Here is a 72,089-nt window from a genome sequence, read left to right as displayed (position 1 = left end):
CGCCACCACCGTGCACTGCTCAGACAAACACCCAGGACATCAAAGATGACATCACAAATGTCATTGATTACATCACTGATGACATCACATATCTGGGCCTCTTGTTTTTGTTCACTGACATATATAGGCTAGGTGGTTTTGTTCACTGACAGTCAGAATACTAACATTGAGAAAGGTGCTATATATCTAGATGTTAACCTTGTCATATGTTCTTTAAGTACTTTCCTTAGGGTTTGGTCTCAGCTCATGGTGCACATACATGGGGAAATGAGCAGGCCTCAAACACACAATTCATTTGTATACATGAAGATAAACTTTACTGTCATTAACATTTTCTGATGATGCTGTTTCTTTCTTCCTTACTTTAGTTTCCCTGTATGTGACTCTGATTTGTATGCATTGTGGTTCTTCATATGTATTGTTTGTACCAGCACAAGTGTTGTAAGTCTTGAATTGTTAGCTAGTTATTACATGTTTGACATTACTCAAAACTCTGATAAGGTAGCATTCATTATTGTACTATCCAAAATTAAATAGTCTACTTCTAAGGTGCATGCAGCAGTCATTGCTTATGTTTATTTTTGACTAGGTTTCTGTATAAACAACAACACTCCAACACAATGATTTTAGATGAGTACATTCTTTAATACATTAAGTAGTTCATGATAGGTCTCCCGATCACCCCAGACATCTTGTTACCAACAATATAAACACAACTCCTTGTAGGGACTTTTCATCAAAATGTATTTCACATGTGATGTCATCAATGACATTTGTGATGTCATCTTTGATGTACTGGGTGTTAGTCTTAGCAGTGCATGGTGGTGGTGCGAGTTATGGTTGCTTAGTTTACCATAACTGGTGAATTTCAGGGGATTTCGGTTTTACTTGTAACCATAAGTGACCATAACGTCCCTTTAACAAAGTTTTTTCATTGAATTTCATAGGTTTTTATTAGTCCAACTTAACCATAACGTCCTTTTAACAAAGTTTTTTCAGTGAATTTCATAGTTTTTTATTAGTCCAACTTAACAAAGTTTTTTCATTGAATTTCATAGGTTTTTATTAGTCCAACTTAACCATAACATCCATTTAACAACGTTTTTTCAGTGAATTTCATAGTTTTTTATTAGTGCAACTTAACCATAACGTCCCTTTAACAACGTTTTTTTCAGTGAATTTCATGGGTTTTTACCAGTGCATGCTATTTTCCTACAACTTACTAATATCATACTTACCCAATATAGCAATATTTGTGTCCAATGTACAACGTGTCACCTTAAAACTCTGTCATTTCCCACCTTCTAGAATCATTTTTAACAGTTCTATACACTTTTTGCAACTATTTTAACTAGTTTTGCATCCATAGACGTCTACGAACATCTGACTTCATTGCGGACCTTTCAGACAGTGCCACATAACCATACATTGGCGCGCGGCATGATGACATGTCCGAAAACCCGTCCGCTCTTCACGATAGGATCCGTGCTTCACGGACAGTTCAGAACTGCATTTTCTACTGATCTAGGAACTTCCAACTTCAAAATGTCCCTTGCACAGCTCCAACACCTATTCCTACTCATTATCCATTAACAATCTAGTACACAGTATATACTTTTATCAAAACTGATATTTATCTAAAAATGGCATCAGCTAATGCCATCCCTCCTCCCCAAGAGCCACCACCACTGCTGTAATCAAGGAGCATGAGAAACACTGCCCCCTACCTTAGAAATAACACACGAGCAACATTTCTCCCTGTCCACCTTCCACTCCATATTAGTGTTTGGTGCGTCTTCCCTCATTTCCCTCCCCACCTTTCGTTCTTAGCTTTCCTGCCAAAAATAAAAAATAAATACATCCAAAAAAAACAAAAGAAATGTTCCTTTTCTGCATTTTGTGTTATGCTAATGGGAATATTGTGGCGTTCATCCTCCGTTCCAGGGACTGGAACAGTGGATACCAGCCCAGCAGCCCAAGTTATCAGCCCAAGCAAAGCAAGGGTGTATAATGAGGTCTGTGGACCATTATCCCCCCATTCCAGGACTGTAATAGGGGATGAAGGCCATTAGCACCCTAAGTTCCCTAATTGGGAATCCAGGGTGCTAAAAAAAAGGATTTTTCTTCCTATAGGAAGGAAAATCCTTTTCCAAGATAGCCACCATGGAAAGGGAAGGTGGGGTTCCATACAGGGCCCCTCTTCACTTTCCATGGCAGCCTGCAGAAGGCGAAAAGAGAACCCTATGACCATGTTACCACAAGCACATTTTCCTTTCCTTTCAAACCTATTCCAATTTCCAATAACTTTACCACAAAGCCAGTCCCAGGTGGACATGGCCACTTTAACCCCATGTTTTATCCCTCGTGGTCATGGCCAGTAGCCAGATTGTCCAGATCATGACCTTATTCCATGACCCCGGACAATCTGGCCACTGCCCATGGCCACAGGCTACACCTCAGTCACCAAAGGTATATCACTATTTTGTGTACCTACATTATGACACTCGTCAAAAAATGAAACACGGCCACATTTGCAAAACCATGCTTTCAGGTCCTTGCCAATGCTCCTTACACAAGTTTGCTGTGTCAAATGTATGTACATACAATCCTCATATAACATAGCCTCCATTTGACAAAATCCATTAAGACTTTACGAAAACATTTATATCTAGATCTATAATCTTTTTGCAAACCTTTGGGTAGATTTGTCAAATTGCACCACATTTATAAGCCTTTACAATATTTTGGGACCCCCCTTTAATTTTGCCCCCTCTTGACAAAATCCCACCAAACTTAACAAAAACATTTATATCTAGATCTATTATCAGTTTGCCAAATTAAGTGCAGATTCGTCAAATGGCATCCCATTTATAAGCCTTTACATTATTTTGGGACCCCCCTCTAACTTTGCCCCCTCTTGACAAAATCCCTCCAAACTTGGCTAAAACATTTATATCTAGATCTATTATCAGTTTGCCCAATTAAGTGTAGATTCGTCAAATGGCACCTCATTTATAAGCCTTTCCATTATTTTGGGACCCCCTCTAATTTTGCCCCCTCTTGACAAAATCCCACCAAACTTGGCTAAAACATTTATATCAAGATCTATTATCAGTTTGCCAAATTAAATGTAGATTCGTCAAATGGCACCTAATTTATAAGCCTTTCCATTATTTTGGGACCCCCCTCTAATTTTGCCCCCTCTTGACAGAATCCCACCAAACTTTGCAAACTCATTAGAAATCGGGTTAGAAATATAATTGCAAAATGTCATGCAGTTTCATTAAGTTGCACCAAAGTTATAAGCCATCCAAGAGCTGCTTTTCACCAACCCTGTAATGCTGAGTTGTCCGCAAACTTTTCAGGACTGACACCTGTTTTTTTGCTTCTTCCAGGCAAAGCCCATCCCATCCTCATCACCCTTCATCTACTCAAAGATTATTTGATAAGTTTGACAAGTGCAATATTGTGTTTTTTAATATGTTTTTACTGCGACGTCCGCGAACACTGCCGCTGTCCGCGAATCCAAGATGGCCGGCATTTCCAAAAATCTGACGCACTTCACACTTTTCACCATCCAATCAGTGGGCACGTCCAATGTCCGCGGACACTACGTTGCCCTCTAAGCCAATTGGAGTCCTGTCCGCGGACCGAAAAGGTAAGTGTGTCCGCGGAGCGGACATAGATAGCACTAATTTTTTTAGATCTACTGTTTGGTCGTTTTCCAAAAAACTACTGGACGGAGTTCCACCGAATTTACAAAAGCACGCTTTCGGCACCAAGTAGCCGCTCCTGCCACACATTTGGTGAAAATCCATCCAGCAGTTTGGGCTGTAGGCGTGAGAAAAGTTTTTTCTCCATTCAGTTATGGGAAAAAAAGAAATGTTGGGACCCCCCTATAACTTTCCCCCCCTTGACCAAACTTCACCAAACTCTGCAAAGGAATTCAGACTGGGCCATATACTTTTTTTGCAAAGTTTCAAAGTTTAGTGAGGATTTGTCCACGGGGAGCGAAGTTATAAGCCGCCTAAAAAGTGTTCTTCCTATGGGTTTAGCAACTTAACCATAACTACATGGCCGCAACTGGAGGCCACGTTATATATATATATATATATATATATATATATATATATATATATATATATATATATATATATATATATATATATATATATATATATATATCAGTAAAAAAACGTTGTTAAAGGGACGTTATGGTTCAAAGTAAAACCGAAAAAACCCCTGAAATTCGGCAGTTATGGTAAGATAAGCAACCATAACTCGCGCCACCGTGCACTGCTAACACTAACACCCAGGACATCAAAGATGACATCATAAATGTCATTAATGACATCACTGATGACATGACATGGCTGGCTCTCCCTTTTTTTCCTTTACTGACATATCTAAGCCACATAGTTTTCTTCAGTAACAGTCAGGAAGTAAAAATTGAAAAGGTACTATATTTGTAGACTTAGGGTCAAGTCACATCATATGAAACATATACATAGCGGAAGACACAGGCTTGAAAGAGAGCAATCCTTTCTGTGGATGAAGATAATCATTAGGGTTATCAGCACTTTCTCATAGTTTTATTTTTATTACTCTACCTTCCCTGTATATGCTCATATTTGTATACATTATACTCACTCTCCTTTCCTTTGGGTGCAGTCACATCATGTGATACACATACATATGGTAAGTAGCAGCTTTGAAACAGAGCAATAGTTTCTCTGCATAAAGACAATCAGTTAGGTTATGAACTCTTTCTGCTACTACTTCTGCTTTTTTGTTTACTTCACTGTCCCTGTATATACTCATATTTGTATGTGTTGTTGTCTCTTTGTGTTTTGGCTGTAATAATTATGTATTAAGTGGGTTTTATTATCTACTTATTACATGTTTCACAGTACGCAAAACTCTAATAAGAAAGCAGTTATCATTTCACTATTCAACATGGCAAGATTATGAATATGGCACCTTCATCAAGTATGCTGCACACACTGCCTATGTTTCTGCATGAGTAGCTTAGTATACTGGATAGAACTTCATAATAGAATGCTACTTATATCAATGCATTGCTTAATGCAATAATTAGCTCATGATATTTATCCCAATGATCCTTGACAGTTTTTGGTCAGGATTATAAGAATCCCTTGTACAGAGTTTTTATGAAAAGTAAATGCACATGTGATGTCATCAGTGATGTCATCAATGACATTTGTGATGTCATCTTTGATGTCCTGGGTGTTAGTGTTAGCAGTGCACGGTGGCACGAGTTATGGTTGCTTATCTTACCATAACTGTCGAATTTCAGGGGTTTTTCGGTTTTACTTTGAACCATAACGTCCCTTTAACAAAGTTTGTTCACTGAATTTCATAGGTTTTTAGTAGCGCAACTTAACCATAACGTCCCTTTAACAACGTTTTTTTACTGAATTTCATAGGTTTTTAGTAGCGCAACTTAACCATAACGCCCCTTTAACAAAGTTTTTTAACTGAATTTCATAGGTTTTTAGTAGCAAAACTTAACCATAATGTCCCTTTAAAACATTTTTTTTACTGAATTTCATAGGTCTTTAGTAGCGCAACTTAACCATAATGTCCCTTTAACAACGTTTTTTAACTGAATTTCATAGGTTTTTAGTAGCGCAACTTATCCGTAACGTCCCTTTAACAAAGTTTTTTTACTGAATTTCATAGGTTTTTATTAGTGCAACTTAACCATAACGTCCCTTTAACAAAGTTTTTTTACTGAATTTCATAGGTTTTTAGTAGCGCAACTTATCCATAACGCCACTTTAACAAAGTTTTTTAACTGAATTTCATAGGTTTTTATTAGTGCAACTTAACCATAAGGTCACTTTAACACATTTTTTTACGGAATTTCATAGTTTTTTATTAGTGTAACGTAACCATAACATCCTTTTCAATGGAGGAAGACCACTAGCATCCTAGGTTCTCAAAGTGGGAACCCGGGGTGGTAAAAAAAAGATTTTTCTTCCCAAACCAGGACGCAGCAGGCAGGCGTCCCGGTGTAGGAAGGAAAATCTTTTACCAAGATGGACACCAGGGAAAAAGAAGGCAGGGTGTATAAAGAGAACACAACAGGGCATCGGCGAGGGGTCAGGAACCCAGGAGAGAGACACAGGGCATGAGCAGGGGGTGAAAAGAAGGGAGACACGGGGCATGAGCGGGAAAGAAGGGAGACACGGGGCATGACCGGGTGGTGGGGGGGAGAAGGGAGACACGGGGCATGAGCGGGAAAGAAGGGAGACACGGGGCATGAGTGGGGGTTGGGGGTGAGCAGGGGAGACGCGGGCCATGAGCGGGGAGAAAAGGAGGGAGACAGACACGGAGCATGAGCGGGGGAGGGGTGAACAGGAGAACACGGGGCATGAGCAGGGGTAGGGCAAGGTGGGACACCCACCCCCGCTCATGCCCCGTGTCTGTCCTGTTCCAACAGTGCAGACACGGGGCATGAGCGGTGGGTTGGGGGGAAATAAGGGAGACACGGGGCATGAGCGGGGAGTGGGGGGGGAAGGAAGACATGGGGCATGAGCAGGGGGTGGGGGGAAGAAGAGAGACACTGGGCATGAGCGGGGGTGGGTGGAACAAGAGGTCAACAAGGGGCATCATAGGAGGGGGGACAAGAGGAAGACATGGGGCATGAGCAGGGGGTGGGAGGGAACAGGAGGAAGACACAGGGCATCAGCGAGGAGTGGGGGGACAGGAGGAAGACATGGGGCATGAGCGGGGGGTGGGGGGAACAAGAGGTCAACAAGGGGCATCATAGGAGGGGGGACAAGAGGAAGACACGGGGCATGAGCGGTGGTGGGGGGCAACAGGAGAGAGACATGGGGCATGAGCAAGGGGTGGGGGTACAGGAGACAGACACGGGGCATGAGTGGGGGGTGGGGAGAACAGGAGACAGACACGGGGCATGAGCGGGAGGGTGGGGGGCAACAGGAGACAGACACGGGGCATGAGCGGGGGGTTGGAGGTAGAGGAGACAGACACGGGGCATGGGTGGGGGGCAACAGGAGACAGACACGGGGCATGAGCGGGGGGTGGGGGTACAGGAGACAGACACGGGGCATAAGCAGGGGGTGTGGGGCAACAGGAGAGAGACACGGGGCATGAGCGGGTGGGGGGAACAGGAGACAGACAGGGGGCATGAGCGGGGAGGCAACAGGAGAGAGACACGGGGCATGAGCGGGTGGGGGAACAGGAGACAGACACGGGGCATGAGCGGGGGGTGGGGGGAACAACAGAGACAGACACAGGGCGTGAGTGGGGGGCGGGGGGCAACAGGAGACAGACACGGGGCATGAGAGGGGTGTGGGGGCAACAGGAGACCGACACGGGGCATGAGCAGGGGGTGGGGGGCAACAGGAGACAGACACGGGGCATGAGCGGGGGGTGGGGGGCAACAGGAGACAGACACGAGGCATGAGCGGGGGGTGGGGAGAACAACAGACACAGGGCGTGAGCGGGGGGTGGGGAGAACAGGAGGCAGACACAGGGCATGAGCGGGGGGGTGGGGGGCAACAAGAGTGAGACATGGGGCATGAGCGGGTGGGGGGAACAGGAGACAGACACGGGGCATGAGCGGGTGGGGGGAACAGGAGACAGACACGGGGCATGAGCGGGTGGTGGGGGTGAACAGGGGAGACATGGGCCATGAGCGGGGGGAAAAGGAGGGAGACCGACACCGAGCATGAGCGGGGGTGAACAGGAGAAACACGGGGCATGAGCGGGGGTAGGGCACGGTGGGGCCCCCACCCCCGCTCATGCCCTGTGTCTGCCCTGTTCCAACAGTGCAGACACGGGGCATGAGCGGGGGGTGGGGGGCAAAGAAGGGAGACACGGGGCACGAGCGGGGAGTGGGGGGGAAGGAAAGGAAGACACAGGGCCTCAGCGAGGAGTGAGGGGATAGGAGGAAGACACGGGGCATGAGCGGGGGTGGGGGGAACAAGAGGTCAACACGGGGCATCATAGGAGGGGGGATAAGAGGACGACACGGGGCATGAGCGGTGGTGAGGGGCAACAGGAGAGAGACACGGGGCATGAGCGGGGAGGTGGGGGGTACAGGAGACAGACACGGGGCATGAGCCGGGTGTGGGGGGCAACAGGAGAGAGACATGGGGCATGAGCGGGGGTGGGGGGCAACAGGAGACAGACACGGGGCATGAGCGGGGGTGGGGCCAACAGGAGAGAGACACGGGGCATGAGCGGGTGGGGGGAACAGGAGACAGACATGGGGCATGAGTGGGGGGGCAACAGGAGAGAGACACGGGGCATGAGCGGGTGGGGGGAACAGGCGACAGACACGGGGCTTGAGCGGGGAGTGGGGGGTACAGGAGACAGACACGGGGCATGAGCAAGGGGTGGGGGCAACAGGAGAGAGACACGGGGCATGAGCGGGTGGGGGGAACAGGAGACAGACACGCAGCATAGGTGGGGGCAACAGGAGAGAGACACGGGGCATGAGCAGGGGGTGGAGGGAACAGGAGACAGACACGGTGCATGAGCGGGGGTTGGGGGGGTACAGGAGAGACACGGGGCATGAGCGGGGGGTGGGGGGTACAGGAGCCAGACACAGGGCATGAGCAGGGGGAGGGGGGACAGGAGACAGACACGGGGCTTGAGCGGGGGGTGAGGGGCAACAGGAGAGAGACACGAGGCATGAGCGGGTGGGGCGAACAGGAGACAGACACGGGGCATGAGCAGGGGGTGGGGGGACAGGAGACAGACACGGGGCATGAGCGGGGGGTGGGGGGCAACAGGAGAGAGACGTGGGGGGTAGGGGGAACAGGAGACAGACACGGGGCTTGAGCGGGGAGTGGGGGGTACAGGAGACAGACACGGGGCATGAGCAGGGGGTGGGGGGCAACAGGAGAGAGACACAGGGCATGAGCGGGTGGGGGGAACAGGAGACAGACACGCGGCATAGGTGGGGGGCAACAGGAGAGAGACACGGGGCATGAGCGGGTGGGGGGAACAGGAGACAGACACGGGGCATGAGCGGGGGGTGGGGGGGTACAGGAGAGACACGGGGCATGAGCGGGGGGTGGGGGCCCCACCTTGCCCTACCCCCGCTCATGCCCCGTGTCTCTCCTGTTCACCCCCGCTCATGCTCGGTGTCGGTCTCCCTCCTTTTCCCCCCGCTCATGGCCCATGTCTCCCCTGTTCACCCCCACCACCCGCTCATGCCCCGTGTCTGTCTCCTGTTCCCCCCACCCGCTCATGCCCCGTGTCTGTCTCCTGTTCCCCCCACCCGCTCATGCCCCATGTCTCACTCTTGTTGCCCCCCACCCTGTTCCAACAGTGCAGACAGGGGGCATAAGCGGGGGGTGGGGGTGAACAGGGGAGACACGGGCCATGAGCGGGGGGAAAAGGAGGGAGACAGACACGGAGCATGAGCGGGGGTGAACAGGAGAGACACGGGGCATGAGCGGGGGTAGGGCAATGGTGGGGCCCCCACCCCCGCTCATGCCCCGTGTCTGCCCTGTTCCAACAGTGCAGACACGGGGCATGAGCGGGGGTGGGGGGCAAAGAAGGGAGACACGGGGCACGAGCGGGGAGTGGGGGGGAAGGAAAGGAAGACACAGGGCATCAGCGAGGAGTGGGGGGATAGGAGGAAGACACGGGGCATGAGCGGGGGGTGGGGGGAACAAGAGGTCAACACGGGGCATCATAGGAGGGGGGATAAGAGAAAGACACGGGGCATGAGCGGTGGTGAGGGGCAACAGGAGAGAGACACGGGGCATGAGCAGGGAGGTGGGGGGTACAGGAGACAGACACGGGGCATGAGCGGGGGGTGGGGGGCAACAGGAGAGAGACATGGGGCATGAGCGGGGGTGGGGGGCTACAGGAGACAGACACGGGGCATGAGCGGGGGGTGGGGCCAACAGGAGAGAGACACAGGGCATGAGCGGGTGGGGGGAACAGGAGACAGACATGGGGCATGAGCGGGGGGGCAACAGGAGAGAGACATGGGGCATGAGCGGGTGGGGGGAACAGGAGACAGACACGGGGCTTGAGCGGGGAGTGGGGGGGTACAGGAGACAGACACGGGGCATGAGCAAGGGGTGGGGGCAACAGGAGAGAGACACGGGGCATGAGCGGGTGGGGGAACAGGAGACAGACACGCGGCATAGGTGGGGGGCAACAGGAGAGAGACACGGGGCATGAGCGGGTGGGGGGAACAGGAGACAGACACGGGGCATGAGCGGGGGGTGGGGGGGTACAGGAGCCAGACACAGGGCATGAGCAGGGGGAGGGGGGGACAGGAGACAGACACGGGGCATGAGCGGGGGGTGGGGGGCAACAGGAGAGAGACACGAGGCATGAGCGGGTGGGGCGAACAGGAGACAGACACGGGGCATGAGCGGGGGGTGGGGAGACAGGAGACAGACACGGGGCATGAGCGGGGGGTGGGGGGCAACAGGAGAGAGACGTGGGGGTGGGGGGAACAGGAGACAGACACGGGGCATGATTGGGGGGAACAACAGAGACAGACACAGGGCATGAGCGGGGGGAACAGGAGACAGACACGGGGCTTGAGCGGGGAGTGGGGGGTACAGGAGACAGACACGGGGCATGAGCATGGGGTGGAGGGCAACGGGAGAGAGACACGGGGCATGAGCGGGTGGGGGGAACAGGAGACAGACACGCGGCATAGGTGGGGGGCAACAGGAGAGAGACACGGGGCATGAGCGGGTGGGGGGAACAGTAGACAGACACGGGGCATGAGCGGGGGGTGGGGGGGTACAGGAGAGACACGGGGCATGAGCGGGGGGTGGGGGGAACAACAGACACAGGGCGTGAGCGGGGGGTGGGGAGAACAGGAGGCAGACACAGGGCATGAGCGGGGGGGTGGGGGGCAACAAGAGTGAGACATGGGGCATGAGCGGGTGGGGGGAACAGGAGACAGACACGGGGCATGAGCGGGTGGGGGGAACAGGAGACAGACACGGGGCATGAGCGGGTGGTGGGGGTGAACAGGGGAGACATGGGCCATGAGCGGGGGGAAAAGGAGGGAGACCGACACCGAGCATGAGCGGGGGTGAACAGGAGAGACACGGGGCATGAGCGGGGGTAGGGCAAGGTGGGGCCCCCACCCCCGCTCATGCCCTGTGTCTGCCCTGTTCCAACAGTGCAGACACGGGGCATGAGCGGGGGGTGGGGGGCAAAGAAGGGAGACACGGGGCACGAGCGGGGAGTGGGGGGGAAGGAAAGGAAGACACAGGGCCTCAGCGAGGAGTGGGGGGATAGGAGGAAGACACGGGGCATGAGCGGGGGTGGGGGGAACAAGAGGTCAACACGGGGCATCATAGGAGGGGGGATAAGAGGAAGACACGGGGCATGAGCGGTGGTGAGGGGCAACAGGAGAGAGACACGGGGCATGAGCGGGGAGGTGGGGGGTACAGGAGACAGACACGGGGCATGAGCCGGGTGTGGGGGGCAACAGGAGAGAGACATGGGGCATGAGCGGGGGTGGGGGGCAACAGGAGACAGACACGGGGCATGAGCGGGGGTGGGGCCAACAGGAGAGAGACACGGGGCATGAGCGGGTGGGGGGAACAGGAGACAGACATGGGGCATGAGCGGGGGGGCAACAGGAGAGAGACACGGGGCATGAGCGGGTGGGGGGAACAGGAGACAGACACGGGGCTTGAGCGGGGAGTGGGGGGTACAGGAGACAGACACGGGGCATGAGCAAGGGGTGGGGGCAACAGGAGAGAGACACGGGGCATGAGCGGGTGGGGGGAACAGGAGACAGACACGCAGCATAGGTGGGGGCAACAGGAGAGAGACACGGGGCATGAGCAGGGGGTGGAGGGAACAGGAGACAGACACGGTGCATGAGCGGGGGTTGGGGGGGTACAGGAGAGACACGGGGCATGAGCGGGGGGTGGGGGGTACAGGAGCCAGACACAGGGCATGAGCAGGGAGAGGGGGGGACAGGAGACAGACACGGGGCTTGAGCGGGGGGTGAGGGGCAACAGGAGAGAGACACGAGGCATGAGCGGGTCGGGCGAACAGGAGACAGACACGGGGCATGAGCGGGGGGTGGGGGGACAGGAGACAGACACGGGGCATGAGCGGGGGGTGGGGGGCAACAGGAGAGAGACGTGGGGGGTAGGGGGAACAGGAGACAGACACGGGGCTTGAGCGGGGAGTGGGGGGGTACAGGAGACAGACACAGGGCATGAGCAGGGGGTGGGGGGCAACAGGAGAGAGACACAGGGCATGAGCGGGTGGGGGAACAGGAGACAGACACGCGGCATAGGTGGGGGGCAACAGGAGAGAGACACGGGGCATGAGCGGGTGGGGGGAACAGGAGACAGACACGGGGCATGAGCGGGGGGTGGGGGGGTACAGGAGAGACACGGGGCATGAGCGGGGGGTGGGGGGCAACAGGAGAAAGACACGGGGCATGAGCGGGGTGTGGGGGGCAACAGGAGACCGACACGGGGCATGAACAGGGGGTGGGGGGCAACAGGAGACAGACACGGGGCATGAGCGGGGGGGTAGGGGTCAACAGGAGACAGACACGAGACATGAGCGGGGGATGGGGGAACAACAGACACGGGGCATGAGCGGGGGGTGGGGAGAACAGGAGACAGACACGGGGCATGAGCGGGAGGGTGGGGGGCAACAGGAGACAGACACAGGGTATGAGCGGGGGGTGGGAGGAACAGGAGACAGACACGGGGCATGAGCGGGGGGTGGGGAGAACAGGAGGCAGACACAGGGCATGAGCTGGGGTGTGGGGGGCAAAAAGAGAGAGACATGGGGCATGAGCGGGTGGGGGAACAGGAGACAGACACGGGGCATGAGCGGGTGGGGGGAACAGGAGACAGACACGGGGCATGAGCGGGGGGTGGGGGTGAACAGGGGAGACACGGGCCATGAGCGGGGGGAAAAGGAGGGAGACAGACACGGAGCATGAGCGGGGGTGAACAGGAGAGACACGGGGCATGAGCGGGGGTAGGGCAAGGTGGGGCCCCCACCCCCGCTCATGCCCCGTGTCTGCCCTGTTCCAACAGTGCAGACACGGGGCATGAGCGGGGGTGGGGGGCAAAGAAGGGAGACACGGGGCACGAGCGGGTAGTGGGGGGAAGGAAAGGAAGACACAGGGCATCAGCGAGGAGTGGGGGGATAGGAGGAAGACACGGGGCATGAGCGGGGGGTGGGGGGAACAAGAGGTCAACACGGGGCATCATAGGAGGGGGGATAAGAGAAAGACACGGGGCATGAGCGGTGGTGAGGGGCAACAGGAGAGAGACACGGGGCATGAGCGGGGAGGTGGGGGGTACAGGAGACAGACACGGGGCATGAGCGGGGGGTGGGGGGCAACAGGAGAGAGACATGGGGCATGAGCGGGGGTGGGGGGCTACAGGAGACAGACACGGGGCATGAGCGGGGGGTGGGGCCAACAGGAGAGAGACACGGGGCATGAGCGGGTGGGGGGAACAGGAGACAGACATGGGGCATGAGCGGGGGGGCAACAGGAGAGAGACACGGGGCATGAGCGGGTGGGGGGAACAGGAGACAGACACGGGGCTTGAGCGGGGAGTGGGGGGGTACAGGAGACAGACACGGGGCATGAGCAAGGGGTGGGGGCAACAGGAGAGAGACACGGGGCATGAGCGGGTGGGGGAACAGGAGACAGACACGCGGCATAGGTGGGGGGCAACAGGAGAGAGACACGGGGCATGAGCGGGTGGGGGGAACAGGAGACAGACACGGGGCATGAGCGGGGGGTGGGGGGGTACAGGAGAGACACAGGGCATGAGCAGGGGGTGGGGGGTACAGGAGCCAGACACAGGGCATGAGCAGGGGGAGGGGGGACAGGAGACAGACACGGGGCATGAGCGGGGGGTGGGGGGCAACAGGAGAGAGACACGAGGCATGAGCGGGTGGGGCGAACAGGAGACAGACACGGGGCATGAGCGGGGGGTGGGGAGACAGGAGACAGGCACGGGGCATGAGCGGGGGGTGGGGGGCAACAGGAGAGAGACGTGGGGGTGGGGGAACAGGAGACAGACACGGGGCATGAGTGGGGGGAACAACAGAGACAGACACAGGGCATGAGCGGGGGGGAACAGGAGACAGACACGGGGCTTGAGCGGGGAGTGGGGGGTACAGGAGACAGACACGGGGCATGAGCATGGGGTGGAGGGCAACAGGAGAGAGACACGGGGCATAAGCGGGTGGGGGGAACAGGAGACAGACACGCGGCATAGGTGGGGGGCAACAGGAGAGAGACACGGGGCATGAGCGGGTGGGGGGAACAGTAGACAGACACGGGGCATGAGCGGGGGGTGGGGGGGGTACAGGAGAGACACGGGGCATGAGCGGGGGGTGGGGGGCAACAGGAGAGAGACACAAGGCATGAGCGGGTGGGGCGAACAGGAGACAGACACGGGGCATTAGCGGGGGGTGGGGGGACAGGAGACAGACACGGGGCATGAGCGGGGGGTGGGGGGCAACAGGAGAGAGACGTGTGGGGTGGGGGGAACAGGAGACAGACACGGGGCATGAGTGGGGGGAACAACAGAAACAGACACAGGGCATGAGCGGGGGGTGGGGGGCAACAGGAGACAGACATGGGGCATGAGCGGGGGTGGGGGGCAACAGGAGACAGTCACGGGGCATGAGCAGGGGGTGACGGGAACAGGAGACAGACACGGGGCATGAGCGGGGCATGGGGTGAACAACAAACATGGGGCATGAGCGGGGGTGGGGAGAACAGGAGACGGACATGGGGCATGAGCAGGGGGTGGGGGGCAACAGGAGACAGACACGGGGCATGAGCGGAGGGTGGGAGGAACAGGAGACAGACACGGGGCATGAGCGGGGGGTGGGGAGAACAGGAGACAGACACGGGGCATGAGTGGGGGGGTGGGGAGCAACAAGAGAGAGACATGGGGCATGAGCGGTTGGGGGGAACAGGAGACAGACATGGGGCATGAGCAGGTGGGGGAACAGGAGACAGACACGGAGCATGAGCGGGTGGGGGGAACAGGAGACAGACACGGAGCATGAGCAGGGGGTGGGGGGCAACAGGAGACAGACACGGGGCATGAGCGGGGAGTGGGGGTACAGGAGACAGACACAGGGCATGAGCAGGGGGTGGGGGCAACAGGAGAGAGAAACGGGGCATGACCGGGTGGGGGGAACAGGAGAAAGACACGGGGCATGAGCGGGGGGGCAACAGGAGAGAGACACAGGGCATGAGCGGGTGGGGGGAACAGGAGACAGACACGGGGCATGAGCGGGGGGTGGGGGGTACAGGAGACAGACACGGGGAATGAGCAGTGGGTGGGGGGCAACAGGAGAGAGACGCAGGGGGAACAGGAGACAGACACGGGGCATGAGTGGGGGGTGGGGGGCAACAGGAGAGAGACGTGGGGGGAACAGGAGACAGACACGGGGCATGAGTGGGGGGAACAACAGAGACAGACACAGGGCATGAGCGGGGGGTGGGGGGCAACAGGAGACAGTCACGGGGCATGAGCAGGGGGTGGGGGGAACAGGAGACAGACACGGGGCATGAGCGGGGCATGGGGTCAACAACAGACATGGGGCATGAGCGGGGGTGGGGAGAACAGGAGACGGACACGGGGCATGAGCAGGGGGTGGGGGGCAACAGGAGACAGACACGGGGCATGAGCGGGGGGTGGGAGGAACAGGAGACAGACACGGGGCATGAGCGGGGGGTGGGGAGAACAGGAGACAGACACGGGACATGAGTGGGGGGGTGGGGGGCAACAAGATAGAGACATGGGGCATGAGCGGGTGGGGGGAACAGGAGACAGACATGGGGCATGAGCAGGTGGGAGGAACAGGAGACATACACGGAGCATGAGCAGGTGGGAGGAACAGGAGACATACACGGAGCATGAGCAGGTGGGGGGTACAGGAGACAGACACAGAGCATGAGCGGGGGGTGGGGGGCAACAGGAGACAGACACAGGGCATGAGCGGGGAGTGGGGGTACAGGAGACAGACACAGGGCATGAGCAGGGGGTGGGGGCAACAGGAGAGAGACACGGGGCATGAGCGGGTGGGGGAACAGGAGACAGACACGGGGCATGAGCAGGGGGCAACAGGAGAGAGACATGGGGCATGAGCAGATGGGGGGAACAGGAGACAGACACGGGGCATGAGCGGGGGGTGGGGGGCAACAGGAGACAGACACAGGGCATGAGCGGGGAGTGGGGGTACAGGAGACAGACACAGGGCATGAGCAGGGGGTGGGGGCAACAGGAGAGAGACACGGGGCATGAGCGGGTGGGGGAACAGGAGACAGACACGGGGCATGAGCAGGGGGCAACAGGAGAGAGACACGGGGCATGAGCAGATGGGGGAACAGGAGACAGACACGGGGCATGAGCGGGGCATGGGGTCAACAACAGACATGGGGCATGAGCGGGGGTGGGGAGAACAGGAGACGGACACGGGGCATGAGCAGGGGGTGGGGGGCAACAGGAGACAGACACGGGGCATGAGCGGGGGGTGGGAGGAACAGGAGACAGACACGGGGCATGAGCGGGGGGTGGGGAGAACAGGAGACAGACAGGGGACATGAGTGGGGGGGTGGGGGGCAACAAGATAGAGACATGGGGCATGAGCGGGTGGGGGGAACAGGAGACAGACATGGGGCATGAGCAGGTGGGAGGAACAGGAGACATACACGGAGCATGAGCAGGTGGGAGGAACAGGAGACATACACGGAGCATGAGCAGGTGGGGGGAACAGGAGACAGACACGGAGCATGAGCGGGGGGTGGGGGGCAACAGGAGACAGACACAGGGCATGAGCGGGGAGTGGGGGTACAGGAGACAGACACAGGGCATGAGCAGGGGGTGGGGGCAACAGGAGAGAGACACGGGGCATGAGCGGGTGGGGGAACAGGAGACAGACACGGGGCATGAGCAGGGGGCAACAGGAGAGAGACACGGGGCATGAGCAGATGGGGGGAACAGGAGACAGACACGGGGCATGAGCGGGGGGTGGGGGGGTACAGGAGACAGACACGGGGCATGAGCAGGGGGTGGGGGGCAACAGGAGAGAGACGCAGGGGGTAGGGGGAACAGGAGACAGACACAGGGCATGAGTGGGGGGTGGGGGGCAACAGGAGAGAGACGTGGGGGGTGGGGGGAACAGGAGACAGACACGGGGCATGAGTGGGGGGAACAACAGAGACAGACACAGGGCATGAGCGGGGGTGGGGGGCAACAGGAGACAGACATGGGGTATGAGCAGGGGGTGGGGGGCAACAGGAGACAGTCACGGGGCATGAGCAGGGGGTGGGGGGAACAGGAGACAGACACGGGGCATGAGCGCCATAACGTCCCTTTAACAACGTTTTTCAACTGAATTTCATAGGTTTTTATTAGTGCAACTTAACCATAAGGTCACTTTAACACATTTTTTTTTACTGAATTTCATAGTTTTTTATTAGTGTAATGTAACCATAACGTCCTTTTCAATGGAGGAAGACCACTAGCATCCTAGGTTCTCAAAGTGGGAACCCGGGGTGGTAAAAAAAAGATTTTTCTTCCCAACCCAGGACGCAGCAGGCAGGCGTCCCGGTGTAGGAAGGAAAATCTTTTACCAAGATGGACACCAGGGAAAGGGAAGGCAGGGTGTATAAAGAGAACACAACAGGGCATCGGCGAGGGGTCAGGAACCCAGGAGAGAGACACAGGGCATGAGCAGGGGGTGAAAAGAAGGGAGACACGGGGCATGAGCGGGAAAGAAGGGAGACACGGGGCATGACCGGGTGGTGGGGGGGGAGAAGGGAGACACGGGGCATGAGCGGGAAAGAAGGGAGACACGGGGCATGAGTGGGGGTTGGGGGTGAGCAGGGGAGACGCGGGCCATGAGCGGGGAGAAAAGGAGGGAGACAGACACGGAGCATGAGCGGGGAGGGGTGAACAGGAGAGACACGGGGCACGAGCGGGGGTAGGGCAAGGTGGGACACCCATCCCCGCTCATGCCCCATGTCTGTCCTGTTCCAACAGTGCAGACACGGGGCATGAGCGGGGGATTGGGGGGAAATAAGGGAGACACGGGGCATGAGCGGGGAGTGGGGTGGAAGGAAGACATGGGGCATGAACAGGGGGTGGGGGGGAAGAAGAGAGACACGGGGCATGAGCGGGGGGTGGGTGGAACAAGAGGTCAACAAGGGGCATCATAGGAGGGGGGGACAAGAGGAAGACACGGGGCATGAGCAGGGGGTGGGAGGGAACAGGAGGAAGACACAGGGCATCAGCGAGGAGTGGGGGGACAGGAGGAAGACACAGGGCATGAGCAGGGGGTGGGGGGAACAAGAGGTTAACAAGGGGCATCATAGGAGGGGGGACAAGAGGAAGACACAGGCATGAGCGGTGGTGGGGGCAACAGGAGAGAGACATGGGGCATGAGCAAGGGGTGGGGGTACAGGAGACAGACACGGGGCATGAGCGGGGTTGGTGAGAACAGGAGACAGACACGGGACATGAGCGGGAGGGTGGGGGCAACAGGAGACAGACACGGGGCATGAGCGGGGGGTGGAGGGGGTACAGGAGAGACACGGGGCATGAGCGGGGGGTGGGGGGTACATGAGCCAGACACAGGGCATGAGCAGGAGGAGGGGGGGACAGGAGACAGACACGGAGCATGAGCGGGGGGTGGGGGGCAACAGGAGACAGACACAGGGCATGAGCGGGGAGTGGGGGTACAGGAGACAGACACAGGGCATGAGCAGGGGGTGGGGGCAACAGGAGAGAGACACGGGGCATGAGCGGGTGGGGGAACAGGAGACAGACACGGGGCATGAGCAGGGGGCAACAGGAGAGAGACACGGGGCATGAGCAGATGGGGGGAACAGGAGACAGACACGGGGCATGAGCGGGGGGTGGGGGGGTACAGGAGACAGACACGGGGCATGAGCAGGGGGTGGGGGGCAACAGGAGAGAGACGCGGGGGGTAGGGGGAACAGGAGACAGACACGGGGCATGAGTGGGGGGTGGGGGGCAACAGGAGAGAGACGTGGGGGGTGGGGGGAACAGGAGACAGACACGGGGCATGAGTGGGGGGAACAACAGAGACAGACACAGGGCATGAGCGGGGGTGGGGGGCAACAGGAGACAGACATGGGGTATGAGCGGGGGGTGGGGGGCAACAGGAGACAGTCACGGGGCATGAGCAGGGGGTGGGGGGAACAGGAGACAGACACGGGGCATGAGCGCCATAACGTCCCTTTAACAAAGTTTTTCAACTGAATTTCATAGGTTTTTATTAGTGCAACTTAACCATAAGGTCACTTTAACACATTTTTTTTACTGAATTTCATAGTTTTTTATTAGTGTAACGTAACCATAACGTCCTTTTCAATGGAGGAAGACCACTAGCATCCTAGGTTCTCAAAGTGGGAACCCGGGGTGGTAAAAAAAAGATTTTTCTTCCCAACCCAGGACGCAGCAGGCAGGCGTCCCGGTGTAGGAAGGAAAATCTTTTACCAAGATGGACACCAGGGAAAGGGAAGGCAGGGTGTATAAAGAGAACACAACAGGGCATCGGCGAGGGGTCAGGAACCCAGGAGAGAGACACAGGGCATGAGCAGGGGGTGAAAAGAAGGGAGACACGGGGCATGAGCGGGAAAGAAGGGAGACACGGGGCATGACCGGGTGGTGGGGGGGAGAAGGGAGACACGGGGCATGAGCGGGAAAGAAGGGAGACACGGGGCATGAGTGGGGGTTGGGGGTGAGCAGGGGAGACGCGGGCCATGAGCGGGGAGAAAAGGAGGGAGACAGACACGGAGCATGAGCGGGGGAGGGGTGAACAGGAGAGACACGGGGCACGAGCGGGGGTAGGGCAAGGTGGGACACCCATCCCCGCTCATGCCCCATGTCAGTCCTGTTCCAACAGTGCAGACACGGGGCATGAGCGGGGGATTGGGGGGAAATAAGGGAGACACGGGGCATGAGCGGGGAGTGGGGTGGAAGGAAGACATGGGGCATGAGCAGGGGGTGGGGGGGAAGAAGAGAGACACGGGGCATGAGCGGGGGGTGGGTGGAACAAGAGGTCAACAAGGGGCATCATAGGAGGGGGGGACAAGAGGAAGACACGGGGCATGAGCAGGGGGTGGGAGGGAACAGGAGGAAGACACAGGGCATCAGCGAGGAGTGGGGGGACAGGAGGAAGACACAGGGCATGAGCAGGGGGTGGGGGGAACAAGAGGTTAACAAGGGGCATCATAGGAGGGGGGACAAGAGGAAGACACAGGCATGAGCGGTGGTGGGGCAACAGGAGAGAGACATGGGGCATGAGCAAGGGGTGGGGGTACAGGAGACAGACACGGGGCATGAGCGGGGTTGGTGAGAACAGGAGACAGACACGGGGCATGAGCGGGAGGGTGGGGGCAACAGGAGACAGACACGGGGCATGAGCGGGGGGTGGAGGGGGTACAGGAGAGACATGGGGCATGAGCGGGGGGTGGGGGGTACAGGAGCCAGACACAGGGCATGAGCAGGAGGAGGGGGGGACAGGAGACAGACACGGGGCATGAGCGGGGGTGGGGGGCAACAGGAGAGAGACACGAGGCATGAGCGGGTGGGGCGAACAGGAGACAGACACGGGGCATGAGCGGGGGGTGGGGGGACAGGAGACAGACACGGGGCATGAGCGGGGGGTGGGGGGCAACAGGAGAGAGACGTGTGGGGTGGGGGGAACAGGAGACAGACACGGGGCATGAGTGGGGGGAACAACAGAGACAGACACAGGGCATGAGCGGGGGGCAACAGGAGAGAAACACGGGGCATGAGCGGGTGGGGGGAACAGGAGACAGACACGGGGCTTGAGCAGGGAGTGGGGGGTACAGGAGACAGACACGGGGCATGAGCAGGGGGTGGGGGGCAACAGGAGAGAGACACGGGGCATGAGCGGGTGGGGGGAACAGGAGACAGACACGCAGCATTGGTGGGGGGCAACAGGAGAGAGACACGGGGCATGAGCGGGTGGGGGGAACAGGGGACAGACACGGGGCATGAGCGGGGGGTGGGGGGGTACAGGAGAGACACGGGGCATGAGCGGGGGGTGGGGGGTACAGGAGCCAGACACAGGGCATGAGCAGGGGGAGGGGGGGACAGGAGACAGACACGGTGCATGAGCGGGGGTGGGGGGCAACAGGAGAGAGACACGAGGCATGAGCGGGTGGGGCGAACAGGAGACAGACACGGGGCATGAGCGGGGGGTGGGGGGACAGGAGACAGACACGGGGCATGAGCGGGGGGTGGCGGCAACAGGAGAGAGACGTGGGGGGTGGGGGGAACAGGAGACAGACACAGGGCATGAGTGGGGGGAACAACAGAGACAGACACAGGGCATGAGTGGGGGGGCAACAGGAGAGAGACACGGGGCATGAGCGGGTGGGGGGAACAGGAGACAGACACGGGGCTTGAGCAGGGAGTGGGGGGGTACAGGAGACAGACACGGGGCATGAGCAGGGGGTGGGGGGCAACAGGAGAGAGACACGGGGCATGAGCGGGTGGGGGGAACAGGAGACAGACACGCGGCATAGGTGGGGGCAACAGGAGAGAGACACGGGGCATGAGCGGGTGGGGGGAACAGGAGACAGACACGGGGCATGAGCGGGGGGTGGGGGGATACAGGAGAGACACGGGGCATGAGCAGGGGGTGGGGGGCAACAGGAGAGAGACACGGGGCATGAGCGGGTGGGGGGAACAGGAGACAGACACGCAGCATAGGTGGGGGGCAACAGGAGAGAGACACGGGGCATGAGCGGGTGGGGGGAACAGGGGACAGACACGGGGCATGAGCGGGGGGTGGGGGGGTACAGGAGAGACACGGGGCATGAGCGGGGGGTGGGGGGTACAGGAGCCAGACACAGGGCATGAGCAGGGGGAGGGGGGGACAGGAGACAGACACGGTGCATGAGCGGGGGTGGGGGGCAACAGGAGAGAGACACGAGGCATGAGCGGGTGGGGCGAACAGGAGACAGACATGGGGCATGAGCGGGGGGTGGGGGGACAGGAGACAGACACGGGGCATGAGCGGGGGGTGGGGGGCAACAGGAGAGAGACGTGGGGGGTGGGGGGAACAGGAGACAGACACAGGGCATGAGTGGGGGAACAACAGAGACAGACACAGGGCATGAGTGGGGGGGCAACAGGAGAGAGACACGGGGCATGAGCGGGTGGGGGGAACAGGAGACAGACACGGGGCTTGAGCAGGGAGTGGGGGGGTACAGGAGACAGACACGGGGCATGAGCAGGGGGTGGGGGGCAACAGGAGAGAGACACGGGGCATGAGCGTGTGGGGGGAACAGGAGACAGACACGCGGCATAGGTGGGGGCAACAGGAGAGAGACACGGGGCATGAGCGGGTGGGGGGAACAGGAGACAGACACGGGGCATGAGCGGGGGGTGGGGGGATACAGGAGAGACACGGGGCATGAGCGGTGGTTGGGGGGTACAGGAGCCAGACACAGGGCATGAGCAGGGGGAGGGGGGGACAGGAGACAGACACGGGGCATGAGCGGGGGGTGGGGGGCAACAGGAGAGAGACACGAGGCATGAGCGGGTGAGGCAAACAGGAGACAGACACGGGGCATGAGCGGGGGGTGGGGGGACAGGAGACAGACATGGGGCATGAGCCGGGGGTGGGGGGCAACAGGAGACAGTCACGGGGCATGAGCAGGGGGTGGGGGGCAACAGGAGAAAGACATGGGGCATGAGCGGGGGGTGGGGGGCAACAGGAGACAGACATGGGGCATGAGCGGGGGTGGGGGGCAACAGGAGACAGTCACGGGGCATGAGCAGGGGGTTGGGGGGAACAGGAGACAGACACGGGGCATGAGTGGGGGGTGGGGGGCAACAAGATAGAGACATGGGGCATGAGCGGGTGGGGGGAACAGGAGACAGACATGGGGCATGAGCAGGTGGGAGGAACAGGAGACATACACGGAGCATGAGCAGGTGGGAGGAACAGGAGACATACACGGAGCATGAGCAGGTGGGGGGAACAGGAGACAGACACGGAGCATGAGCGGGGGGTGGGGGGCAACAGGAGACAGACACAGGGCATGAGCGGGGAGTGGGGGTACAGGAGACAGACACAGGGCATGAGCAGGGGGTGGGGGCAACAGGAGAGAGACACGGGGCATGAGCGGGTGGGGGAACAGGAGACAGACACGGGGCATGAGCAGGGGGCAACAGGAGAGAGACACGGGGCATGAGCAGATGGGGGAACAGGAGACAGACACGGGGCATGAGCGGGGGGTGGGGGCTACAGGAGACAGACACGGGGCATGAGCAGGGGGTGGGGGGCAACAGGAGAGAGACGCGGGGGGTAGGGGGAACAGGAGACAGACACGGGGCATGAGTGGGGGGTGGGGGGCAACAGGAGAGAGACATGGGGTGTGGGGGGAACAGGAGACAGACACGGGGCATGAGTGGGGGGAACAACAGAGACAGACACAGGGCATGAGCGGGGGTGGGGGGCAACAGGAGACAGACATGGGGTATGAGCGGGGGGTGGGGGGCAACAGGAGTCAGTCACGGGGGATGAGCAGGGGGTGGGGGGAACAGGAGACAGACACGGGGCATGAGCGCCATAACGTCCCTTTAACAAAGTTTTTCAACTGAATTTCATAGGTTTTTATTAGTGCAACTTAACCATAAGGTCACTTTAACACATTTTTTTTACTGAATTTCATAGTTTTTTATTAGTGTAACGTAACCATAACGTCCTTTTCAATGGAGGAAGACTACTAGCATCCTAGGTTCTCAAAGTGGGAACCCGGGGTGGTAAAAAAAAGATTTTTCTTCCCAACCCAGGACGCAGCAGGCAGCGTCCCGGTGTAGGAAGGAAAATCTTTTACCAAGATGGACACCAGGGAAAGGGAAGGCAGGGTGTATAAAGAGAACACAACAGGGCATCGGCGAGGGGTCAGGAACCCAGGAGAGAGACACAGGGCATGAGCAGGGGGTGAAAAGAAGGGAGACACGGGGCATGAGCGGGAAAGAAGGGAGACACGGGGCATGACCGGGTGGTGGGGGGGAGAAGGGGGACACGGGGCATGAGCGGGAAAGAAGGGAGACACGGGGCATGAGAGGGGGTTGGGGGTGAGCAGGGGAGACGCGGGCCATGAGCGGGGAGAAAAGGAGGGAGACAGACACGGAGCATGAGCGGGGGAGGGGTGAACAGGAGAGACACGGGGCACGAGCGGGGGTAGGGCAAGGTGGGACACCCATCCCCGCTCATGCCCCATGTCTGTCCTGTTCCAACAGTGCAGACACGGGGCATGAGCGGGGGATTGGGGGGAAATAAGGGAGACACGGGGCATGAGCGGGGAGTGGGGTGGAAGGAAGACATGGGACATGAGCAGGGGGTGGGGGGGAAGAAGAGAGACACGGGGCATGAGCGGGGGGTGGGTGGAACAAGAGGTCAACAAGGGGCATCATAGGAGGGGGGGACAAGAGGAAGACACGGGGCATGAGCAGGGGGTGGGAGGGGAACAGGAGGAAGACACAGGGCATCAGCGAGGAGTGGGGGGACAGGAGGAAGACACAGGGCATGAGCAGGGGGTGGGGGGAACAAGAGGTTAACAAGGGGCATCATAGGAGGGGGGACAAGAGGAAGACACAGGCATGAGCGGTGGTGGGGGCAACAGGAGAGAGACATGGGGCATGAGCAAGGGGTGGGGGTACAGGAGACAGACACGGGGCATGAGCGGGGTTGGTGAGAACAGGAGACAGACACGGGGCATGAGCGGGAGGGTGGGGGCAACAGGAGACAGACACGGGGCATGAGCGGGGTGTGGAGGGGGTACAGGAGAGACACGGGGCATGAGCGGGGGGTGGGGGGTACAGGAGCCAGACACAGGGCATGAGCAGGAGGAGGGGGGGACAGGAGACAGACACGGAGCATGAGCGGGGGTGGGGGGCAACAGGAGACAGACACAGGGCATGAGCGGGGAGTGGGGGTACAGGAGACAGACACAGGGCATGAGCAGGGGGTGGGGGCAACAGGAGAGAGACACGGGGCATGAGCGGGTGGGGGAACAGGAGACAGACACGGGGCATGAGCAGGGGGCAACAGGAGAGAGACACGGGGCATGAGCAGATGGGGGGAACAGGAGACAGACACGGGGCATGAGCGGGGGGTGGGGGGGTACAGGAGACAGACACGGGGCATGAGCAGGGGGTGGGGGGCAACAGGAGAGAGACGCGGGGGGTAGGGGGAACAGGAGACAGACACGGGGCATGAGTGGGGGGTGGGGGGCAACAGGAGAGAGACGTGGGGGGTGGGGGGAACAGGAGACAGACACGGGGCATGAGTGGGGGGAACAACAGAGACAGACACAGGGCATGAGCGGGGGTGGGGGGCAACAGGAGACAGACATGGGGTATGAGCGGGGGGTGGGGGGCAACAGGAGACAGTCACGGGGCATGAGCAGGGGGTGGGGGGAACAGGAGACAGACACGGGGCATGAGCGCCATAACGTCCCTTTAACAAAGTTTTTCAACTGAATTTCATAGGTTTTTATTAGTGCAACTTAACCATAAGGTCACTTTAACACATTTTTTTTACTGAATTTCATAGTTTTTTATTAGTGTAACGTAACCATAACGTCCTTTTCAATGGAGGAAGACCACTAGCATCCTAGGTTCTCAAAGTGGGAACCTGGGGTGGTAAAAAAAAGATTTTTCTTCCCAACCCAGGACGCAGCAGGCAGGCGTCCCGGTGTAGGAAGGAAAATCTTTTACCAAGATGGACACCAGGGAAAGGGAAGGCAGGGTGTATAAAGAGAACACAACAGGGCATCGGCGAGGGGTCAGGAACCCAGGAGAGAGACACAGGGCATGAGCAGGGGGTGAAAAGAAGGGAGACACGGGGCATGAGCGGGAAAGAAGGGAGACACGGGGCATGACCGGGTGGTGGGGGGGGAGAAGGGAGACACGGGGCATGAGCGGGAAAGAAGGGAGACACGGGGCATGAGTGGGGGTTGGGGGTGAGCAGGGGAGACGCGGGCCATGAGCGGGGAGAAAAGGAGGGAGACAGACACGGAGCATGAGCGGGGGAGGGGTGAACAGGAGAGACACGGGGCACGAGCGGGGGTAGGGCAAGGAGGGACACCCATCCCCGCTCATGCCCCATGTCTGTCCTGTTCCAACAGTGCAGACACGGGGCATGAGCGGGGGATTGGGGGGAAATAAGGGAGACACGGGGCATGAGCGGGGAGTGGGGTGGAAGGAAGACATGGGGCATGAGCAGGGGGTGGGGGGAAGAAGAGAGACACGGGGCATGAGCGGGGGGTGGGTGGAACAAGAGGTCAACAAGGGGCATCATAGGAGGGGGGGACAAGAGGAAGACACGGGGCATGAGCAGGGGGTGGGAGGGAACAGGAGGAAGACACAGGGCATCAGCGAGGAGTGGGGGGACAGGAGGAAGACACAGGGCATGAGCAGGGGGTGGGGGGAACAAGAGGTTAACAAGGGGCATCATAGGAGGGGGACAAGAGGAAGACACAGGCATGAGCAGTGGTGGGGGCAACAGGAGAGAGACATGGGGCATGAGCAAGGGGTGGGGGTACAGGAGACAGACACGGGGCATGAGCGGGGTTGGTGAGAACAGGAGACAGACACGGGGCATGAGCGGGAGGGTGGGGGCAACAGGAGACAGACACGGGGCATGAGCGGGGGGTGGAGGGGGTACAGGAGAGACACGGGGCATGAGCGGGGGGTGGGGGGTACAGGAGCCAGACACAGGGCATGAGCAGGAGGAGGGGGGGACAGGAGACAGACACGGGGCATGAGCGGGGGTGGGGGGCAACAGGAGAGAGACACGAGGCATGAGCGGGTGGGGCGAACAGGAGACAGACACGGGGCATGAGCGGGGGGTGGGGGGACAGGAGACAGACAGGGGGCATGAGCGGGGGGTGGGGGGCAACAGGAGAGAGACGTGTGGGGTGGGGGGAACAGGAGACAGACACGGGGCATGAGTGGGGGGAACAACAGAGACAGACACAGGGCATGAGTGGGGGGGCAACAGGAGAGAAACACGGGGCATGAGCGGGTGGGGGAACAGGAGACAGACAAGGGGCTTGAGCAGGGAGTGGGGGGTACAGGAGACAGACACGGGGCATGAGCAGGGGGTGGGGGGCAACAGGAGAGAGACACGGGGCATGAGCGGGTGGGGGAACAGGAGACAGACACGCAACATAGGTGGGGGGCAACAGGAGAGAGACACGGGGCATGAGCGGGTGGGGGAACAGGGGGACAGACACGGGGCATGAGCGGGGGGTGGGGGGGTACAGGAGAGACACGGGGCATGAGCGGGGGGTGGGGGGTACAGGAGCCAGACACAGGGCATGAGCAGGGGGAGGGGGGGACAGGAGACAGACATGGTGCATGAGCGGGGGTGGGGGGCAACAGGAGAGAGACACGGGGCATGAGCAGATGGGGGAACAGGAGACAGACACGGGGCATGAGCGGGGGGTGGGGGGTACAGGAGACAGACACGGGGCATGAGCAGGGGGTGGGGGGCAACAGGAGAGAGACGCGGGGGTAGGGGGAACAGGAGACAGACACGGGGCATGAGTGGGGGGTGGGGGGCAACAGGAGAGAGACGTGGGGTGTGGGGGGAACAGGAGACAGACACGGGCCATGAGTGGGGGGAACAACAGAGACAGACACAGGGCATGAGCGGGGGTGGGGGGCAACAGGAGACAGACATGGGGTATGAGCGGGGGGTGGGGGGCAACAGGAGTCAGTCACAGGGCATGAGCAGGGGGTGGGGGGAACAGGAGACAGACACGGGGCATGAGCGCCATAACGTCCCTTTAACAAAGTTTTTCAACTGAATTTCATAGGTTTTTATTAGTGCAACTTAACCATAAGGTCACTTTAACACATTTTTTTTGACTGAATTTCATAGTTTTTTATTAGTGTAACGTAACCATAACGTCCTTTTCAATGGAGGAAGACTACTAGCATCCTAGGTTCTCAAAGTGGGAACCCGGGGTGGTAAAAAAAAGATTTTTCTTCCCAACCCAGGACGCAGCAGGCAGGCGTCCCGGTGTAGGAAGGAAAATCTTTTACCAAGATGGACACCAGGGAAAGGGAAGGCAGGGTGTATAAAGAGAACACAACAGGGCATCGGCGAGGGGTCAGGAACCCAGGAGAGAGACACAGGGCATGAGCAGGGGGTGAAAAGAAGGGAGACACGGGGCATGAGCGGGAAAGAAGGGAGACACGGGGCATGACCGGGTGGTGGGGGGGAGAAGGGAGACACGGGGCATGAGCGGGAAAGAAGGGAGACACGGGGCATGAGAGGGGGTTGGGGGTGAGCAGGGGAGACGCGGGCCATGAGCGGGGAGAAAAGGAGGGAGACAGACACGGAGCATGAGCGGGGGAGGGGTGAACAGGAGAGACACGGGGCACGAGCGGGGGTAGGGCAAGGTGGGACACCCATCCCCGCTCATGCCCCATGTCTGTCCTGTTCCAACAGTGCAGACACGGGGCATGAGCGGGGGATTGGGGGGAAATAAGGGAGACACGGGGCATGAGCGGGGAGTGGGGTGGAAGGAAGACATGGGGCATGAGCAGGGGGTGGGGGGAAGAAGAGAGACACGGGGCATGAGCGGGGGGTGGGTGGAACAAGAGGTCAACAAGGGGCATCATAGGAGGGGGGGACAAGAGGAAGACACGGGGCATGAGCAGGGGGTGGGAGGGAACAGGAGGAAGACACAGGGCATCAGCGAGGAGTGGGGGGACAGGAGGAAGACACAGGGCATGAGCAGGGGGTGGGGGGAACAAGAGGTTAACAAGGGGCATCATAGGAGGGGGGACAAGAGGAAGACACAGGCATGAGCGGTGGTGGGGGCAACAGGAGAGAGACATGGGGCATGAGCAAGGGGTGGGGGTACAGGAGACAGACACGGGGCATGAGCGGGGTTGGTGAGAACAGGAGACAGACACGGGGCATGAGCGGGAGGGTGGGGGCAACAGGAGACAGACACGGGGCATGAGCGGGGGGTGGAGGGGGTACAGGAGAGACACGGGGCATGAGCGGGGGGTGGGGGGTACAGGAGCCAGACACAGGGCATGAGCAGGAGGAGGGGGGGACAGGAGACAGACACGGAGCATGAGCGGGGGGTGGGGGGCAACAGGAGACAGACACAGGGCATGAGCGGGGAGTGGGGGTACAGGAGACAGACACAGGGCATGAGCAGGGGGTGGGGGCAACAGGAGAGAGACACGGGGCATGAGCGGGTGGGGAAACAGGAGACAGACACGGGGCATGAGCAGGGGGCAACAGGAGAGAGACACGGGGCATGAGCAGATGGGGGGAACAGGAGACAGACACGGGGCATGAGCGGGGGGTGGGGGGGTACAGGAGACAGACACGGGGCATGAGCAGGGGGTGGGGGGCAACAGGAGAGAGACGCGGGGGGTAGGGGGAACAGGAGACAGACACGGGGCATGAGTGGGGGGTGGGGGGCAACAGGAGAGAGACGTGGGGGGTGGGGGGAACAGGAGACAGACAAGGGGCATGAGTGGGGGGAACAACAGAGACAGACACAGGGCATGAGCGGGGGTGGGGGGCAACAGGAGACAGACATGGGGTATGAGCGGGGGGTGGGGGGCAACAGGAGACAGTCACGGGGCATGAGCAGGGGGTGGGGGGAACAGGAGACAGACACGGGGCATGAGTGGGGGGTGGGGGGCAACAGGAGAGAGACGTGGGGGGTGGGGGGAACAGGAGACAGACAAGGGGCATGAGTGGGGGGAACAACAGAGACAGACACAGGGCATGAGCGGGGGTGGGGGGCAACAGGAGACAGACATGGGGTATGAGCGGGGGGTGGGGGGCAACAGGAGACAGACACGGGGCATGAGCGCCATAACGTCCCTTTAACAAAGTTTTTCAACTGAATTTCATAGGTTTTTATTAGTGCAACTTAACCATAAGGTCACTTTAACACATTTTTTTTACTGAATTTCATAGTTTTTTATTAGTGTAACGTAACCATAACGTCCTTTTCAATGGAGGAAGACCACTAGCATCCTAGGTTCTCAAAGTGGGAACCTGGGGTGGTAAAAAAAAGATTTTTCTTCCCAACCCAGGACGCAGCAGGCAGGCGTCCCGGTGTAGGAAGGAAAATCTTTTACCAAGATGGACACCAGGGAAAGGGAAGGCAGGGTGTATAAAGAGAACACAACAGGGCATCGGCGAGGGGTCAGGAACCCAGGAGAGAGACACAGGGCATGAGCAGGGGGTGAAAAGAAGGGAGACACGGGGCATGAGCGGGAAAGAAGGGAGACACGGGGCATGACCGGGTGGTGGGGGGGGAGAAGGGAGACACGGGGCATGAGCGGGAAAGAAGGGAGACACAGGGCATGAGTGGGGGTTGGGGGTGAGCAGGGGAGACGCGGGCCATGAGCGGGGAGAAAAGGAGGGAGACAGACACGGAGCATGAGCGGGGGAGGGGTGAACAGGAGAGACACGGGGCACGAGCGGGGGTAGGGCAAGGAGGGACACCCATCCCCGCTCATGCCCCATGTCTGTCCTGTTCCAACAGTGCAGACACGGGGCATGAGCGGGGGATTGGGGGGAAATAAGGGAGACACGGGGCATGAGCGGGGAGTGGGGTGGAAGGAAGACATGGGGCATGAGCAGGGGGTGGGGGGGAAGAAGAGAGACACGGGGCATGAGCGGGGGGTGGGTGGAACAAGAGGTCAACAAGGGGCATCATAGGAGGGGGGGACAAGAGGAAGACACGGGGCATGAGCAGGGGGTGGGAGGGAACAGGAGGAAGACACAGGGCATCAGCGAGGAGTGGGGGGACAGGAGGAAGACACAGGGCATGAGCAGGGGGTGGGGGGAACAAGAGGTTAACAAGGGGCATCATAGGAGGGGGGACAAGAGGAAGACACAGGCATGAGCGGTGGTGGGGGCAACAGGAGAGAGACATGGGGCATGAGCAAGGGGTGGGGGTACAGGAGACAGACACGGGGCATGAGCGGGGTTGGTGAGAACAGGAGACAGACACGGGGCATGAGCGGGAGGGTGGGGGCAACAGGAGACAGACACGGGGCATGAGCGGGGGGACAGGAGACAGACACGGGGCATGAGCGGGGGTGGGGGGCAACAGGAGAGAGACACGAGGCATGAGCGGGTGGGGCGAACAGGAGACAGACACGGGGCATGAGCGGGGGGTGGGGGGACAGGAGACAGACACGGGGCATGAGCGGGGGGTGGGGGGCAACAGGAGAGAGACGTGTGGGGTGGGGGGAACAGGAGACAGACACGGGGCATGAGTGGGGGGAACAACAGAGACAGACACAGGGCATGAGCGGGGGGGCAACAGGAGAGAAACACGGGGCATGAGCGGGTGGGGGGAACAGGAGACAGACACGGGGCTTGAGCAGGGAGTGGGGGGTACAGGAGACAGACACGGGGCATGAGCAGGGGGTGGGGGGCAACAGGAGAGAGACACGGGGCATGAGCGGGTGGGGGAACAGGAGACAGACACGCAGCATAGGTGGGGGGCAACAGGAGAGAGACACGGGGCATGAGCGGGTGGGGGAACAGGGGACAGACACGGGGCATGAGCGGGGGGTGGGGGGGTACAGGAGAGACACGGGGCATGAGCGGGGGGTGGGGGGTACAGGAGCCAGACACAGGGCATGAGCAGGGGGAGGGGGGGACAGGAGACAGACATGGTGCATGAGCGGGGGTGGGGGGCAACAGGAGAGAGACACGAGGCATGAGCGGGTGGGGCGAACAGGAGACAGACACGGGGCATGAGCGGGGGGTGGGGGGACAGGAGACAGACACGGGGCATGAGCGGGGGGTGGGGGGCAACAGGAGAGAGACGTGGGGGGTGGGGGGAACAGGAGACAGACACAGGGCATGAGTGGGGGGAACAACAGAGACAGACACAGGGCATGAGTGGGGGGGCAACAGGAGAGAGACACGGGGCATGAGCGGGTGGGGGGAACAGGAGACAGACACGGGGCTTGAGCAGGCAGTGGGGGGGTACAGGAGACAGACACGGGGCATGAGCAGGGGGTGGGGGGCAACAGGAGAGAGACACGGGGCATGAGCGGGTGGGGGGAACAGGAGACAGACACGCGGCATAGGTGGGGGCAACAGGAGAGAGACACGGGGCATGAGCGGGTGGGGGGAACAGGAGACAGACACGGGGCATGAGCGGGGGGTGGGGGGATACAGGAGAGACACGGGGCATGAGCAGGGGGTGGGGGGCAACAGGAGAGAGACACGGGGCATGAGCGGGTGGGGGGAACAGGAGACAGACACGCAGCATAGGTGGGGGGCAACAGGAGAAAGACACGGGGCATGAGCGGGTGGGGGGAACAGGGGACAGACACGGGGCATGAGCGGGGGGTGGGGGGGTACAGGAGAGACACGGGGCATGAGCGGGGGGTGGGGGGTACAGGAGCCAGACACAGGGCATGAGCAGGGGGAGGGGGGGACAGGAGACAGACACGGTGCATGAGCGGGGGTGGGGGGCAACAGGAGAGAGACACGAGGCATGAGCGGGTGGGGCGAACAGGAGACAGACATGGGGCATGAGCGGGGGGTGGGGGGACAGGAGACAGACACGGGGCATGAGCGGGGGGTGGGGGGCAACAGGAGAGAGACGTGGGGGGTGGGGGGAACAGGAGACAGACACAGGGCATGAGTGGGGGGAACAACAGAGACAGACACAGGGCATGAGTGGGGGGGCAACAGGAGAGAGACACGGGGCATGAGCGGGTGGGGGGAACAGGAGACAGACACGGGGCTTGAGCAGGGAGTGGGGGGTACAGGAGACAGACACGGGGCATGAGCAGGGGGTGGGGGGCAACAGGAGAGAGACACGGGGCATGAGCGGGTGGGGGGAACAGGAGACAGACACGCGGCATAGGTGGGGGCAACAGGAGAGAGACACGGGGCATGAGTGGGTGGGGGGAACAGGAGACAGACACGGGGCATGAGCGGGGGGTGGGGGGATACAGGAGAGACACGGGGCATGAGCGGGGGTTGGGGGGTACAGGAGCCAGACACAGGGCATGAGCAGGGGGAGGGGGGGACAGGAGACAGACACGGGGCATGAGCGGGGGGTGGGGGGCAACAGGAGAGAGACACGAGGCATGAGCGGGTGAGGCAAACAGGAGACAGACACGGGGCATGAGCAGGGGGTGGGGGGACAGGAGACAGACATGGGGCATGAGCCGGGGGTGGGGGGCAACAGGAGACAGTCACGGGGCATGAGCAGGGGGTGGGGGGCAACAGGAGAAAGACATGGGGCATGAGCGGGGGTGGGGGGCAACAGGAGACAGACATGGGGCATGAGCGGGGGTGGGGGGCAACAGGAGACAGTCACGGGGCATGAGCAGGGGGTTGGGGGAACAGGAGACAGACACGGGGCATGAGCGGGGCATGGGGGGAACAACAGACATGGGGCATGAGCGGGGGTGGGGAGAACAGGAGACGGACACGGGGCATGAGCAGGGGGTGGGGGGCAACAGGAGACAGACACGGGGCATGAGCTGGGGGAGAAGGAGGGAGACAGACACGGAGCATGAGCGGGGGTGAACAGGAGAGACACGGGGCATGAGCGGGGGTAGGGCAAGGTGGGGCCCCACCCCGCTCATGCCCCGTGTCTGCCGTGTTCCAACAGTGCAGACACGGGGCATGAGCGGGGGTAGGGGGCAAAGAAGGGAGACACGGGGCACGAGCGGGGAGTGGGGGGGAAGGAAAGGAAGACACAGGGCATCAGCGAGGAGTGGGGGGATAGGAGGAAGACACGGGGCATGAGCGGGGGGTGGGGGGAACAAGAGGTCAACAAGGGGCATCATAGGAGGGGGGATAAGAGGAATACACGGGGCATGAGCGGTGGTGAGGGGCAACAGGAGAGAGACATGGGGCATGAGCAGGGGGCTGGGGGGTACAGGAGACAGACACGGGGCATGAGCGGGGGTGGGGGGCAACAGGAGACAGACATGGGGCATGATCGGGGGCAACAGGAGACAGTCACGGGGCAAGAGCAGGGGGTGGGGGGAACAGGAGACAGACACGGGGCATGAGCGGGGCATGGGGGGAACAACAGACATGGGGCATGAGCGGGGGTGGCGAGAACAGGAGACGGACACGGGGCATGAGCAGGGGGTGGGGGGCAACAGGAGACAGACACGGGCATGAGCGGGGGGTGGGAGGAACAGGAGACAGACACGGGGCATGAGCGGGGGTTGGGGGGAACAGGAGACAGACACGGAGCATGAGCTGGGGGTGGGGGGCAACAGGAGACAGACACGGGGCATGAGCGGGGAGTGGGGGTACAGGAGACAGACACAGGGCATGAGCAGGGGGTGGGGGCAACAGGAGAGAGACACGGGGCATGAGCGGGTGGGGGGAACAGGAGACAGACACGGGGCATGAGCGGGGGGGCAACAGGAGAGAGACACGGGGCATGAGCGGGTGAGGGGAACAGGAGACAGACACGGGGCACGAGCGGGGGGTGGGGGGGTACAGGAGACAGACACGGGGCATGAGCAGGGGGTGGGGGCAACAGGAGAGAGACGCGGGGGGTAGGGGGAACAGGAGACAGACACAGGGCATGAGTGGGGGGTGGGGGGCAACAGGAGAGAGACGTGGGGGGTGGGGGGAACAGGAGACAGACACGGGGCATGAGTGGGGGGAACAACAGAGACAGACACAGGGCATGAGCGGGGGGTGGGGGGCAACAGGAGACAGACATGGGGCCTGAGCGGGGGTGGGGGGCATCAGGAGACAGTCACGGGGCATGAGCAGGGGGTGGGGGGAACAGGAGACAGACACAGGGCATGAGCGGGGCATGGGGGGAACAACAGACATGGGGCATGAGCGGGGGTGGGGAGAACAGGAGACGGACACGGGGCATGAGCAGGGGGTGGGGGGCAACAGGAGACAGACACGGGGCATGCGCGGGGGGTGGGAGGAACAGGAGACAGACACGGGGCATGAGCGGGGGGTGGGGAGAACAGGAGACGGACACGGGGCATGAGCGGGGGTGTGGGGGGCAACAAGAGAGAGACATGGGGCATGAGCGGGTGGGGGGAACAGGAGACAGACATGGGGCATGAGCAGGTGGGGGGAACAGGAGACAGACACGGAGCATGAGCAGGTGGGGGGAACAGGAGACAGACACGGAGCATGAGCGGGGGGTGGGGGGCAACAGGAGACAGACACGGGGCATGAGCGGGGAGTGGGGGGTACAGGAGACAGACACAGGGCATGAGCAGGGGGTGGGGGCAACAGGAGAGAGACACGGGGCATGAGCGGGTGGGGGGAACAGGAGACAGACACGGGGCATGAGCAGGGGGGCAACAGGAGAGAGACACGGGGCATGAGCGGGTGGGGGGAACAGGAGACAGACACGGGGCATGAGCGGGGATGGGAGGGTACAGGAGACAGACACAGGGCATGAGCAGGGGGTGGGGGGCAACAGGAGAGAGACGCGGGGGGTAGGTGGAACAGGAGACAGACACGGGGCATGAGTGGGGGGAACAACAGAGACAGACACGGGGCATGAGCGGGGGGCGGGGGGCAACAGGAGACAGACACGGGGCATGAGCGGGGGTGGGGGGCAACAGGAGACAGTGACGGGGCATGAGCAGGGGGTGGGGGAACAGGAGACAGACACTGGGCATGAGCGGGGCATGGGGGGAACAACAGACATGGGGCATGAGCGGGGGTGGGGAGAACAGGAGACAGACACGGGGCATGAGCGGGGGGTGGGAGGAACAGGAGACAGACACGGGGCATGAGCGAGGGGAGGGGAGAACAGGAGACAGACACGGGGCATGAGCGGGGGATTGGGGGGCAACAAGAGAGAGACATGGGGCATGAGCGGGTGGGGGGAACAGGAGACCGACACGGGGCATGAGTGTTCTGACTTGAGTGTCGTGTAGACCGATGAGACCTCCGTCCCCAAGTGACGCACAGGGGAATAAATAGAAACCCGCTGTGCGACCCTTGAGGCCACAGGTGAGAGATGTCTTCCCAGATCCACGGAGCCTCTGGAACACCGATGCTGCTGTCAAGAAGGAAGGAGGTTAAGCACCAGGCAATCACAATACAGCAGGTAAACAAAAGAATCTAAAGTGTCTTACCTATCTGGTGTAAGGGGGACCCAGGTAACCTAGTAGGGAGGTTCGAGGCTCAGCAGGATACAGCGGTCCCTGGAGTGGTAGAACCGCAGGTAAGCGTGGATACGGGTAGGCCACCTGTAAGATAGGGCTTGACTTGTGCGTAGGAGTACAGCAAGATACTCAGGGATGATCCAAAGACAAGTCGATGTGCAGTCCAAAAATCCGGCAACAGGTAAACAGTTCCAAGCAAAGGTACAAAGGGGTGTCCAAGAGAGTCCAAGATAGAGTTCCGTGGTCGAGGTAGCAAGGAGCAAGTAGTAACGCCAAACAGGGTCCGAAGCAAGCTGAGAAGCAATGATCGTCCTGCCTCTCAGTTCTTTATACTGTGTGTCCCTGGGTCATGTGACGTCTCTGGGTCATGTGACGTCCACCAAGATCACGTGAGGAACGCCACACTGTATCACATGACCGACGTGATGACGTAACGCCGCCCCTTCTGCGATATATTCTCCAAGGTAGTCGCCAATGCAGGAAAGGTTGTAATCGAGCCCGTACACCAAAGGAGGTACAGTGTTTTCGGTTCTGTGGGTTCACCGAATCCCTTGAGCCTCGAAGCTGGGGTGGAGAAGTTGGGGGAATGTGAGCAGTGTTCTGATGTGGGGAGGCCTGATGTGCCGAGGATCGCCTAACATAGCCCCTCCCCAACGGCCCACGACCCCGTGGGCAGGATGGATGGTCTAAATGGAAACGGGCTACCACGCGAGGGGCGTTCAGGTCAGAGGCGGAAACCCATGAACGTTCCTCCGGGCCGTACCCCTTCCAATCCACCAGATACTGGATCCCACCCCTAAACCATCTGGAGCCCAAAATGGCCGATACCTCGAAAACATCAGGAGAGGTCAAGGACACCGGTGCAACAGGGGTACGAAGACGGACAGAGTCGGGACAAGGTTTGAGGAGGGAGACATGAAACACAGGATGGATGCGCCAAGAGCTGGGAAGCACTAGACGAAAGCCACCGGATTCACAACCTTGGATATCACATAAGGACCGACAAAGCGAGGTAGCAACTTCCGACAACCCACTAGGCGAAGATGACGTGAAGACAACCAGACCCTGGAACCCACCACCAGAGGGGGAGCAGCCCGACGTTTGCCATCCACACGGGCCTTCATAGCAGCCTTTGCTTCAGTGAGATGAACCACTGTACTAGCGTGTAAGGCAGAAAGATCCCTAAGACATGTCGTGGCCGCAGGGTTCGCAGAACCAGAAGCATCAGGGACCGGCAAGACCTTGGGATGTTGGCCATAGAGGGCGTAAAAAGGAGAATAACCAGTGGCTGAATGAGCCGCATTATTATATGCGAACTCCGCAAGCCGTAAAGCGGCCAACCAAGAGGTCTGATGTTGCAATATAAGGCAACGAAGGTATTGTTCCATAGATTGATTCGTCCTTTCGGTCTGTCCATCGGTCTCAGGATGATAGGCCGAAGAATACCTGGTATCAATGCCCAATAGCTTCGTCAGGGATCTCCAAAACCGAGAGGTGAACTGTGACCCTCAATCAGATATTATGACTGAAGGAAGGCCGAATAGCATAAACACATGTTCAAAAAACAACTCTGCTAATACAGGAGCCGAAGGGATACCTTTGCAAGGAACAAAACGGGCCATTTTAGTGAACGTGTCCACCACCACCCAGATGGAGTCAAAGCCCTTCGACTTGGGGAGATCAGTAACGAAATCCATCGTCAACGTATGCCAGGGCCTGGGAGGTACCGGAAGCGGAAGCAACAACCCAATCGGTCGACCCCTTTGATGTTTAGCCTGAGCACATACTGCGCATGATCTAACATAACATTCTACATCGCGCCTCATAGAAGGCCACCAACACCAACGCTTGAGAAGATCTAAAGTGCGCTCTTGTCCGGGGTGAGCGTTAAAGGGAGCGTCATGAGACCACTCAAGGGCCAGATTACGTGTGTCAGGTGTGGGAAGGAACAGGCGTTCATGTACGAACGGTAGTCCATCAGAATAAACTGGGTCCCATTCTCGCAACTGGTCAGAATGATTACTAGTCCAGGATCGAACCGAGTCCATCAGTGACAATGAGGGAGTACATAGACAAATCACATGACTCTTTCCGAGAACAGTGTCAGGGAATGTAGGCAATTGGACCCCCCCCCCGGGGAACGTGACAAGGCATCCGCCTTCCCATGTGCCGTTCCAGGACGGTGCATAATACGGAAGTCAAAAGAGGAAAAGAAAAGATGCCATCGGACCTGTCTGCTATTTATGCATTTCAAAGAGGCCAAATCCTGTAGATTCCGATGATCGGAGTATACTGTGATGGGATGTTTAGCCCCCAGAAGATGATGACGCCAAACACGGAACGCGTCCATGACAGCCAAGAGTTCTTTCTCCGTAACGGTATAATGAGACTCATTACTGGAAAACTTACGGGAGTGGTATGCCACTGGATGTAATTTGCCTGTATTAGGACAGGATTGTGACAGTACCGCCCCGAGGGCAAAGGAAGAGGCATCTGCCTCGACTATGAACGGAAGATCAGGATTGGGATGTTGGAGTACCGGTGCGGTAGTAAAGGCGGTGTTCAAAGTATCAAAAGCCTCCTGCTGTTCTCTCTGCCACTGATATGGTACCCGAGGACTAGTCAGGGCCGTGAGTGGGGCTACAATCGTAGAAAAGGAAGAAATGAAACGCCTATAAAAGTTGGCGAATCCTAAAAAGGCCTGCAAGGACTTGAGTGTTTGAGGTACTGGCCAATCTAAGACTGCTTTGACCTTAGACTCGTTCATGGATAACGCCCCAGGGGTGATGTGGAAACCCAAAAACTCAACAGAGGTCTTATGGAACTGACATTTCTCAGGTTTGGCAAATAAGGAATGTGTTCTTAAACGGGTTAATACTTCTCGGACGTGTTTTACATGATCATCAAGATCACGAGAGAAGATCAGGATGTCGTCCAAATACACAACCATGTACACATCCAGAATATCCCTGAAAATGTCATTCATGAATCGTTGGAACGTGGCCGGGGCGTTACATAAGCCAAAGGGCATGACAAGATATTCGTACAAGCCGTAACGAGTACAGAAAGCAGTTTTCCACTCGTCTCCCTCGCGAACGCGTACTAAATTGTATGCGCCGCGTAGATCAAGTTTGGTAAAAATGGAAGCATGTGTTAAATGATCTAAGAGTGGAGTAATTAACGGGATGGGATATCTATCCTTCTTGGTGATAGCGTTAAGACGCCGATAATCCACACAAGGACGTAGATCCCCCTCCTTCTTGGGTACAAAGAAGATAGGACTGGCCGCTGGTGAAGTGGAGGGGCGGATGTGTCCTAAACGCAGGGCGTTCTGTACATATTCTTTTAACACCAGTTCCTCCGAAGGAGACAAAGAGTAGATCCTGCCCGAAGGAACAGTGGAATCGGGAAGTAATTCGATTGGGCAGTCATATGTTCTATGTGGAGGAAGTACCTCAGATGAGCCTCGATCGAAAACTGATTCGAAAGCCCGATATTCTGGCGGAATCCCAGACATCAACCCCCCAACAGTATGGGACTGTATGACTTCTGGATCGTCAGCGGTCAGTGTGAGTTGTGCTAAGGCTCCCAAGAACCGAGAAGGCGTGTCAGGGACTTGATGGACCGGGAGACAATAACTCTGACAAATCTCGGACTCAAAGAGTACAGTGCCTGCTTGCCAATTGATCAGTGGATTATGTTCACGTAACCAGGGAATCCCTAGTATGATACCGAACTGAGGTGCGGTGATCAGATCAAAACTTAAGGTTTCTGTGTGTATGTCTTGGATGTTCAACAAGAGGGGTGCAGTTTGTTGTCTAACAGGACCAGAAACCAATGCGGAGCCGTCTACGGCTTGGACATGTTCCGGTCGTGTTTTTACCACTAAGGGTAGATTGAGGGTATGGGCCAAATCAATATCTATGTAATTACCAGTGGCACCGGAATCAATAATGATATTGACTGCATGAAGAAGGCCAGTAGAGGGACATAGAGTAGCCTTTACGGAGATGGGTTGAACACGAGCAAAGGCAAGAGGGATACCCGGAGAAGATGAAGGGACACTCGACCTGTTCTCCGGTTCTAAGGTCGAGCCACCCGAAAAACCTGACTCTTCTTGGGACGTCGAGGACACTCTTTCACGAAATGTCCAGTGGTGCCACAATAAAAGCATGCATTATCTACCCTTCTACGTTCCCTCTCAGATGTTGTAATAGGACTGCGTAATCCTCCCACTTGCATAGGTTCTTCAGTACTGGAAGCAGGAGTACTAACAAGAGTAGGAGAGGAAGAGGCCCCCAATTCAGCTCTACGCTCCGATCGTCGTGCATCTACCTGCAGGACGAGATCAACCAATTCCTGATACTGAGTAGGCATAGAAGGGATCACTGCTAGAGCGTCTTTCATGGTGTTACTTAACCCCCTATAAAAGACCACCGCCCGCTTGTTTTCTGGCCATGACGTTTCTGCAACTAGCTGATTGAACCGGGTGATGTAATCTATCAGAGTCCTTTTGCCCTGAGTCAATTCCAACAACTCCAGATCCCTAGACTGTGCCTTGTGTCGTGTATCGAATACTCGGGACATTTCTAAGATCAACAAATCAAAGTCATAAAGAACTGGACTATTGTTCTCTAACAGGGGATTAGCCCAAGCGGCAGCTGTTCCAGCTAAATGGGAAAGGGCGAAGGCGGCCTTAGCAGTGGACGTGGGAAAAGCCAAAGGCCTGCATAAGAAATGTAACTTGCACTGGTTAACAAAGGTTCTGAATTTCTTGGGATCGCCTTGGTAGCGTTCAGGAGCAGCCAGGGGGGAAGGAGTTGGGAGGATTATTGGAGTCGGGACTGTAGAAGTAGCCAAGGGAGGGGGTGTAGTGGAGGAGCTGCCATCTCCAAACTCAGGGTCTGCAGGAAGGGAGTGTTGAACGCTCTGTATGGTGTCCAACCTTTGATGGATCACCGTGTTCGCGGCGGCCATGTCTGCCCTTAATATTGTAATTGCCTGAACTAAAGCAGTTATGGGTTCGTCCGTGGATCCCTGCATCGTCTAACACGACTATACGGCTTCTCAGTCTGTTCTGACTTGAGTGTCGTGTAGACCGATGAGACCTCCGTCCCCAAGTGACGCACAGGGGAATAAATAGAAACCCGCTGTGCGACCCTTGAGGCCACAGGTGAGAGATGTCTTCCCAGATCCACGGAGCCTCTGGAACACCGATGCTGCTGTCAAGAAGGAAGGAGGTTAAGCACCAGGCAATCACAATACAGCAGGTAAACAAAAGAATCTAAAGTGTCTTACCTATCTGGTGTAAGGGGGACCCAGGTAACCTAGTAGGGAGGTTCGAGGCTCAGCAGATTACAGCGGTCCCTGGAGTGGTAGAACCGCAGGTAAGCGTGGATACGGGTAGGCCACCTGTAAGATAGGGCTTGACTTGTGCGTAGGAGTACAGCAAGATACTCAGGGATGATCCAAAGACAAGTCGATGTGCAGTCCAAAAATCCGGCAACAGGTAAACAGTTCCAAGCAAAGGTACAAAGGGGTGTCCAAGAGAGTCCAAGATAGAGTTCCGTGGTCGAGGTAGCAAGGAGCAGGTAGTAACGCCAAACAGGGTCCGAAGCCAGCTGAGAAGCAATGATCGTCCTGCCTCTCAGTTCTTTATACTGTGTGTCCCTGGGTCATGTGACGTCTCTGGGTCATGTGACGTCCACCAAGATCACGTGAGGAACGCCACACTGTATCACATGACCGACGTGATGACGTAACGCCGCCCCTTCTGCGATATATTCTCCAAGGCAGTTGCCAATGCAGGAAAGGTTGTAATCGAGCCCGTACACCAAAGGAGGTACAGTGTTTTCGGTTCTGTGGGTTCACCGAATCCCTTGAGCCTCGAAGCTGGGGTGGAGAAGTTGGGGGAATGTGAGCAGTGTTCTGATGTGGGGAGGCCTGATGTGCCGAGGATCGCCTAACAATGAGCAGGTGGGGGGAACAGGAGACAGACATGGGGCATGAGCGGGAGGGGGGAACAGGAGACAGACACGGGGCATGAGCGGGGGTGGGGGGCAACAGGAGACAGACACGGGGCATGAGCAGGGGGTGGGGACACAGGAGACAGACAAAGGCATGAGCAGGGGGGTGAGGGACAACAGGAGACAGACACGGGGCATGAGCAGGTGGTGGGGGAAAGAGGAGACAGATACGGGGCATGAGAGGGGGTGGGGAGAACAGGAGACAGACACGGGGCATGAGCGGGTGGAACAGAAGACAGACACGGGGCATGAGCGGGGGGAACAGAAGACAGACACGGGGCATGAGTGGGGGTGGGGGGGAGGGAGAGAGACACAAGGGGCATGAGGGGGGTGGGTGGAGGGAGACACATGGGGCATGTGCAGGGGGTGGGGGAGGGAGAGAGACACACGGGGCATGAGCGGGGGTGGGGGGGAGGGGGAGAGACACAAGGGGCATGAGGGGGGGTGGGTGGAGGGAGACACATGGGGCATGTGCAGGGGGTGGGGGAGGGAGAGAGACACACGGGGCATGAGCGGGGGTGGGGGGAGGGGGAGAGACACACAGGCATGAGCGGGGGTGGGGGGGAGGGAGAGAGACACACGGGGCATGAGCGGGGGTAGGGGGGAGGGAGAGAGACACATGCAGCATGAGCGGGGGTGGGGGAGAGACACACAGGGCATGAGCGGGGGGTGGGGGGGAGGGGAGAGACACGGGGCATGAGCGGGGGTGGGGGGGAGGGAGAGAGACACACGGGGCATGAGCGGGGGTGGGGGGGAGGGAGAGAGACACACAGGGCATGAGCGGGGGTGGGGGGAGGGAGAGAGACACATGCAGCATGAGCGGGGGTGGGGGTGAACAGGAGAGACACGGCGCATGAGCGGGGGTAGGGCAAGGTGGGGCCGCCACCCCCGCTCATGCCCCGTGTCTGCCCTGCTCCAACAGTGCAGACACGGGACATGAGCGCGGGGTGGGTGGGGAAAGAAGGGAGACAAGGGGCATGAGCGGGGGTTGGGTGGAACAAGAGGTCAACAAGGGGCATCATAGGAGGGGGGACAAGAGGAAGACACGGGGCGTGAGCAGGGGGTGGGAGGGAACAGGCGGAAGACACAGGGCATCAGCGAGGAGTGGGGGGGACAGGAGGAAGACACGGGGCATGAGCGGGGGTGGGGGGAACAAGAGGTCAACAAGGGGCATCATAGGAGGGCGGAAAAGAGGAAGACACGGGGCATGAGCGGTGGTGGGGGGCAATAGGACAGAGACACGGGGCATGAGCGAGGGGTGGGGGGGTACAGGAGACAGACACGGGGCATGAGCGGGGGGTGGGGGCAACAGGAGACAGACACGGGGCATGAGCAGGGGGTGGGGACACAGGAGACAGACACAGGCATGAGCAGGGGGGTGAGGGGCAACAGGAGACAGACACGGGGCATGAGCAGGTGGTGGGGGAAAGAGGAGACAGATACGGGGCATGAGAGGGGGGTGGGGAGAACAGGAGACAGACACGGGACATGAGCGGGTGGAACAGAAGACAGACACGGGGCATGAGCGGGGGGAACAGAAGACAGACACGGGGCATGAGCGGGGGTGGGGGGGAGGGAGAGAGACACAAGGGGCATGAGGGGGGTGGGTGGAGGGAGACACATGGGGCATGTGCAGGGGGTGGGGGAGGGAGAGAGACACACGGGGCATAAGCGGGGGTGGGGGGGAGGGGGAGAGACACAAGGGGCATGGGGGGGTGGGTGGAGGGAGACACATGGGGCATATGCAGGGGGTGGGGGAGGGAGAGAGACACACGGGGCATGAGCGGGGGTGGGGGGGAGGGGGAGAGACACACAGGCATGAGCGGGGGTGGGGGGGAGGGAGAGAGACACACGGGGCATGAGCGGGGGTAGGGGGGAGGGAGAGAGACACATGCAGCATGAGCGGGGGGTGGGGGAGAGACACACAGGGCATGAGCGGGGGGTGGGGGGGAGGGGAGAGACACGGGGCATGAGCGGTGTGGGCGGAGGGAGAGAGACACACGGGGCATGAGCGGGGGTGGGGGGGAGGGAGAGAGACACACGGGGCATGAGCGGGGGTGGGGGGAGGGAGAGAGACACATGCAGCATGAGCGGGGGTGGGGGTGAACAGGAGAGACACGGCGCATGAGCGGGGGTAGGGCAAGGTGGGGCCGCCACCCCCGCTCATGCCCCGTGTCTGCCCTGCTCCAACAGTGCAGACACGGGACATGAGCGCGGGGTGGGTGGGGAAAGAAGGGAGACAAGGGGCATGAGCGGGGGTTGGGTGGAACAAGAGGTCAACAAGGGGCATCATAGGAGGGGGACAAGAGGAAGACACGGGGCGTGAGCAGGGGTGGGAGGGAACAGGCGGAAGACACAGGGCATCAGCGAGGAGTGGGGGGGACAGGAGGAAGACACGGGGCATGAGCGGGGGGTGGGGGGAACAAGAGGTCAACAAGGGGCATCATAGGAGGGCAGAAAAGAGAAAGACACGGGGCATGAGCGGTGGTGGGGGGCAATAGGACAGAGACACGGGGCATGAGCGAGGGGTGGGGGGTACAGGAGACAGACACGGGGCATGAGCGGGGGGTGGGGGCAACAGGAGAGAGACACGGGGCATGAGCGGGGGGTGGGGGGAACAGGAGACAGACAAGGGGCAAGAGCCGGGGTGGGGGGAACAGGAGACAGACACGGGGCATGAGCTGGGTGTGGGGGAAACAACAGAGAGACATGGGGCATGAGCGGGGGGTGGGGGACAACAGGAGACAGACAAGGGGCATGAGCGGGGGGTGGGGCCAACAGGAGAGAGACACGGGGCATGAGTGGGGGGTGGGGAGAACAGGAGACAGACACGGGGCATGAGCGGGGGGTGGGGCGAACAGGAGACAGATACGGGGCATGAGTGGGGGGTGGGGAGAACAGGAGACAGACACGGGGCATGAGCGGGGAGGTGGGGGGCAACAGGAGATAGACACGGGGCATGAGCAGGGGGAGGGGGCGACAGGAGACAGACACGCGGCATGAGCGGGGGGTGGGGGGTACAGGAGACAGACACGGGGCATGAGCGGGGGGTGGGGGAACAGAAGACAGACACGGGGCATGAGCGGGGGCGTTGGGGGGCAACAGGAGAGGGACACGGGGCATGAGCAGCGGGTGGGGGGTACAGGAGACAGACACGGGGCATGAGCAGGGGGTGGGGGGCAACAGGAGAGAGACATGGGGCATGAGCGGGGGGTGGGGGGATACAGGAGACAGACACGGGGCATGAGCGGGGGTGGGGGCAACAGGAGAGAGACATGGGGCATGAGCGGGTGGGGGGAACAGGAGACAGACACGGGGCATGAGCGGGGGGTTACAGGAGACAGACACGGGGTATGAGCGGGGGGTGGGGCGCAACAGGTGAGAGACACAGGGCATGAGCAGGGGGTGGGGTGACAGGAGACAGACACGGGTCATGAGCGGGGGGTGGGGGGAACAACAGAGACATACACGGGCATGTGCGGGGAGTGGGGGGGCAACAGGAGAGAGACACGGGGCATGAGCGGGGGGTGGGGGTACAGGAGACAGACACGGGGCATGAGCGGGGGGTGGGGGGTTACAGGAGACAGACACGGGGTATGAGCGGGGGGTGGGGCGCAACAGGAGAGAGACACAGGGCATGAGCAGGGGGTGGGGTGACAGGAGACAGACACGGGTCATGAGCGGGGGGTGGGGGGAACAACAGAGACATACACGGGCATGTGCGGGGAGTGGGGGGGCAACAGGAGAGAGACACAGGGCATGAGCGGAGGGGGGCAAAAGGAGAGAGACACGGGGCATGAGCGGGTGGGGGGAACAGGAGACAGACACGGGTATGAGCAGGGGGTGGGGGGTACAGGAGACAGACACGGGGCATGAGCGGGGGGAGGTGGGCAACAGGAGAGAGACACGCGGCATGAGCGGGGTGTGGGGGGAACAGGAGACAGACACGGGGCATGAGCGGGGGTGGGGGAACAACAGAGACAGACACAGGGCATGAGCGGGGGGTGGGGGGCAACAGGAGACAGACACGGGGCATGAGCGGGGGTGGGGCAACAGGAGACAGACACAGGGCATGAGACAGGGGTTGGGGGAACAGGAGACAGACACGGGGCATGAGTGGGGGGTGGGGAGAACAGGAGACAGACACGGGGCATGAGCAGGGGTTGGGGGCAACAAGAGAGAGACACGGGGAATGAGAGGGTGGGAGAACAGGAGACAGACACGGGGCATGAGCGGGTGGGGGCAACAGGAGACAGACACGAGGCATGAGCGAGGGTTGGGGGGCAACAGGAGAGACATGGGGCATGAGCGGGGGGTGGGGGGAACAGGAGACAGACACAGGGCATGAGCGGGGGGTGGGGAGAACAGGAGACAGACACGGGGCATGAGCAGCGGGTGGGGGCAACAAGAGAGAGACACGGGGAATGAGAGGGTGGGGGAACAGGAGACAGACACGGGGCATGAGTGGGTGGGGGCAACAGGAGACAGACACTGGGCATGAGCAGGGGTTGGGGGGCAACAGGAGAGACATGGGGCATGAGCGGGGGGTGGGGGGAACAGGAGACAGACACGGGGCATGAGCAGGGGATGGGGAGACCAGGAGACAGACACGGGGCATGAGCGGGGAGCGTGGGGGGCAACAGGAGACAGACACAGGGCATGAGCGGGGGGTGGGGGGAAGAGGAGACAGATACGTATGCATGAGCGTGGGGTGGGGAGAAGAGTAGACAGACACGGGGCATGAGCGGCGAGAACAGAAGACAGACACGGGGCATGAGTGGGGGGTGAGGGGAGACATACACGGGGCATGAGCAGGGGGGCCACATGAGACAGACACGGGGCATGAGCAGGGGGTGGGAGGGCAACAGGAGACAGACACGGGGCATGAGCGGGGGATGGGGGTCAACAGGAGACAGACACGGTCATGAGCGGGGGTGGAGGGGAACAGGAGACAGACATGGGGCATGAGCGGGGGTGGGGGGAACAACAGAGACAGACACGGGGCATGAGCAGAGGGTGGGGGGCAACAGGAGACAGACACGGGGCATGAGCGGGGGGCAACAGGAGACAGACACTGGACATGAGCGGGGGGTGGGAGTCAACAGGAGATAGACACGGTCATGAGCGGGGGTGAAGAGGTACAGGAGACAGACACAGGGCATGAGCGGGGGGTGGGGGGAACAGGAGACAGACTTGGGGCATGAGCGGGGGTGGGGGGAACAACAGAGACAGACACGGGGCATGAGCGGGGGGTGGGGGGCAACAGGAGACAGACACGGGGCATGAGCGGGGGGTGGGGGGCAACAGGAGACAGACACAGGGCATGAGCGGGGTGTTGGGGGACCAGGAGACAGACACGGGGCATGAGCGGGGGGTGGGGAGAACAGGAGACAGACACGGGGCATGAGCGGGGGCGGGGGGCAACAGGATACAGACACGGGGCATGAGCGGGTGATGAGGAGGGCAACAGGAGAGACACGGGGCATGAGCGGGGGGTGGGGGGAACAGGAGACAGACATGGGGCATGAGCGGGGGGCGGGGGGAACAGGAGACAGACACGGGGCATGAGCGGGGGGTGGGGGAACAACAGACACGGGGCATGAGCGGGGGGTGGGGAGAACAGGAGACAGACACGGGGCATGAGTAGGGGGGTGGGGGGCAACAGGAGACAGACACGGGGCATGAGCGGGGGGTGGGAGGAACAGGAGACAGACACGGGGCATGAGCGGGGGGTGGGTGGCAACAAGAGAGAGACACGGGGCATGAGCGGGTGGGGGAACAGGAGACAGACACGGGGCATGAGCGGGTGGGGGCAACAGGAGACAGACACGGGGCATGAGCGGGGCGGTGGTGGGCAACAGGAGAGACACGGGGCATGAGCGGGGGGTGGGGGAACAGGAGACAGACACGGGGCATGAGCAGGGGGTGGGTAGAACAGGAGACAGACACGGGGCATGAGCGGGGGGTGTGGGGGGCAACAGGAGACAGACACGGGGCATGAGCGGGGGGGTGGGGGAAGAGGAGACAGATACATGGGCATGAGCGGGGGGTTGGGAGAACAGTAGACAGACACGGGGCATGAGCGGCGAGAACAGAAGACAGACACGGGACATGAGCGGGGGTGGGGGGAGAAAGACACGGGGCATGAGTGGGTGGTGGGGGGCAACAGGAGACAGACACTGGGCATGAGCGGGTGGTGAGAAGAACAGGAGACAGACACGGGGCATGAGCAGAGGTGGGGGGCAACAGGAAACAGACACAGGGCATGAGTGGGGGGCAACAGGAGAGACATGGGGCATGAGCGTGGGGTGGGGGGAACAGGAGACAGACACGGGGCATGAGCGGGGGGTTGGGGGGAACAGGAGACAGACACAGGGCATGAGCGGGGGTGGGGGGAACAACAGAGACAGACATGGGGCATGAGCGGGGGGTGGGGGGCAACAGGAGACAGACACGGGGCATGAGCAGGGGGTGGGGGCAACAGGAGACAGACACGGGGCATGAGCGGGGGGTGGGGGGGAGGGAGAGAGGCACATGGGGCAGGAGCGGGGAGTGTGGGGGAGGGAAGATACACATGGGGCATGAGCGGGGGGTGGGTGGGGGGAGGGAAGAGACACACGGGGCATGAGCGGGGGGTGGAGGGAGGGAAGAGACACACGGGGCGTGAGTGGGGGGTGGGGGGGAGGGAAGAGACACACGGGGCATGAGCGGGGGGTGGGGGGAGGGAAGAGGCACACGGGGCATGAGCCGGGGGTGGGGGGGAGGGAAGAGACACATGGGGCATGAGCAGGGGGTTGGGGGGGAGGGAAGAGACACAATGGGGCATGAGCGGGGGAGTGGGAGGGGAAGAGACACACGGGGCATGAGCGGGGGGTGGGGGAGGTAAGAGACACACCCGACATGAGCGGGGGGTGGGGGGAGGGAGAGAGACACACAGGGCATGAGCGGGAGGTGTGGGGGAGGGAGAGAGACACACGGGGCATGAGCGGGGGGTGGGGGGAGGGAGAGAGACACATGGGGCATGAGCAGGGGATGGGGGGAGGAGGGGAGAAACACGGGGCATGAGCGGGGGGTGGGGGTGGAGAGAGACACATGTGCCATGAGCGGGGGGGAGAGAGACACACGGGGCATGAGCGTGGGTGCAGGGTTTGTATGTCAGGAGACGAACAAATACACGGACATGAGTTTGTGCGGCAGATCCGCTCCTCAGCTCTCCGCTGGCCACCGTGTGCGATGGGGTGAGCAGGGGGCTGGAGGAACAGGGGAGACACGGAGCATGAGCGGGGGTTGGGGGGACAGGAAGGACACACGGGGCATGAGGGGGGTGGGGGGACAGAAAGGACACACGCGGCATGAGCGGGGGGTGGGGCAGACACGGGGCATGAGCTGGGGTTGGAGGAACAGGAGACAGACACGCTCCTGCTGACCTGACAAAGCCTCTCATGCAGAAAAGAAAGATGGCGGGCGTCTCTGAAACCAGTGAGAGAGCACGTCAGATGTCCACGGACATCACGCAAGCTGCTTGCCCAATCACCGTCCTGTCCGCGAAGCGAACACAGATATCACTATTTTTTTTTTACCTACTTTTTGGTCATTTTAAAAAAAACTACTGGACGTATGTTCACCAAATTTGCAAAAGCAAGCTTTCGGGACCAAGCCGCTGCTCCTGGTCCAAATTTGGTGAAAATCCGTCCAGCGGTTTTGGCTGTAGGCATGAGCAAAACATTTTTCCCATTCAGTCTATGGGAAAAAACAGAAATTTTGGGACCCCCCCTATAACTTTTCGCCCCCTGGACGAATCCTCACCAAACTTTGCACAAAATTCAGAGTGGGCCATATACTTTTTTTGCAAAGATTGGTGAGGATTCGTCCAGAGGGGGCGAAGTTATAAGCCGCCCAAAAAGTGCTCTTCCTATGGAAACACCAACTTAACCATAACTACACTGCCACTATCGTATCAGTTTAATATATATATATACATATATATATATATAATATATACATATATATATATATATAATATATACATATGACCATAGTAACCTCGAAAAACTATATCACCAATAACATTTAATTTGTGTAATGGATTTGGTCACAATTTAGAAGTCAATTAGAGACGCACGCCCCTCCCCCCTACAGACTGCAAGAAAGAAGAAAGGTTCATTCAAAAATAAAAAAGTTATTAAGAAAAAACTAAAAAGATCATTAATTTTCCCATATACAAACAATGTCAATTTTTGCCAGAACGCACAGCCCAAACAGCTGGATGGATTTGGACCAGGTCCAAAACTACATGGGCTTGCATCATTTACGGAGACCTTTTTGTGGTTTGTGATTATTCCGTGCAGTAGTTTTTTAAATAGTTAACAGCAAAGGGGGTGCACCTTCTCTAAAATAGATAGGTATTTCGCAGGTAAGTTGCCGAAACTGGTGGTTTTTAGAAATGAAACAGCCACCATCTTTGTTTTTGTTCGATGCAAGAGATAGCCAAGGAATTAGCTGAGGTTTTCGGGAAATTAAACGCAGGAAAAAAGCCATTTGCAGGTAAAACAACATGCAAATACCATCAGTCTAGAGGTGAGAGGGAGTGGCTAGAGGACACTAAGCCAAATTTGGGAGTTGGAGGGGTCTGGCCAGTGTATTGCCATGATGTTCAATGTCAGTGTCGAAAGCCAGAAAGTCATCACTGTAATTTAGACAGTTTGGAATGTGTTTGATGACATTGTGGATTTCGGTCTGAAATATTTACGCCAACGACGACACTCCGAAACTGATCCTTTTATAGCGATGGAGCACCATATGCATCAACAGCATGGTGATATATCTTGATTCAGGGCGTAGTTTTAGCTGATGGTAGCCCTTGTTCTGATCTACTTTTGAGAATACTTCCGCCCCATTCTGCAGATGCATCATGTCCATAATGCGTGGGACTTGATGACAGTCCCTCCTGATTGCTTGGTTGGGTCGTTTCATGTCTACTCACAGTCAGATAGCATCTGAACCCTTTTTTGGTACTGGTACAATGGGTGACACCCATGACGTGGGTCCTGATGCTGGCTCAATGATGTCTTGTTCCAGTAGCTTATGTAAGTCATCCTAAACCTGTCTATGAATATTCACTGGTATGCCTATGTAGAGCTGGGCCATTGGTGAACCGTATCCGTATTTGTCTGTGATTTAACTTTCCCAGTCCTTTGAATAGGGACGGGAAAAGCTGGTCCATCTACGCCATTGTATCTACGTACTTGTGTGCCATTAATCGATACAGTACGTGAATTAAGCCCATGTCCAGTGCAACCTTAAAGCTTAGTATGCAGCCGCTTTCAGCTGCTGCCTCCAAATACATGTATGGGTAGCATCAGGGGCGTTGCTAGGAGGGGTATAAGGGAGCTATAGCCCCTGATCTTTTGGTTGTAGCCCCGGATAGAATCTCAGGAGCTACAGCCAAAAGACTAGCTAGCCCCCAGTCCCAACAGTTCCGACATCAGCTTAGCCCCGGGTCTTTTCCAGACCTAGCAACTCCCCTGGGTAGCATACTTGCCTTTGTGTTGTATTTGTATGTGGCTGCCAAGTATCCTTTGCACAGCAGTGGTTTCTTTGCTAGATGTTCACCTCTGAGGGTCGTACCTGTGGAGCTTTTGGAATGGTCTTGTATACTTCTTCACTAATCGTGTTCACCGTGGATCCATTGTTCACCAGGAATTCTAACTGCAGGTTGTTAATTTAAAGCAAAGTCGGGCTGTGTTCCGTGGCCTGCTGATTTTCCAAAGCGTTCAGGTAACTCTTCACCTGTGATCATCTGCCGATGAGCTCCACCCACTTTCTGACAGAGATAGCTTGACTAGGTACAGTACATGGTGTCTTGCCCTCCTGGGTGGGCGTGATGATGAGAGGCAGGCCATTCTTCTTTCCGACATTCTTCTGTCATCAGCCAATACCTCTTCCCATCTCCCGCCATTTTTGTGCCTTCCTGCAGGTCTAGCTGCTTTTCACGTGGCTGCTCCTATTGTAGTCATCCTTTCCTTTGTACCTTCTCCCTCTCCCTCAGTGGATTTCTTGACATACTGCAGATAGCCTTGAAATGTTTTTCTCTTCCACATGCCGAGCATATTTGTCCTATTGTTGGGTAGGACACCTTGTGTGGGAAATCGGATCCACACTGAAAACAAAATTGTTCAGAGGAGCCAGGTGATGGGGGGGTCGGCTTGGCCATTTTGTTCACCATTGCTGTCTTTGATTGAGTGACTTTTGTTTTGTTCATACGTACTGCCTGCCGCTCCACTGCTTTTTCTGATCCCGCTAGCACCAGTATTTCTTCCAGTGAGCGTGACCTCTGCAGACTCACATCCTGCAATTATCTGAGATCTCAACGCTTCGTTGATTGAGTAATTATTGAATGCGCAGGATTTGATTCATGTCCGAAGGTGCATTACAAATGCGTTCATATATTTTCTTGTGTGCTGCATCATGGTGTGGAAGACATGTCTTTCAAAATTAATGTTTGTATGAAGTGTGAAATTTTGGATCACCGTTGTTCACAGCCCCGTAAGGTATCAACTGTGTCCTCTGGCAGCTCGTCTATGATGTCTCTTGCAGCTGGTCCCACTGCTAGTGTTAGAAGACTTTTCTTTCTGTGGTCGTCCATAGAGCCCAGTGCACCCACATATGTTTCAAAATCCCTCACCCATCTTGCCCATCTGGGTACCATGTTGCTGGTATCTGCCAGGTCAAAGACTCCATGGGTTGAGCCTAGTCGCAACCACAGTGGTTGGAATGTCTTCATCTGACAAGGTGATTTTGTAGTTAGTGTCTCCTTCACTTTCTCACCTGACCTGACCTCAATTGCATGTAGAGACTTTTTTAGCGTTGGCATGCAGAGCAGACTCCTGATTCTCTGTGACTCGCTCTGTACACTCACATGGTCCTGATTAGCCAGGGTTCGCCATTGTCGGCCCTCTCATGAGTGCACTTCTGATTGTGTAGTGACTGCTGCACTCCAGCAGCAGCACATTCCACTGTTCTCGCTCTGCACTTCACTGCTGCACCCCGGTGAGTCCAGGCTGGCTTCCGTGCTCCGCCGTTATGCTGGTGGCATGCGTGTTGTTCTGGTTCCTCGCCGGAGCTCCCCTCGGGCGGTTATGGACAGCGGCGTGGGACGCCTGCCTCATCGCCAGTGTTGGATCCCAACCCAGCGGACCCATCACAGGGAATCAGGTCGCTTCACCCACACAGCGCCTCCTCTTGGGACAATGATGCTGGTACAGCCCTCATTGTTGCCCCCTGTTAAACTGCTATGAAGAGAACCCCTATGTCCCTGGCGCCTAATCACTGTCCCTTCAAAGTGACAGAATATATCATCATATTGAGAACAGCTTGTGGGCATATATTTGTCCATCCAATGTGAACTAACTTGTGTCCCATCAGCAGCTATTCAAGTAACATTGAGCGGAAAACACCATCGACAGGTGTGGGAATACCACAACATATGCAGGAAGACAGTGCATTGTTGGGAAAGGACATTATGTGCACTAGTGTTCAGTAGGAGGTTAATGTATACCTTTCAAAAACAAGAAAAATGTCCAATATCGTATACACTATATAATGGGAATATTGCTGTGGCAGCCTTTCAAATGTTTACACCAGAGAACAAATGCAAAAGAAATGGTAGAGTACCCTTGTATTACAGTATGGTGGGCATTTTACAGCAGACGGTGGGTGGATGAGAGAAAACATGGCATGGCCTCCAGTATGATCCAAAGCAGCTCAGAGCATACCCGAATACAAAAGGAATTATGACAGCACTCGACAGTACAGCACTTTCCACAACTAAATATGGTTTGCAAGTAAAACTTTTACAAACTGACTTTGCAGATAATCAACAATGTCACCTGCTTTTTTAAACTTAGCATTGGTACCACCAATCACTCTAAAGCTGCTGTAAAGTGGCTTCTGACCCACAACATGGATGCAGTTACTAAGTGTTGTATGAAAGTAACTAGCAGACTAAAGGGCAGAGAAGGGAACAAGGAACAGAACAAGGGAAGATAGGTGAGGTGCAAAAACAGGAGCAAATGGACAGACAAGAAAAGCAGACTTGGAAAGAGTAAAGAGAGCAGGTAGGAAGAACACAAGTCATGGCTAGACTGGGTATGTAGGGTCATATGGATCTATTTGATCACTGCGCCGCCCATAACTTCATTGGCCGAAATGCCGACGCCAGTTACGGTGCGGGGCAGTGATCATATAGATCACTGTGCCCGCTTCTCTGGCATGCTTTTCCCTTCCTACACCCCACCCCCAACCCCCAATTTACCTTTCACGGCGGCACACTTCTGTGTGTGCTGCCTACACCCTGATATCCCTGTGGCATCAGCTCTTCCCACTAACATGGGTTAGAGCTGATGCCGCAGGGTGCTTTTTTTTTTCTGTCATGTCCCCCGCTTACCAAAATAGTAAACAGGGGACCCCCCCGCAACCCCCGACTCCCGTCACGGTGCCCAAGCAGAGCGGGGGACACCCCCGCAACCCCCGGTCTAATTGGGCGCAGTAAATGTTGCCCTCATTTTGTGTGCCCCCAAAGTCGCAGTAACTGCGGGTGCGCACAAATGAGGGCGACATATTTTTACGATTCCGGGTCATATGGATGTCTGCAAGTGACGTCTGTTGTATCGGAAGTGACATCCATTGTATTGGAAGCCACTAAGTAAACCATGTTGGAGTGGTTCTATGGGTGCAATAGTCATCCCCAGTTGGGCATGAGCTTGGAAGATAATAGTGCAAGGGAGAGAAGGGCACCGCTGTTAATGCCATAAAGGGTGGCACAAAGGAGTCGAAGCACAATAAATGCCATTTCATTTAGAGCAATGTGGTGAGATGCACCAGAAATAAGAGAAAGTCCATAATTTCTGTACATCTGACACATAATAGAAGCCTTTATATTCTGTAACTTGTAATCCTGGATATATAATGGACAAACCAGAAGCGCTAATTGTTTCTGGATAAATGTCTCCAGAATGTGAATGTGTAATATTTAACTCTTCTCCCTCCTTCCAAGGCCATTAGAAGAACTTTTTGGCAAATGACTACTGGCGTAGGCTCAATATATGTTGGAAAACAAGCTGAGAATGAAATGGGCAAACTTCGATTATTGTACAGTATTGTGTACCACATGTATACCACATGGTCAGCAAATGTCTTTTGAAAGTACATCAGTCCCAAACGTTTTTATGCCATCCAGTGTAGTTGTGGACCAGTGGTCTTCAAACTGTGGGGCTGGTCCCCATAAAGGGGCCTGAAGGATGGCTGGGGGGTGTGAGGCCCTTAGAAAAGTGAGTACAGTAACTGCATGTATTAGGAAATATAAGCATATATGCCATCCGGTGGAGGAGGGCTTTGGGGACTGGAAACACTGTTTTCACTTAAGGCTGGGCAAAACAACCATATTTCTACTCGGGGGAGGGCTCACCAGAAAAAGTTTTGAATACCACTGTGTAATGCTTGTGTGAAATGCGAGCTAAAAAACATGGTGATGGTGTGCAGCCATTTTGGACACTCATCTCCCATCCTGTAATAAAAGCCTCCATCTCTGCAGGCCTCAAAGAATAAACAAGCATTTCAGTATCGAAAGAAGAGCAAGGTCATATAACGACATAAATATTATTGCTGAGTGGACTCACTGTGGAGAATAGTTATTGTATTGTCCACTGAAGGACGAACGCGGGAATGGAGGCAGAGCGGTCTGCAGGTGCATGATAAGGGATTCCGGGAATGAATGCAAGGAGAGGGGCACTGGATTTTCCCACTTCTGACTGGTTTCTCCCACTCTCTGCCTCTTCCACTTGCGATCTGCACTTCGGCCGAGGGTAGTTATAACTGAGAAGGGCAGGGGAATGACCCATAACGAGAGGACATTCTGTGGCAAGAGTTAGTTGGAACTTGACCCCCCCGGATGATACAGTCTCACTGAGTGAGAGGCTGCTCTGCCTCAGACCCCGTTAGCATGAGTGATCTCTTTGCCTACATGTTCTGGGACTAAGCAGTGTCGCAGAGGCCAAGATGAAGGCGTCTTCTAATTCCTGCCTAACGGTGATGATTAATTACTATATGATGTTATATATCTGAATATATGTTTGTTCATGTATGCCAAATGTATACCTATTTAGCTTGAGTAAAGTGCCTATAAGCAGGCATTTTCATTGTTATTATCACGATTAGTCTAAGTGTGATTTTGTGCCTATCTGAGTCCAAGGACTTGTTTTGTTAAGGGCCGGGAGAACATCTGTGTAAGGGCTCCCCCCATGTGGCCAAGCAAAAGCAAAACATTTTGACCCTGTGAGCAGTGTCTTTGTGCTGGTATTGATGCAAAAGGATCCTGCTAATAAATTGAATTTAAAGTTATTGGACTCAGAGAGGTGGGAGGTGAGGTGTAAAGATAAAGTAACGTGTATAGGAGTGTGTGTGTATTGATGTAATAACGATAGGGAGATGAAACATCCATTTGTGGCAATGAGTTCCCTATTTAGGAAAAAAGGCAGCTCCGCTGGCGGAGATTGTCCTGAGGTAACTATCCCAGGGTGGACTAAGTGCCCATATGATAATATCGCACTAACGTGGGCATGTGGTGCAGGATTGAGTGAGACCTGGGATACAAGTATAGGAGAGGCGAGCCCAGCCGAAGTTACAAAATGTTTGCAACAAGTATCCGTGGAAAAGGGAAAAGAATGTTCGGCTTTGGGGAGAAGGGGTTGGATTTTATTACATGCTTTTCGTAAAATGCATCAACAAATCAAAGAATTGCAGGCGACTGTGCTGAACGGGCTGCAGTAAGGGTGGCTCCTTATAAATATTGGAAAAGAAGAGGAACGGTTAATTCTCGGAAGGTGGCAACTGTGATTGCTTGCGCAGGTATGGCTTGGGACCCTGATCAATGGGATGGAGATGTATTTGATAGCACCTCTACTGATAGTTGTTCCGAACAGGAAGTAGTATCCAAATCGGAACCGGCTTGTAAAGAGGTGATGGTTAAACCCGTAATACGTAGAAAGATGGGTCGTCATCTGATGAATCCGTGAGGTGGTGTGGTAGATATGCCAGCACTTGACGATTATTCACAACAGGAGGTCGGCGAGATAATTAACCAATTGAACCAGAAGGCGGGTGATTCTTTGCTGGCTTGGAGGGTGAGATTGTTGGATTGCGGGGGGCCGGCCTCTTGCTAGATGCTACTGACTCTGCAAGGTTCTTACCCTTGACACAAGATGTTCAGATACAGGAGAGCCTGCGCGTAGGCCCATCTCAGGAAAATAATGGTGACCAGGGACAAATGTCTCTTTTGCAGCTAGCATCAGAGGGATGTAATCATAAATACCCGATTACATCGGATTGGACAACGGATGATAAGAAATGGTACACGTTGCAAGAAGTGATTCAAACAGTGAAAGAACATGCTATGAAGGAGGCATTCATATGGAAACATCAGAGCATATGTGGTTGGTAAACTTGTCCATTTCTGCAAGAAATATTCTTATTCGAACAGGCCCTCCTGCATATAAGAACATCATGATGACCCTATTGGTGGGAATGGCAGGTAAAATAACTGATGAAGTGGTCGATGCCATTAGGCAACTGGCTGAGTTAGGGGAATGGGTTAAACCTGAAGAACGATTCAGGGAGAGGGAGGGGCGAAATGAGAAGCGCACTCCTGGGAGGAGGTTTGACAGCTGAGATTCTCGCTTGTCTAGAAACGACATGTTTCTTGCTTTATTGAAAGATGGTGTGCTGTGGGAAGATATTGACGGGATTGAAACGCGTGAAATGTACTTGTTATATAAAAAACGAGGGCAAGATGGCAAAGAGCATTATAAACAAGTGAAATGGCAGGATGTGCAGAATCAGAAAAAGAAGGAGGATCCTTTTGGACAGTTCCAGAAGAGGGAGACGATGGGCCTCATTATGAGTGCGGTGGTAAGGGATTAACGGCACCAGTAAGGTTGCCGGTGCCGTTAACCCCTTACCGCTGCATTCCGAGGTCCCTTAGCGGGTCCCACTAAGGCTGGCTGGTTTTATCAGCCGCCCTTAGCGGGAGCCGTTAAGGGACCAGGGAGCTAATAACGGACCTGCTATTTGCATGCCCGTTATTAATTCCTTCCCCATTCCCATTGAGCTCTATGGGGGCTCGAATAGGAATGCAGAATGGTTTTCGGAATGGCGATTTACCGGGTCCTCCAAGGTTGGAATGACCCGGTAAGTACCCATTCCGAGAACCTGGACCCGGACACGACTTTGGAGGCAGCCATGGTGCTAGTAGCACCATGGCTGCCTCCAAAGTCGTAATGAGGCCCGATGAGTCTTCCGGCAGTTCTGTACCTTCCTAACTGACTTATGCTGATTTAAGAAAGATAGCCAGTGCGTTGGTAGAAAGGAAATCTGATCTTGCACACTCTAAATGTGAATAGGATGAAGGCCTGACTCCTGTAACAACAGCTCATATTAAGGTGGCCAGACGACCTCATGTAAAAGTTAAATTGTTTTGGCATTCAGGAAATAAACAAGAGGTTTGGGCCTTAATTGATAACGGAGCGGAGGCCTCTGATACATGGAAACCCTTCCAGATTTAAGATCGTAATGGGGCCCGATGAGTCTTCCGGCAGTTCTGTACCTTCCTAACCAACTTATGCTGATTTAAGAAAGACAGCCAGTGCTTTGGTAGAAAGGAAATCTGATCTCGCACACTCTAAATGTGAATAGGATGAAGGCCTGACTCCTGTAACAACAGCTCATATTAAGGTGACCAGACGACCTCATGTAAAAGTTAAATTGTTTTGGCATTCAGGAAATAAACAAGAGGTTTGGGCCTTAATTGATAACGGAGCGGAGGCCTCTGATACATGGAAACCCTTCCAGATTTAAGGTCGTAATGGGGCCCGATGAGTCTTCCGGCAGTTCTGTACCTTCCTAACCAACTTATGCTGATTTAAGAAAGACAGCCAGTGCTTTGGTAGAAAGGAAATCTGATCTCGCACACTCTAAATGTGAATAGGATGAAGGCCTGACTCCTGTAACAACAGCTCATATTAAGGTGGCCAGACGACCTCATGTAAAAGTTAAATTGTTTTGGCATTCAGGAAATAAACAAGAGGTTTGGGTCTTAATTGATAACGGAGCGGAGGCCTCTGATACATGGAAACCCTTCCAGATTTAAGGGAAGACATTTTATGATTACTGGATTGGGAGGCAAAGAAACATCGGCAGTACAAACAGAAATTGACATGAAAATAGGTCAATTGAAAAGAGACATATCAAGTGTTAATTGTTCCCATTGCTGAATATAATATTGGATTTGATATTCTGGAGCGAGTGACCCTCGGATTAGGGGGTAAAATTTATCAATTTTGTTTGAGTGCATTCACTTGTACACCTGTAGTCCTTGGTCAATTGAAGATGCCCCCGGTGCAGTTTCCGATAGCCATGAAAAGGGTTTCAAAGAAGCAATATTGAATTCCAGGCAGGCAGAAAGACATTTCGGAAACCATCAAAGAATATGTTGAAGCAGGAGTATTGCGCTCCATCACCACGGCTTGGAATAATCTGATCTGGCCTATTAAAAAACCGGTAGGTAGCTTTAGGGTGACTGTTGATTATCGCAAGTTGAATAAATACAATCCTCGGCTGATACCAGCAGTACCGGATGCAGTAACTTTGATTGAAAATATACAAAAGTTTGAGGGAACTTGCTATGCAGTGATTTATTTGACTAAAGCCTTCTTCACTGTGCCAATTGCAGAAGAATGCCAGGAGCAATTTGCTTTTCCTTGGAATGGGAGGCAGTATATATTTATATGTTTACCAATGGGCTACATGCATAGTCCAACCATCTGTCACCGGCTGGTGGCTGAATATTTAGACAAGATTCTGTGTAAACCTGATGTACAAATTGTGCATTACATTGATGATATTTTGATTCAAGGCACAAATTAGCAAAGTGTGCAAGTACACTTAAATATCATTAGAGAAGGATTGCACAAGAAGGGCTGGGAAATAAATGATGCTAAAACCCAGGGTCCGGCAGACACAGTGATTTTCCTGGGAATACAATGGCATAATAGGCACCAGGAGATGGCGCCAAAAGAAATGCAAAAACTCCTCGAGTTTTCAACTACGAGGACAAAAACACAAGCGCAACAGTTTATTGGGCTGTTTGGATTTTGGAGACAGCACATTCCACATTTGGGACACATTTTGGCACCTCTTTACAAGGTTATGCGTAAAAAGTTCGATTTCGAATGGGGTGAGGAACAAGAGACAGCGTTCCAATTAGCTAAAGACACTGTTCAAAGAGTTCTTGATTCGTGGCCATTGTGAGAAGGTGAGGTGGAATTGAACGTGTCCACTGAGGAGGACACTGCCAACTGGAGCCTGTGGAAAAAATAGGACAGAAAACATGTACCTTTGGGTTTTTTGAGTAGAACATTGCCTGATGCGGGTAGCAGTTATACTCCTTTTGAAAAATAATGGCTACATTTTATTGGGCACTGATAGACACGGAACAAATGAAAGCATACTCATCCGACCTGAAATTCCAATTGGGCAATGGGTATTGAGTTCTCCTAAAACGCATTAAATTGGTCATGTACAAGAAGCTAGTATCCTTAAATCGAAATAGTACATTCAGGATCGTGCCAAGCTTGGTAAAGGTGGCGTGACAAAATTACGTGAGCAAGTGGCAGGAGCTCCTCTGATAGACATTGAGCCTGGGTGTGAGAGGATGATTGAGGAATCTCCAGTGATATGGGGGATCACATATGGAGACTTATCAAAGGAATACATTGAACATGCATGGTATACTGCCGGTGCAGCCAAATATGCAAGGATTGAGCGAGAATGGAAAGCGGTGGCTTACAATCCCAAATTGAAGAAGGTGTTAACCACCTCTCAAAAAGGGAACAGTAGCCGATTTGCAGAATAGTATGCTGTGTATCAGGTGTTGAAACAAGAAACGCCTGGGAGTTGTCATATTTATACTGATTTGTGGTCTGTTGCAAACGGGTTGAAAATATTGCTGCCAACATGGAAAATGAATGGGTGGAAAATTCATGCATAAGAGGTGTGGGATAAAGAAGTGTGGCAGGATATTGCTGAGATGCTGATGCATAATATGTGACTGTGTAGCATGTGGATGCACAGATTCATTGGAACAATGGTTCAATTCTGTTGCAGACAAACATGCAAAAATGACTGTCATGGACGCATGGACTGAGGAGGAGAATTTGGAGGGAATTGCGAAATGGGCCAACCAGAAAATTGGACATCTCGGAGAGAAGGCTACTATCAGGTGACCACAAGACAGGGGAATTAGCATTCCGTTATAAATTGTAAAAACAATAATCTTGCAATGTCCTACATGACAACATCAGAAACATTGATCTATTCCACACATTATGCACTGTACTTTAAAACGAGGTAAACTGCCTTGACAAATTTGGCAGATCGATTATATCGGTCCTATGCCCACTAGTAAAGGATGTCAATATGCGTGCACTATTGTAGACACGTATTCTGGTTACCTGATGTTTTTGTCATGTAAAAGAGCTACCCAATTGAATACAATTAAATTACTGGATCAAGTAGCTGTATTCTATAGTATCCCAGTGCAAATTCAAAGTGACAACTGGTTCCACTTTAAAGGGAAAGTGGTTTTAGACTATTGTCAACAAAAGGGAATTGAATGGATTTTTCATGTCCATTATCACCCAGAGGCTTCCGGTTTGCTTGAGAGAATTAATGGATTATTGAAAGAACAATTGTGCAAAATTGGTGATGGTACTTCGCGCGGCTGGCGAGAACATATATTAGAAGCTGTTCATATTTTGAATAACCGTCCCATTGCGAACGGTGAGACTCCATTAATGCTTATGTTGATGCCAGCTTTGCAAATCAAACCTAATAGAGCTATGAACACACTGTTTAATTGGGAAGTGTCCCCTGGTGCATTGTCCCCCTATCATGCCACTCCCGAGTCGGCTGGGGTGGATTTGCAAGTAAGGGAGGAAACTGGATATAAGAGGGATTGCTGTGATCGATACAGGAATTGGTGTACAAATCCCTTCTGCACATATGGGATTGATTGCCCCAAGGTCAGGGATGGCCCAAAAGGGGATCCAAGTATTGGGAGGGATTGTGGATACAGACTACCAAGGTGTGATTAAGGTTATCCTCATCAACAGTGGTGAGAATAGGTTACCTATACATCAAGGAGACAGAGTGGCTCAATTGATATTGGTACCTATAAAAATATACATCATAAAGAAAGGCGAGCCACCCACGATATTAACGATTCATGGGGACAAGGGTTTCGGCTCCTCAGATGCAATGGTGCCAGGTGCCAAAGTATGGGGCGAGAAACCTACTGGTCCTCACGTTCCGGCGGATGTGATTGCAGCTGGGGAGGATCAATTGGTTCTTGTGATGGAGCCTGGGAAAAGCAAATGTACTAATATCCCTGCTGACAAATGATATTTGCGTGAGTGATGTACTTCACTGATATCTTGTTTTGATTTTTGACATTTTAGATCCTGAGTATACTGAGTGCCTGTGTGTGGCATGTTGTAGTGCATTCGGGAGGCTCCGGGAACATGTTGGGGGATGTGGCAGATGTCTCTATTCTCCAAGTCTCATAGGGGATCTGGATGAGGACTGATACTCCTCCTTCCACTGTTATGCCGGAGGATGCTTCTGTTGCAGCCTATAATGTTGCCTTGAGAACACAACGGGGGACTCGTAAGAATGCTTTGCATTTGCCACCTTCTGGAATTTCGACATCTTTTTTGCATCATGGATATTCAGCTTTGGTCCGACAACCCGAAAACGTGTGGGTTTATTTAGCCCACTGAGTGTTGAAAATTTTGAATTTCTGCTTGACTGATGTATATAGCTCTGCGGATCTGATATCAACATGCCTGGTGGCCATTCCAACACCTATCACAATTTTGAAGGAGTTATTTAAGATCTTGCATAATGATTCCCTAGTTGAGCATTCGGATGTCCGGAATTCTTTTTCTGTGTATGAATATTATACATTTTGTGTTGACACTGTCGATAAATGGAAGAGCATAACCCGTATTATGACACATGACATTGCTCCTGCAGATGTCAGTTACCAAATAACTTGCGACCCATCCTTCATTGGCAGATGTCAACAACTTAAATTGGATGTGAAACGGACGTGGACTTATTTTGAGCAACAATTGTGTGCCAGTTCCATAAATATTTGTATTGATGTTTCAAATGATATGGTATGTAGTACATCTGCTACCTCCTGCCAGAATTGGGCTACCTTGGGGCAGTCCCAGTACATATGATGCGCATCAGCTACCTCTGCATTACATTAGACACAAGCACTAGATGTCAGTCGGGCAAACCTAGCGATTTCTACGAGAGTGTAATGCAGCCTGTTAAGTACCTTGAATTGCATGAGTCTGTATCTAGCATTGAGGGACACCTCCTTTGTCAGGCGGCACCAGCGGGTCCACTGTTTGTCTTCCAACATGGTTCTTGTATCAACCCCAACTCTCTTTAACCTTCAAAGTGTTGTGTCAGTGCGTCTTGGCATTTTTTGTATAACTTGGATACCAAGCACCTGCAATTCCTGCCTGTTACCGCCATACTCAGCACTTCACACTCCTCGGGTTCATTTGGGAACAATGACCAGTGCCCCCTGAAAGCCGCTCTGATTCTGTAATACTGTAATGTTTTGATGGTGCTGGTGTCCAGTTTCTCAGTGAAAACTGTGTGTGAGACAAAGGAGCCCTCTGGGAAGAGGTCATCTAGCGTCATTATGCCATTTGGGTCCCACATTTTCTGCATAGTTTTGTCGGATGTTGTGGGGTGCCCTGTGGGGTGCCCTAGGCAGTTCCGAAGGGGGATCGCTCCTATGTAAGGTACTGTGACTTTCAGTTGCCTAAAGATTCTGGTCCAGCCATTGACAGTCGTACGAACCAGGTCAAAAGTGCATGCGTCAGTGTGTCGGTTGCCCAGGACTATCGTACGCAAGTCTGCAGGGGATGCACTATATTTCTCCAGGCCTGTGTGTAGTGGCTGATTATGAGAGGGGTACCAGTGCCTAGCAACGTGTGCCTGTGCTACCTCATAATATAGCTCAAAGTCCGGTGATTGGAGCCCTCCCTGATCATACGGTCTGGTCATGTCTTCCCAACTCATCTGTGGTGTGTCCGTGCCCCATGTGAAGCCCACCGCGAGAGATCTCACTTTATCAGAAAATGCGCGCCCTAGCCATACAGGGACATTGGTAAAGTAATACAATCATTTCGGGACTTTGACCATTTTAATGAGGGACAATCTACCATATAGTGAAATTGGAAGCCTAGCCCATAGGTTCAATTTGTCTTTAAGTATATGTATGTAGCTTCCGTGGTTCTCGAGTAATAACGAGTGGTGTTGGCATGTGATCACTATGTCCAAATATTTCATTTTGTTTTGAGCCCAATTAAATCATTCAAGATTAGGGGTGGGTGGCCTCATCTAAGGGGAATAATTCCGACCTGGTCTCATTGATGCGGTATCCTGGGTATATAGCACATTTGCGCACCTCTTCCAATATCGGGTCAAGATTTGTAGCAGGGTTCCTAATGTACAATAGTGAGTCGTCTGCATATAATGAGATAATGTGTGTGCGGCCCGTCATGTGCAAGCCATGATGTATGTGTCTGATGTGCATAATGCAAGCCAGTGGTTCTATAGTCAGGGAAAACAACAGCAGGGATAGTGGACAGCCCTGTATCGTGCCTCGATCCAGCAAAAACATAGGGGACACTGTGGACCCAGTTCGAACCCTGGCCGCCGGGGAGACGTACAGCAGGCGGACACACTGGGCGAAACACTCGCCCAGACCCATGCAACGCAGCACCGAGAACAGGAATTGCCAGGAGACCGAGTCGAAAGCTTTCTCAGCATCCAAGGAGGCTGCCACCGCCTGTGCCTTCGGGTTGAGTTATGATATGATATGATAGGTTATCAATCAGTTTATCATTACAGGTTATCATTGCAGTTGTGCAATGATGCCAAAGAGCCTACCTAGGTTGAAGGCCGTCGTCCGCCCAGGAATAAATCCTGATTGGTAAGGATGCACTAGTTTTGTCATGTGTGGGAGTAGCCTGGTGGCTAATAGTTTGGCAAACATTTTTTGGTCTGAATTAATTAGGGACAGTGTGTCTCAAGCCTCTCCCCTTCTCAACTGTTTTTGTTGTTTATTTAAGACCTTCTTTGGTGACTTCTTTCGCACGGTCCGGGATTTGTATAAACCTGTGCGCTGGTCTTCGGATTCCAGCGTGAGTATAACTATCCAACTCCAGGATACGTTCAGATGTCCAGGATGGAGACCAGGAAGGAACAATGTCTGAGCTCGTAGACACGGAACACCGTGACCCGAGCGCGGGCGAAAATCCAGGAAGTTAGAAGGTAAGATTTGAGGAAAACAAGGAAGGAAGGGGGATTCAAGGAACCAGGAAACAGGAATCAGAGTAAAGCCCAGAGCGAACTCCGGCAACACACGTCCAACTACAGCAAGCGGTAGCGTTGAGACGTGCAGAGCCGCAGGGGCATGTCCGTTTAGTAGAATGGAGAGCGTGGAGCGCAAAGACTGGCAAGCAGCGTTCCGTGTCAAGCAGCCATGTTGGAAGGATTACTGCATTCAATCCCCTATGGGTCAGGGACCACGAAGTCCAGAAAGGACGTAGGCGGCAGTTCATGACAGTATGCCTCCTCTGAAGCCCAGCTCCTCCGGGTTTGCCTGGATGGATAAGATGGTATCTTCGAATCAGCCTGGGGACATTCATGTTTGACACGGGTTCCCAGGTGCGCTCACTGGGAGGATAATCTTTCCACTCGACCAAATATTGTAATTGACCACGTCGGTACCTAGAGTCACGGATTCTGGAGACTTCATATTCGAGTTGATCATTGACAATCACTGGGGTAGATCTTGGAGCAGTTCGAGAGGGCTGAACATATGGTTTTAACAGAGAGGTGTTGAAGACTGGATGGATCCTTTTCCATGACTTTGGTAGTCAGAGTCGAAAGGCCACTGGATTGACGATTTCTTTTATAGAAAAGGGTCCTTAATACCTGGGAGCCAATTTATTTGGTTGTAGGTGACGGGGAAGGAGTTTCGAGGATAACTAGACTTTATCGCCTACTGCATAGGAAGGCCCAGGTCTTCTCTTGGAGTCAGCATAATGTTTAACATCTCTTCGGGCCTTTTCTAGGTGATCCTTGCTTGTGCACATTAATTAGTGTTTCAATCCAGGAATCAACCGCAGGAAATGGGGCAGGGTGTGGAAGAATGGATGGTAGGACTGAAGGATGAAACTTGACTACAGAAGAAAGGGCTGGTTTTGATAGCTGAATGATCCGAATTGTTGTAAGCGAATTCGGCCACAGGTATTAAGAGTGACCAATCATCCTGGACCTTGGTGGCAAAGCAACAAAGATAGTGTTCCAGGGTTTGGTTTACTCGTTCAGTGGCTCCATTGGTCTGTGGGTGATAACCCAGAAGACAAGGCACGCTGGATTCCCAGTATATTACATAACTGTTTCCAGAACTGGGATATGTACTGGGGTCCTCGGTCAGAAATGATCTTGGAAGGTAGCCCATGAAGCCGAAATATGTGTTCCAGGAAAATTCCAGCAAGTTCAGATGAAGATGGCAGTTTGTATAAAGGTGTAAAATGAGCCATATGAGTGAACAAATCAATGGTAACCATTATAGTTGTGTAGCCCCTGGAAGAAGGTAGTTCCACGATGAAATCCGTGGCAATGATTTCCCAGGGTCTTGTTGCTATTGCAGGTTGGAGCAGGAGACCTGCTGGTCTTTTGTTATCATGGTTGTTCTGATTACAGACTGCACATGTCTGGATATGGATCTTGATATCATCCTTCATCTTTGGCTACCAAAACTGTCTTTGAATTAGACTGAGAGTGTTGGTGATGCCACGGTGTCCTGAATGGAAAGTATCATGACATAGGCTTGTGATTTTTTGTCTCAGTCCAGGAGTGGGAATGACCAAACGATTGTCCTTGAACAGGTATCCGTCATTTGTTTTGAGATTCCATCGATTGTTTCTCTTAAACTCCTTACAAGATTCAGAGGACTGGGTTTAAATTCCAATATCGTCCAGGAGGGTAATTGCTTGGGCAACAAATGTTGTGTGGGGAAACATCTTAGGAATGGTCCGATCTTCAAGGAGTTCATAATCAGGACGTCTGGATAAGGCATCAGCTAAAATGTTACGTGTTCCAGGAACATGATGGATCTGAAATTGATATTGGGCAAAAAAGAAGGCCCAACAGGCTTGACAACTGTTTCTACATTCAAGGGATTGCAGGACTTGGAGATTCCGATGGTCCATTGGGACTTGTACCATGTATTTAGCTCCCAAAAGAAAGTGACGCCAATCAGTGAAGGCTTGACGGATGGCTGGCAATTCTTTTTCCAGGACAGAATAATTAGTTTCATTGGGGGTCAAGGTGCGAGAGAGATAGGCGATGGGGTGTTCTAACTTATCGCCAAGTTCCTTTTTCAGGACTGCCCCAATGGCGTATTTGGAGGCATCAGTCTTGACAAGAAAAGGTCGATCAATGTCGGGTTGAGCTAGGATGGGAGCTTGGGTGAACTCCGACTTCAACCGCTGGAACGCCGAATCTTGAGCTGAGGTCCACCGAAAGGGAGTATCCTTTTTTAACAATGTAATGATAGGATGCACAATCTCAGAAAATGCTGGTATAAATTTCCGGTAGAAGTTAGCAAGCCCTAGGAAGGATTGAATTTGTTTTACAGTGGTTGGGACAGGCAGGATATAATGGAATCAACCTTTGAGGAGTCCATTCCAATTCCTTTTGGGCTAAGAACGAATCCGAGGTAGTGAACAGTTGATACATGGAAAAGACACTTCTCGGGTTTAGCCAGGAGCTTATGTTCACGTAGACGCTGTAAGACTGACTTTACGTGCTCTTCATGTTTCAGGTGGTCCTTGGAGTAGATCAGTATGTCATCCAGATATACAATGACGAAGAGGAAAAGCATATCAGAAAACACTCGATCCATAAAACGTTGGAAGATTGCTGGGGCATTAGCAAGTCCAAAGGGCATAACCAAGTATTCAAAGTGGCCAAAGGGTGTTCTAAAGGCTGTTTTCCATTCGTCACCTTCCTTTATACGAATAAGATGGTAGGCACCCCTGAGATGTAATTTTGTGAAGACGACTGCACCTCTGACTGCTTCCAGGATGTCAGAGATGAGAGGCAATGGATAACGATCCTTGAGAGTGCACTGGTTAAGGCCACGGTAATCCAAACATGGCCTAAGCTCCTTGAAATCTTTCTTAGGAGCGAAGATGAGGGAAGCACCCGCTGGGGACTTGGAAGGTCGAATAGTTAAATTTTCTAAGTTGGTGTCAGGTAATCCCGTAGGGCCCTTTTTTCAGGTTTGGATAGAATAAACATTCTTCCGAAGGGAATCACTGCTGAAGGCTCATTGTCAATGGCGCAATCCTCAGGTCTGTGAGGTGGTAGAGCTTGAACAATAGCCGTTGAGAAGACATCTGAGAAAGCCTGATAGGCCCTGGGAATCCGGATGATGTTAGAGACAGTGACTGGAATTTACTGAGTTTCTTGAGAGTCTTCAGAGGATCTTGGTAATGTATCTAGGGATAAACAGTGGGACATGCAATGTTCAGAACTAAGGAACAAGGAGCCTGCTGCCCGATTGATGCAGGAGTTATTCTTCTGTAACCAGGGCATGCCTAGAACCATTGGATAGTGGGCTGATCTTATAATGTCAAATTTAATCCTCTCTTGATGGTGGTTTATAGAAAGCAGGATCTCTTTAGTCTGAAGGGTTATGGGTCCCGAAGACAGGGCTCTCCCATCTATAGCTTCTACTGGTTGCATTGTCTCTCGAATTTCATGTGGAATGTTGTGAGCAGTGACCCAATCATGATCTATGAATATTCCCATGGCTCCGCAATCCACTAATGCCAGGATGAGTTAAGATTCTTTCTTGGAAGGCGATAGGAATGCCTGTAAAATCACAAGATTAGTTTGTTGTCATGATCACTGCTTCCAAGGGGCTAGGACCAGCCCAACGTCCTTGGAAGCAGGCCCCGAACCTTCATCCTAGGCACCAGCCGGTCCCCACTGGGACCTTTTGGACCTTGTCCTGGCGCCGGTGGCACCAGGCTCATCAAAATCACTGGTCCCGGCACTGGAAGCGCCGGGCTCATAACATGTATAAAGATGCTTGGGTGGACTTACCTGCAGCAGACCATGCTGCTTACTTACCAGCCATATGGGAATCCTCTGCGAGCCGGGACTAGTTTCTTACCTGGGTGGGGCAGGCTCCACTCCCTGGATACAACACTGGAACTCTTCTAGAACAGGAACTCTTTTCTTACCTGGGCGAGGCAGTGGAGGAAGATGCCTCATCACTCCAAGGCTATTTAAACCACACCCGATTGATGCAATGTGCTTCGCGTTATTCTGCATCTGCAGCAGAACGCTCACCGTGTCGGTTCCAGTCTTCTTTCTTCCGATCTTGAACCTGTGAGAACAAAAGCTTACCTTTCTTGTATCCAGCCTTCAGAAGCACCTGCAAAGACAAAGAAACAACAGGTTAGCACGGCAACCTTCACTCGCAGCGCTTTCCTCACCTGATCCATCGGCAGTTACCAACTCTTCGCGCTGCTCCTCCGCCATTATAAAAGCCTGTGAAGACAAAAGCATAATTATTCCTGTGGGGAATTTACTTACTGGCACCCCTCGAATTCCGGTTTTCTTCAACGCTGCATTCCTACACCTGAAAGAGAAAAGGAGAGACATTAGGCAGGCTATTTACTCACACGCCATCGCGCCCTCCACAATTAGGGGCCTGCAAATACTCCAGCGTTTTCCAGCGTCTCTTCAGCATCCGAACTCATACCTGCAAAAGAAAAGAGACAGTTAGAGTGCATTTCGAAAACAGGCAACAGGCACTTACTTACGCACTTCCAAGCGCTTCATTCCTATGCGCTGGCTCGAACTCCGGCTCTCTTCAAACCACCATCTTCCGCCTCAAGAGCCCTGCAAGACAAAAGGTACCATTGGAAAAGAACATTATACAGAGCCCTATTCCATACTAACGTGCCCACGCACCTAAAGACTGTAAGGACATTAAAGGTGCCCGGAAACTCTCCGTTCGTGCAGTTAACGACGGTTAGCAATCCTCTGAAGTCAAGAGGCCTACGTTTCAACCCAGTGAAGGAACTGGTAACGGCACCCTGCACCAGACGCAGATATTCGACCTATCTAAGGTGAGCACGTTGACCTTGGGGCTCCACGGAAAAGTGAGAGGGGGAGAGAGAGAGAGACACCCGACAATCCCAGGTCATTAACCCCATATTCTTTCACCTGCAGACATCTTACTCTTCGAGTTAGACACACAGTGCGAAGAGGCCCAGCCCCAGAAGCCAATCGAGTCCTGCACTTCACTTTTCGAGATACAGTTACCACCCTGCCAAGACCGGCGCCTCCGTGGGAATCAGGTGAGCGTTACAGAACGCGAAGCCCACCGCAAAACTCCTACCCAGGTGCAATGGAAACCTCAGATACCGATCAATTGTTGGCCCAGTTACTTGGGGAGCTAAAAGCGGAAGTACATGCAGCTCGTCAGGAAACGAACGCTCTAAGAAGAGAGCTGATTATATCCAAGGAGCGAACAGATGACCTTGCTAGGCAATTGCTACAAACGCAGGCAGGACAAACACCTTTGCCCGCTTCAGGAGGAAACTATCCTTCAACATCCTCCACAAACCCAGTGCAAATCAATCTACCCGGTAATGTGCCCTTGGCTCCGCCCGAACGCTTTTCTGGTGACCAAAAGAGATTTGCAGTGTTCATTAACCAGTGCCGCTTACACTTCTTATGTAGGCCAGCTGCCTTCCCAACAGATCAGGCCAAGGTGGCCTTCGTGCTTTCTTATCTCAGTGGCAGTGCCGCAGATTGGTCGATCCCTTTAGTCACTCAGGATGATCCGATTCATCATAATTTCCAGGCTTTCCTGTCCAGCATGGAGAAACTGTTCGCAAGACATTCACTAGGGCAGGCCTTGGACAATGAACTCCTTTCGTTACGACAGGGTAATCAAGACCTCTTGACTTACATCACATCATTCAACAGACTTATAGTGGAAACTCAATGGCCTGAGGATAAGAGAATTACGCTTTTCTACAGAGGCCTGCGTGGAGAGCTCAAGGATGTGTTAGCTCAAGTTGTGAATCCTCCACAAGACTGCTCAGACTATATTGACCTAGTTGTTCAATTGGACCACAGATTACAGAACAGGAAGGCTGATCGTTCCAAATTTGATACCCGAGTGTTTTCTAAACCGCAGACCTCAGCTAGGGGAGTTGACACCGTGGAACCCATGCAAATAGGGGGCATGAAAGGACCATTAACGCAAAAAGAGCGAGAAAGGAGAAGACAGCTGCAATTATGCCTCTACTGCGGAAACTCAGGGCACTTTCTTCGAGACTGTCCAGTGAAACCAGCTAAGAAGGCTGTAGGAGCTGCAGTTACCTGTACCACAAATTCTGAGCAGGGAAACGACCTAGCCCGACAAGTGTAGAGGTCCTCTTGCCGAGCGTTAAAATCTGTTCCGTGACCTCGCATTTCGTGGTGCCTATGGTCCTCATTAGCCCTGAACGTCCGGATCGTTTGCATGCAATTGAAGCTTATATCGACAGCGGAGCAATCGGCAATTATGTGGACCGTGAAATGGTATCAAGGATGAATCTACCTC

Source organism: Ambystoma mexicanum, chromosome 1p, assembly GCF_040938575.1.
Source record: "Ambystoma mexicanum isolate Mex_15411 chromosome 1p, UKY_AmexF1_1, whole genome shotgun sequence".
Classification (NCBI taxonomy): domain Eukaryota; kingdom Metazoa; phylum Chordata; class Amphibia; order Caudata; family Ambystomatidae; genus Ambystoma; species Ambystoma mexicanum.
This window is presented reverse-complemented; position numbering follows the sequence as displayed.